This window comes from Lissotriton helveticus, chromosome 6 (genome assembly GCF_964261635.1).
Source record: "Lissotriton helveticus chromosome 6, aLisHel1.1, whole genome shotgun sequence".
NCBI classification, from domain to species: Eukaryota; Metazoa; Chordata; class Amphibia; order Caudata; family Salamandridae; genus Lissotriton; species Lissotriton helveticus.
Genome location: NC_136067.1, coordinates 71,332,584 through 71,404,672, shown reverse-complemented (window position 1 = coordinate 71,404,672; position 72,089 = coordinate 71,332,584).

Here is a 72,089-nt window from a genome sequence, read left to right as displayed (position 1 = left end):
AATTTCAGGGGGTATCAGCGCACGGAAGAAGGAGCCTGGGAACCAAGGTCAACTATAACGAGGGTCTTCAAGAGTACCATCATGGAGTTTACCGCGCAAAGATGTACCACGTGAGGGGCGTCCCAAGGGGCGTTTCTATTGAAAATGTGATTTGGTATTAGGGAAAGGGACCCGGGAGGAGAGCAGAGCAGATGATTTTGGGAGCCTAAGGAAGCGGATGGGTAGGCAGATAGGCTGATCAGGAGAGACCCATCATCAGAGAAGAGACAAAGAGAAGTGCGTGATCTTCTTAGGAAGTCACCACGGCTGACACCTAGAGGGTTAAGATCTTGCTAAGTAGGGATGTCATTTAGTGTAGTGTAGGGACAGACTAACCTTAATTTTCTTTTCTGTAATGACTTTGAAGTTGCAACTTGTATTCATTTTGGCAACGCTCATGTTATTAGAAGTTGTACTCATTATTTTGTTCTTCAGACTCAGACTATTCAAAAAGTTCATGTTCATAGTGATACCGATTTATCTTCTTAATCTCATTTTGAGAAGTTTGTATCTTCAGTTATCTTTGACTTTATATTAAATCTTTAAAACTTAATTTTGGTCAGTGGTCATTTAGAGTGGTGTAAGTTCTTAAATTGATTGCTTTATTGCGAGATTACCTTTTACTCAAGACAGGTACCAACGATTCAGTCGACAGGAAATGGGATTTGGTAAGATAATTAGTAACCAGTAATCCCGCGTTAGCAGTTGGTAGCAGAGTGAGGATGGTTATCTTCTTGAGGAAGGTAATCTAGAGAGGTTAGTTTACCCCAAGGCCCGAGACGCCGAGAGACGAGCAGCGGAAGAATCGTGTGCCGAAAGGTGCAGACGGTGCGAGAAAAGCAGCAGTATCGGAGAGTGAGTATAAAAAGGGTCATGCGTGAATAGATTGCGGTGTTTTGTGTTGTATTTGTATTGTAATGTCTTGCGGAGTTGAATGCCTGTAGTGTGAATGAGAGACGGTTGTGAGCGCGCGCAACCTGGTAAGCTGGTAACCTGGTAAACGGGTGAACTGGTGAAATCTTAAGTTCAGGCCAGAGCTTAAGTGGTTTTGGGTGTATCGAACATCCAGGGTAGTTGTCGACCATAGTACGGAGGTCACGAGGTACCATTGACCGCCGTGGATCCAAGATAGGGGGAGTGTAAGAGTGAGTGTATGAGTAACGGACGCTGGTCGAAAGTTACTGCGTGTGAGTAACCTATCGGAGAAGGCGATTGTCTGGAAGTAAACGGAAAGACATTTCGCCAAGTTAAGGTGACAACTACAGAAAGACTGTGGGCGTACAGTCAAGAAAGGTGATCGCTTGGACGGAAGTAATCATTTTTCAGAGTATGAATGGGATGCGTGCATGACCGAGGAGACGAGCTGAGAAAGGAGGGGAACTGCTGCGAAGGGGGACGGGTGACGTCGGCTAGAGCCGCGCTCTGATTGAGCGGTTGGTGTGACGTTAGCTAGAGCCGCGCTCTGGTTGGGCGGCTAGCGTGACGTCGGAGGAAAGCCGCGTACGGATAGGCCAGTTAGTGAGAACGGCGCTGAGATTGGTGGAGAGTCATCAGGAAGTAAACAAACGCGGAGAAAAGAGAAATCATGAAGTGTTTTAAGTGTTTGAAAGGGATTTTTAAACGTAAACGAAGTGAACATTATTACGGGGAAGAGGCTCCCCCAGAGGGTACGCCAGCTCATTATATGGCAACGAATGTGGGGCTGCATACGATATTGTGGATTGGGGCTTGGAATAAGCTTACGGAAGGGAATGAGGAAATGCAGTTCCCAAAGTACGGGACGTTTAAGTTAGAGGTGTTACATCGGCTGAAGGCAACCATGTCCTCATTGAAACCCTCACCTAGACCAACACAGTTTGAGGCTCTTAATGCATGGATTAAGGCTGCACACGACCGAAATTTGAACAGGCGTCAACAAAGGCTGACGCGATCGGTAAGGGCAGTGCGAGATTCCAAATGGGATGAGGAGGAAAAGCGTTGGAGGGTACAGACTATTGAGGTGGAGAAAATGTATCCGATGAGGGAGGTGTCAGGAGGGGGAAACCTCATGGAAGAAGACGAGGAAAGCGAGTCGGAGGACAATCTGATAAACAGATTGTTAATGGATAGACCACCTCCGAGAGTGGAGTTGATAGAAGATAGAGGGCTCGCAAGGGAAGATGGGAATGAGATAGAGGGATATACACCACTCCCTATATCGGAATGGACACCTAGCAAAGGCGGAGAAACACCTCCAAACAACACTGTACAGAGTGTAGTGGGAAGGTTTGTGGTGCAGAAAACGCCAACCACAGAAAGGGTTGAGTCTGTGGGATTGCCAGACGCTCTTCAAGTGCCTGTTACCATAGGACCCATAGTTTCGATCTATAATTCTGAGAGAGATAGAGGGGAACAACAAAGGCAATTGGATAGGGAAAGGATTGAGATGGAAAGGAGGAATAATGTGACGAATGCATGGAAACAATTACCAGGTTCGGTAACGTGGAACACCCCATTAGACACAACTGTCGGTCCCAATTCAGAACAGGGAGGTCCGAGAGGACCAATGGATCTAAGGGGACCGCGGCCAAGATCTTTTTCAGAGTTAAGAGCTGATTTGAGGGAATGGGACGGGTCCATAGTATCTCCGAGTAACAGGACAAGAACGGAACCAGAGTGGGAAAGCAGGGGTAACGGGACAGTATCTCATTGTGGGGCCAGCGAGAGTAGTCAGGGCCGGGAAGGCCAAAGTCAAGAGAATAGAGGGGATGCATGTCCTACAAATCAGAGAGAACAGCCGGAACAAAATACTAGGATTGTAGAATGTGAGGAAATGTCCCGTCTCTGGGGGAACGGAGGAGATGAGGCGGTACGGGCTTTTCAGAATAGGTTTAGGTGCCTTCATCATACACTTGGGGAAGACGTTCAACATTGGAGAAAGGAGAACAGCGATAGGTCCCGCCACGCCTCGAATAATCAGGAATCACAGGGAAGTAGGGAAGAAAGAGGGAGTAATGGAACATCTTATCCTGCAGCCCGTGAAACTAGCCCGGAGGGGGAGAGAGGGGCTATGAGGCATGAAGGAGTGTTTCACCACCCACCCCGAGAAGACGGAAAGGCATGGGATCTAGAGAGATGGGAACAGGGGAGGACTCCTTATAATTCACCCATACCTAAACGTAGATCTCGGAGCTGGGATGGGAGAGATGCGGATGGAGGAGCTAAATTGAGTGTCTTGAAAGCTGAAATTAAGGCAAAAAGGATTGATGTTACCAGTTTAAAATCAGATGTTGATGAGATAATAGATGGAACATTGCCTTTGGAAAGGATAGAATTGTACGAACAGGATGAGTTATTGTTCATGGCAAAGGATATTACTAGGAAAGCTAGAGCGTTTCATGAGAAACTGACTGATTTGGCAGACAAGTATGCCGTGGATTTGTCTAGGACAAGGGCATTGCAGAGCAACCACAGATTACAGTACGCAGACCAAAATCTAGATGAGAAGAGAACTACTGGATTAAAAACACACATAAGAGAGTTGGTAACAGGGATAAGAGTGTGGAGAGAACTGGATAAATGGGAAGAAAGGTGGTCGAAAAAGGGCACGGTTAGGCGAAGTACAAATGTGATGACCCCTGAGGGAAGGGTAATGCAGATGGAGGCATTCCCTTTGCGAGAAATATCAAATGGAAATTATGTACATGTGCCCTGGAGTAGAGGAGACTTAGCCGCATTTACCAACTCATTTCCGAAGTTGCGGGACAATCCAGTCGAATGGTATAAGCAGGTAGAGAGGTTCGTTAAAATCTCGAAAGTACTGTGGATAGATTTGAACACGTTGTTTGACATCGTGGTCCCATCTGATCTGTGGACCCCTTGTAAGACTAGTGTCGAATGGCCAAATGCTGAACCATCGAGGGATGCTCGAACAAATGGACCATCTGAGATTGTCATGCGAAAGTATGAAAGGGTAATAGCATGGCTGAAAGATAAGGTACCACCACAGGATATAGATTGGGTAAAAATAGACCGAACAAGGCAGGAACCCAAGGAGACAGTTCACGAGTTTTATGAAAGATTGTTGAAAACATTCAAGCAATACAGTGGACTAGATGTAATGGATCCCAAAGACATAGGGCAGTTCGTGTCAAAGTTTGTCTTGGGGTTGAGACCTGATATTTGTTTGATGATACAGCAACATTTAATCTGTTGGCAGAACAAACCACTAGATGAGATTTTACGATATGCGAGGTACTGCAGTGACGAGATAGATTCTAAAGCCAAGAATCTAAAGGAGAAATTGATGGTGGTGCAAATGCAGTCCGCTGGGAAGGGTGGCCAGCAGAAGCAGGGGATGGGACGAAAACCAAATGGTCAGAACAAAGATAATGAAGAAGGGCAGAGACCTAGGATAGACTTTGCCACTTTAAAGAAAACGACAAAGTGTCATCTGTGTCATCAGGTGGGGCATTGGCGACGCGAGTGTCCCTTTAACCCTGAAAATGGAGAGCTAGAAGTAGAAGAACAGGTCCAAGAAGACCCAGTGCAAAAAGTGACAGTCCCAAGTAATAAGGTGGCCAAAGGGGGGACTTCGGCTCCACGGGCCCAATTCCCACAGCCACCGAAGATAACAGCTGGAGGAAAGGTCTTTAAACAAATGCCTCTGTTTATTGAGGAAGAAAAATGTTATTACATTGATCCATTGACAGGACAACGGGTGAGCAGTGAAGAGGATTGTACCCTCGGGGCAGTCCTAGAAGTGGATCAAAGAGGGCCATTTGTTGAGGCAGAAGTGGCAGGGTGTCCCACTACGTTCTTAGTGGATACTGGGGCTACTCGTTCGACTCTGAGATCAGCGGTGGTTCCAGACTTGCCGATGTCAGGGGAAACAATTCAGGTGGTAGGAGTCGCAAATAAGAGAATGACTAGTCCGTTGACAGAACCAGTATCTGTGAAAATAGGCAATCATATGAACGAACATCAGTTTGTGGTTTGTGACTCGAGTCCGGTATGTCTGTTAGGTAGGGATTTGTTATGCAAATTGAATTGCACCATATACTGCACCCCACAAGGAGTGGAGGTACAGACTACCGACGATGATGCTACCTTTAAGGTGGCCAATTCAAAATTCTGTGTAGAACTATATCCTACTCTGACTGTAGAAGATCTTCCACAAGACTTAAGAGATGCAGTGGCGTCAGAGGTGTGGGATTTCACAGGAGAAGATATAGGATTGATTAAAGGGGTAGAACCGGTAAAAATTCTGGTAAAACCAAATGTTGAGTTTCCAAGAACGCCTCAATACAGACTGTCCCAGGAAACGATTGCGGGAATAAAGCCTGTGATCGAGTCAATGATACAGCAAGGAATACTGAAAGAAATCGTGGGCAGTCCCTGTAACTCCCCGATTATGGGTTTGCAGAAACCTAGTGGGAAGTTTAGGATAGTTCAGGATTTACGAAAGATTAACAACATAGTCGTTTCATGTTGTCCCGTGGTACCGAATCCATCAGTGATATTGTTTCAAATACCATGTCAAGCAGAATGGTTCACAGTGATAGATCTTTGTCAGGCTTTCTTTTCAATCCCATTGGATGAAGAGAGCAGGTACCTTTTTGCGTTTAAAATGGAAGATCGCGTTTTAACATGGTGTCGAATCCCACAAGGATTCACAGACAGTCCATCCATCTTTAATCAGTTGTTGAAAAAGAATCTTGAGAATCTAGTACTGCCACAGAACTCGGTTCTGGTACAGTACATAGATGACCTACTTGTTGCGTCAGAAACAGAGGAAGCTTGTAAAGTAGATTCAATTGCCTTACTGAATCATTTAGCTGAAAATGGACATAAGGTATCTCCGAGCAAGTTACAGTATTGTCTGACAGAAGTACAGTATCTAGGGCACAGGTTAGAAAAAGGGAAACGTAAGGTGTCCCCAGAGAGGATTGAGGCGATAATGAAAATGAATGCGCCTACAACACAGAGAGAAGTTAGAATGTTCCTAGGAATGGTGGGTTACTGCCGACAGTGGATAGTTAACTTTTCACTGAAAGCAAAGCCCTTACAGAAACTGACGCACAAGGAGGTGAGTGATCCGGTACCATGGGATGAAGAATGTCTGGTGGCGTTTTTACAGCTGAGAGACGATTTATGTCGTGCTCCGGCTCTGGGAATGCCAGATTACGAAAAGTCATTTTCACTCTATTGCTGTGAGAGAGAGGGATGTGCTTTGTCAGTCTTGGCACAGACCCACGGTAATGCCCGTAGACCAGTTGCATATTTTTCGGCTACATTAGATCCAGTAGCCGCAGCGTTGCCCGGATGTCTCAAATCCGTTGCTGCAACGGGTGTCAGCATTGAAAGGAGCGAAAGTATTGTAATGGGACATCCAGTGGTGGTGTATGTACCGCATTCAGTTGAATTGTTAATGACCAGGACGAAGACGCAGCATCTGACCAATAGCAGGCTCACGCGTTATGAGCAAGTTATACTTGCCGCAGAAAACGTGACTCTCAGGAGATGCTCTGTCTTGAATCCTGCTACTTTGATGCCATTACCTACGGTAATAGAAGGCGAAGGATGTGAAGACCACGATTGCCTTGATGTGACTGAACTATGCACGAAACCCAGACCAGATATTGTGGATGAGCCATTGTCTGACCCCGATGAAATTTACTTTGTTGATGGCTCATGTTTAAGAGACGATACTGGTCGGTTGAGAGCAGCTTATGCTGTTTGTACCATTACTGGAGTTGTGGAAGCCGCTTGCCTGGAAGGAGTACATTCCGCACAGGTAGCAGAGATTATTGCCCTAACTCGTGCCTGCATAGCAGGAAATGGAAAGAGAGTCACCATCTACACGGACAGCCAATATGGTTTCGGTGTGGTTCATGATTTCGGGCAGTTGTGGTCTCAGAGGGGTTACATGACCTCCTCTGGTTCGCCCATTCGAAATGGAGAATTTGTGCGATTGCTGATAGAAGCATTACAAGGTCCTGTTGACATCGCAGTAGTGAAGTGTGTAGCTCATACTAAGAATACAGATTTTGTGTCACAAGGTAATAGATATGCTGATGAAGTCGCACGCTATTGTGCGGAACAAAGTTATTCTTTCTCAAAGGTGGAAATAGAAGGTGCAGAAGAAAAGACTGAATTAAGTATGATGTTAGAAACTGTAGACACTTGGGAGGATTTAAGAATAATGCAGGAGAACGCACCTGAAACAGAGAAAAAGGCATGGGAAATAGCAGGTTGTGTGCGAAGTGAAATGGATTTTTGGGTTTCAGCAGATGGGAGAGCTGTGTTACCTGAAGAATTAGCTAATCCCATGGCGAGAGAAATACATGGTCCAGTACATCTGGGAAGGGATGCTATGATGAGAGTTTTTAGGCAGACTTGGTATTGCCCGAAATTCAGAATAGCAGCAGAATCAGTATGTAAGCGATGTGTTACCTGCCAACAACTGAACGTAGGCAAACGAACACCAGTCACACTGAGTCACATTGGGAGGTCGGGGGGGCCTTTCAATAGAATGCAACTAGATTTCATCGAAATGCCAAGAGTCAATCGCCTTCGGTATGTGTTGGTGATTGTATGCGTATTTTCCAGATGGGTTGAAGCGTACCCTACACGTAGGTGCGATACACTCACAGTGGCTAAATTGTTGCTCAGGGAGTTGATACCGCGCTTCGGGGTGCCTGCCTCTTTGGAATCGGACAGAGGAAAACATTTTAACAGCGAAATAGTGAAGATGTTGTGCTCCACACTGAATATCGATCAAAAGCTGCATTGTAGTTATCGACCAGAAGCTTCAGGAATTGTGGAACAAGTGAATGGCACTTTGAAGAATAGGTTGGCTAAAGTAGTGGCATCCACATCTTTGAGTTGGCCAGATGCTCTTCCATTAGTGCTCATGAGCATGCGCAGCACACCTGATAGGAGGACAGGTCTCTCTCCCCACGAGATCCTGATGGGGAGGGCCATGAGACTTCCTACAGTTCCAACTACTGCTCTATTGAATATTACAGATGATCTGATCTTGGATTATTGTAAAGGACTGTCTGACGCCATCCATTCTGTGTCCCTTCAGGTGCATGCGGCTGAAGTTCCAGCAGCGAGGAACCTGTGTCATGACCTGAACCCAGGGGACTGGGTCTTGGTTAAAAAGCACGTCCGGAAGAACTGCCTAGATGTTCGCTGGCGTGGGCCCTTTCAGGTAATCCTGATAACGAACACCGCGGTGAAGTGCGGGGGGCTGCCAAATTGGATTCATGCATCCCATACTCGAAGAGTTCCAGCACCTCTAGAAGGAACAGCTCCCATCCCAGACGAAAGCCCGGAAGTGGAAGAAGAGTCGCAAGAAGGGATTGAGGCAACTTCCACCTGGAGAACAACAGCGACCGCAACACCATCAGCCTGCTCGACAACCTCGCCAACCTCGGACTCAAGCAACTGGTGACCTCCCCCACCCACCTCGCCGGACACACACTCGACGCCGTCTTCTCATCCAGCAAAGACGTCACCTTCAGCCACGCGACAGGACTCCACTGGACGGACCACAGCTGTGTCCACTTCACCTTCAAAAGAACGACGATCCACCACCACCAGCAACAGGTTGCCCGAAGAAGCTGGAACAAGATCACAGCCGACCAGCTCACCGCCTCCCTGAGCCAGCACCCTCCCGCCAGCTCAGCGAACCCCAGCCAGGCCGCAGACAACCTCACGATGTGGATCAACAACTGCGCAGACGAACTCGCCCCTCTGAGAACCCCACCCCACGGACCCTGCAGCAGAAAAACACCATGGTTCACCGACGAACTCAAGAGCTCCAAGAAGAACTGTCGAGCCCTCGAGAAAGTCTGGAGGAGGGATCCAACCACGAACAACATGACCACCCTCAAGCACGCCACCCGGAAACACCACCAACTGATCCGCGCCACCAAGAAAAATACTTACAAGGACCGGCTGGACAACAACGCACACAACTGCAAGGAACTCTTCGACATCGTGAAAGAGCTCTCCAACCCCAACGCCGCTAACAACGACATCACCCCGTCGCAAGACCTCTGCAACTCCCTCGCGTCCTACTTCCACAACAAGATCGCGGACATACACAACAGCTTCAGCAACCAACCAACGGAAGCCACAACCGCAACAACGCCACCCACCACCACCCTCCGCACCTGGACGCCGATCAGCACCGAAGACACCATCCGCACAATGAACTCCATCCACTCCGGATCTCCGACCGACCCCTGCCCTCACCACGTCTTCAACAAGGCCGACGCTGTCATCGCACCCCACCTGCGGGACATCATCAACACCTCCTTCGACACCGCCACCTTCCCTGAGAGCTGGAAGCACGCCGAACTCAGCGCCCTTCTCAAGAAACCCACAGCAGACCCCACCGACCTCAAGAACTACCGACCCATCTCGCTCCTCCCGTTCCCGGCCAAAGTCATCGAGAAGACCGTCAACAAACAACTGGCCGCCTTCCTCGAGACGAATGGATCCCTCGACCCCTCACAATCTGGCTTCAGAGCGAACCACAGCACCGAGACCGCCCTCATCGCTGCCACCGATGACATACGAACTCTGATGGACAACGGAGAAACAGCGGCCCTCATCCTCCTGGACCTCTCCGCGGCCTTCGACACTGTCTGCCACCGCACCCTTGTACAGCGCCTCAGCAACATCGGAATCCAGGAGAAGGCACTGGATTGGATCACCTCCTTCCTCGACGGCAGAACGCAGAGAGTCCGTCTACCACCGTACAAGTCAGAGGCCACCGAAGTCATCTGCGGCGTACCCCAAGGATCCTCGCTGAGCCCCACCCTCTTCAACGTCTACATGAGCCCCCTCGCGACCATCGCACGCCAACACAACCTAAACATCATCTCCTACGCCGATGACACCCAGCTGATCCTCTCCCTGACCAACGACCCCGACGCCGCCAGAGCCAACCTGCACGAAGGGATGAGAGAGGTAGCCGAATGGATGTCGACCAGCCGCCTGAAGCTGAACTCGGACAAGACGGAAGTCCTCATCCTGGGCTCCACGCCCTCCGCCTGGGACGACTCCTGGTGGCCCCCCGCCCTGGGCACCGCACCCAAGCCGACGGACCACGCGCGCAACCTGGGCTTCATCCTGGACTCCTCCCTCTCCATGACCAGACAAGTCAACGCCGTCTCCTCGTCATGCTTCAACATCCTGCGCATGCTACGGAAGATCTTCCGGTGGATCCCCACCGAGACGAGGAAGACGGTCACCCAGGCCCTCGTCACCAGCCGACTGGACTACGGCAACGCCCTCTACGCCGGAACCACCGCCAAGCTCCAGAAAAGACTCCAGCGGATCCAGAACGCCTCAGCAAGACTCATCCTCGACATCCCCCGACACAGCCACATCTCCGGACACTTGAGAGACCTGCACTGGCTCCCGGTCAACAAGAGAATCACCTTCCGCCTCCTCACCCACGCGCACAAAGCCCTACACGACCAAGGCCCGAGCTACCTCAACAACCGGATCAACTTCTACACTCCCACGCGCCTCCTCAGATCAACCAGCCACGCCCTCGCCGCCGTCCCCCGCATCCGAAGAGCGACATCAGGAGGAAGATCCTTCTCCTACCTGGCTGCCAAGACCTGGAACTCACTCCCGTCCGACCTGCGCATGACCCAAGACCACCTCTCCTTCAGGAAGAAGCTCAAGACCTGGCTGTTCGAGCAGTAACGGCACCCCCCCCCCTCCCAGCGCCTTGAGACCCTACGGGTGAGTAGTGCGCTCTATAAATGTCTTGATTGATTGATTGATTGAGGTGTCGGAAGAAGTTGGGAACGCATCGGATTCAGAAGAAGAGCGAAGGCAGGACGGCAGTGAGACAGAAGACGCAACTGAAGGAGAGAGCAGAAGTGAATACGACTCAGACTCAGATCCGTATCGGAGCGATCAAGAACCAAGTGGGAGGACAAGGAATAGGAGAATAAGGCTTGGAGCTGCCACTTGGCCAACAAGGAGAAGAAGGCTAAGTTTGAGGTCGGCCCAGGAAGAAACGCTTACTCCTATATCCGAAGACTCAGATCCAGAAGAAGATATCCAGGATCAAGCCGAGGAGGGTCTTAGAAGATCAAGTAGGGTGCGAGTGCCTAGCAGAAGATACTCTACTCCCGATTGGACCTACCTCGTTGCAGATGTCTGGGAGACACAGAACAGGGAGGATCAGGGAAGTGGAACTGATCAGAACTGACCCGATCATCACAGTGCAAATAAAGTTTCTACTGCCAGGAGCGGAGACCGAAAGGTTGCTGACACTCAACATCGTTCATCCTGCTCTCCTGAGTGGAATAAGAAAGTTGATTTTAGAAACAGTTGAGTTTCCAGTTTGCTGTTCACGATATCCAATATTGGAGGGAACTCTTCTTCGTTTGGAAATGCTTGAGCGAGTAGTAGAAATGCTAGGAGCACTTATTGTTGTGGACTAATATCATATTGCGAATGGCTTCAAGGGGGTGCAGATCTGGAAAAGTGAAGAAAGTGATCTTGATTAGAACGGACCCCTTTGTAATTGTGGATATAGAACTGATAGTACCAGGATTGGAAATTGAAAAAACGCTAACTCTCAATTTTGTCCGTCCACTTGTCTTGAGCGAGATAAGGAGAATAATCCTAGAAAAAGTTGACTTTCCATGGTGTGGTACGAACTGTCCAGAACCTGAGGGAATGATACTTCGGATGGACATTTATGAAGAAGTAGTGTCACTCCTTGAGTCATACATAACTTCAGACGAAAATAAGACTTTTGAAAAGAAATTGTAAATTGTTGCAAGATAACCTAGCGCCGAGTGGAAGAAGAAAAAATGGTAGGGGTTTCCTTTTAGCGGATGGAGAAGGGCTAGGGTTGTCTATTTTTACTGGACTTTGAATTGTTTTGCGGAAATAAATTGTCAAGCTTCCAAGTGTTCCAAGAAAGACATTGCAAGAGAGAAAGACTTTGTTTGAAAAGAAGAGGAAGTGAATGCTGGAAGAAAGTCGAAAACTACACTGTTTGAGAACATGGAGGCTGGCAACCCGAACCGCAGGGCAAAATGTATAGCTGTTACATTTTTAGGAGTAGTGGTTTCTCTTATAATTTTAGTGGTAACTGTTTCATTCCTAGCGGGACACGAAGGGGATGGAACCACAGTTAAGGAGGATAAGGGAGTGTCAACACCGAGAACTACCATTATTAAGGAGAAGGGAAACATCAATGAGAAAGACAAAGCGTTGTTAGATGCAGAAGTAAAAAGGTTACACATGGATGAGTCACAGGGGAATTACAAGTCAAATGCTTATGCTAAGTTGCTTTATGAATATGTTGATGCCATGGAGGTAAAGGATTGTTATGTTTGTATGCAATTACCAGCTTCAGTGGAGGAGGGTATCAGATACCATCATCTTCCGTTGACATATGGAATAACGTGCAGTTTATTGTTGAGCATGTTTTATGGACGAGAAGGGTTCGAGTATTATTTCTCGAATTTCGACTCGACATTGCCAGAGGTTCCGAATTTCAAGCATTTGAACAAATGGGACTACTACAAAAGCGAAGACAGATTACACAAATGGTTTATTCCATGGAGAACGTTAGATACTTCACATGCTCGAATCAACAATCTGACTTGTCAAATATCAGAAGTTGAGAAAAAGTTTATAGCTCAGGTAGATACTAGATACAGGAGGCAGAAGATATTGAAGGCATCAGGACAAGGGGAAACAGATTGGACCAAGGAGGAAAGGGCACAACAACGAAAAGGTAGTATTGGTCCAATTGCTTTGGATAAGGAGAAACGGGGGAAACTGTGCATTCACAGGAGTTACTCCTATTATGAAAACGTTTATGTAGGACAAGTAAATTGTGAACATGCCTTTCAATTGGAGTACTACTCTAAGAACTTCATGAAAGGGATGCAAGCAATACCAAATGTATATTTTGTATGTGGAAGATATGCCTATGTGAAGTTACCAGATAATTGGTACGGATCATGCTATCTGGCTGTTGTCTTCCCTAAAATATATCATGTTGAGAATTTAGACACGCCTAAGAAAGAAATATCAACTAGATGGAAGCGAGGGCTGGGTGCAGCAGAAGTAGTTGGAGATGTAATAGGTGCTGCATTCCCTTTCTTAGGATTGATAATGAATGACATTAAGATCAGGAGGTTAGCTACAGTCGTAGATAGACTGTCTGCCAGTACTGCAAGATCCTTGATGCTGATAGAAGGGGAGATGCAATCGATTAGGGCAATGGTTCTTCAGAACCGACTTGCTTTAGATGTTCTGTTAGCAAAAGAGGGAGGAGTCTGTAGGGCCTTGAAGGTCCAGGAATGCTGTACTTACATTCCAGACAATTCAAAGCCTCTAGAGAAGTATATACAAAACATCACTGCCATACACTACGAAATTGAGGACCTGGCAAAGGTAAATGTGTGGGAAAAAGTAGGTCATGGAATGGGTAAAGTTGGAAGTTGGTTTGCCAACTTAGGAAAGGGTATCGTTTGGTACATATTGAAGCCCATCATCATAGTAGTGATTTGTGTAATCACTTTGTGGGGATTGGTGCGTTTGTATCAATGGTATAGAGCAAATAGGTTACAGAGAGCTATGAAGAAACAGGAAGAAGAGTTGACAGCGATGCAGGACACTCAATATAAGAGTCTGAAAGCATTAGAGAGTATGAAAAGAAGTGGTACTGCCCTGTCTTCACTTTAAAGGTTCTACATTTTTAGTGTCATGGTAATGATGACCCCTGAAGGTCATCAAAGGGGGGACTGAGAGAGCACAAGTTTGAAAAAAAAATGTATAAGTACGCCATATTTACAAGCACGTAGTTAGTTTAAACATGTTTTGCACACGAGTGTTTTATATTCAATAGCGAAATGTATAGAATGTTAAGTAGAGTAACCATAATTATAACGGTGTGAGATTAAATGTAGAAATGTTGGAGTATATGTGAAAACCTCATGTTCTCATGTTAAAAAGAGTCATGTCCGAATTAAATGTAACTTTGGATTCCAGTATTTTGTGTAGGCCTTAGGGCAATTCACAGCAAACCTGAACGTGCTGCTAAAATAATGTGAGATAAAGTTGACATGGTTCTTTCAAAATGTACTATTGAATTTAGGGTTAAAAGTATATGCTTTATAGATGTGTTATTTTAGAAACGTATGCTAGTTAAGAATGTTTGCTGTTTAAATCAAGTTAACGTTTTAAGAGTGCAGGAACCTGCTGCATGTAAATCAAGTAGGCCAGAACAGATAATGTCATGTAGTTTAAATCGTCATGTGCTCGTTAGAGGAGAGGTCGTGAGGTGTCCAGTATGGAGCTCTGAGAGTGTTTTATGGCCTAAGATATGGTGAAGTCTGGAATTTGAGGCCCACTGCAGGACGAGCTGTATGCAGGTGCGAGGGTCCTAATCAGCTCGAATGAAAGGGACTTTGTTCAGTGGCGCCTTGCGCAGGCCTGTAGGAGTTTCCAGGAATTTCAGGGGGTATCAGCGCACGGAAGAAGGAGCCTGGGAACCAAGGTCAACTATAACGAGGGTCTTCAAGAGTACCATCATGGAGTTTACCGCGCAAAGATGTACCACGTGAGGGGCGTCCCAAGGGGCGTTTCTATTGAAAATGTGATTTGGTATTAGGGAAAGGGACCCGGGAGGAGAGCAGAGCAGATGATTTTGGGAGCCTAAGGAAGCGGATGGGTAGGCAGATAGGCTGATCAGGAGAGACCCATCATCAGAGAAGAGACAAAGAGAAGTGCGTGATCTTCTTAGGAAGTCACCACGGCTGACACCTAGAGGGTTAAGATCTTGCTAAGTAGGGATGTCATTTAGTGTAGTGTAGGGACAGACTAACCTTAATTTTCTTTTCTGTAATGACTTTGAAGTTGCAACTTGTATTCATTTTGGCAACGCTCATGTTATTAGAAGTTGTACTCATTATTTTGTTCTTCAGACTCAGACTATTCAAAAAGTTCATGTTCATAGTGATACCGATTTATCTTCTTAATCTCATTTTGAGAAGTTTGTATCTTCAGTTATCTTTGACTTTATATTAAATCTTTAAAACTTAATTTTGGTCAGTGGTCATTTAGAGTGGTGTAAGTTCTTAAATTGATTGCTTTATTGCGAGATTACCTTTTACTCAAGACAGGTACCAACGATTCAGTCGACAGGAAATGGGATTTGGTAAGATAATTAGTAACCAGTAATCCCGCGTTAGCACGCTTTACAAATGTGGACTTTACTTTTAGATGCTGCCTGCATCCAGAGGTTCAATAAGTGCATGTGTTCTCCCTCTCTCTTCTTCTCCACCCCATTGCCCCTTAATTCCCCCTTAATCCCCAACTCCCACCCCCCCCTTTGCCCACCACTACTCTCTATATGACCCATTTGCACAGTCTGTGCCCCAGCTAGAGCGACATCTCTGGCCCGCCTACCTGGCTTTTCTCAATTCTTCTCTCCTGTGCTGCTTAGACCCCTGGGTCACCAGTAAAGGCATGGATGAGCCCTCTTTCCCTCCCCTCTTTCTCCAGCCTTTTCTTTTCATTCTCTCATTTCTCATTTTCCTGGCCCCTATTTTCCCTTTCCCCCCTCTTTTCCCATTTTGCACGTTCCCTAATTATTGTTTTTTTGACCTCACACTGTTTAACCCATGCCACCCTAACACAGTGAGGATGATAGCCATGCCCTTATTTATTTACCTTATAACGGAGCGGGGTTTGCTTTTCTGACCAATCTTTTTATACGACCCTCGTATGTATCCCTGCCACGAGGCTTGAATGGTATTGGAGATCATTTGTATTTTATTTACCTGAAAATTAAATAAAAGAATTAAAAACAAATTTAGAAAAGCTCCATCCTTCCTATTGAAATTTCAATATTTCTTTATTTGTTTGTGAACTAAATAAAATATCTCAATATATGTGTGTTTGTTTGATGCATATTTGTTTCTGTATTTCTGTGTATTGTTTTGAGGGTCAAATGGTAGAAAATGTTTAGGTCAGCGGTCCCCGGCTTTAAATAATGACTCAGTGTGGGCCCTCAGATTCTATTAAGGATTCTATGGGGGTCCACAGAACCCAAAAGGTTAAGAACCGCTTTTCTAAGCATCCGCTTGTCTACATTGTCATTATCAAGTACCCATCTGCAGTTAAACAATTGCACCCTATTTGTACTGCTATATTACACCTTTCCTCCTGAAATGAAGTTCATTCTATTGTAAATCAATCTAACGTCCTTGGGCCACTTTCACCCTATATACAACTACTGAAAGAAATACACACATCTACTCTATCAGGGCATACGTTGCAGCTCACAGGGAGAAATCATTCTTTTTGTGAGGTCACAACGATTCTCTCTCCATCCTTCTCATAACGCTCATTAGGGTCATATTTCTGCAAGGACGTTATGATATTTAGTTAGTTAGGTTTCCTAAGTCCAGGTCTGTATGGCCTGTGGATAGTCCATAGGTGCAGAGAAAGACAGGATAGTATATCCGCCAACTGTCCTGTTTCTGCCAGGACAGTCCTGGCAAGTGGGAGACTGTCCCGGGTAATTCACTATTGAGGAATGGAAGGCAGTGACCCAATACCAAATGCCATGCTGCACCTGATGATGGTACCCCAATGCCGCATGATTTATCTATCACTCAAATATTAGCTTTAAATACATCTAGGGAAATACATTTTCCGCAAATCATCAATTTATGTGTTCAGAAAATGCATCTTTTTTAATACTGAGGGGCATATTACCAACAACTAGCGATATTTATCGCTAAATGGGCTTAGCGAGTTGTTTTTATCACCAAGCATCGCCGGATATTATCGCAGAGATAACGTGCTATTAGCAACATTTATCTCTAAAGCGATAAAATATCCGGCAAAATGCGTGAATATCGCTGAGAATACAGCGATATTCACACATTAACGCCAATAGGGTCGTAGCCATAATATCCATCTCCCATTGGATATAATGGCTAAGAACTGGTCTGAGCAGGCGTTAGCTTTTGGAGATATTTGTTTCTCTCCTGACCTGCTGGGAGTACAGTTCCGGTTTTGCTTTCCTGTTTCCGGCCGCTGCGCCACACCACGCCTCGCGGCCCCCGCTACGCGGGAGCCGCTCGTAGGCGAAAGACACTGGTTGCGACTTGGTCACCGGGTCCCTGAATGAGCATTGGAGCACCAACGCGGCCACATTGACAGCGGATCTTCGCACCGAGGTTAGAGGCGGGACTGCGAGGACCAGCGTGCTGAGCGGCGCTCATCGGCCGCAGCTGGTCCTCTTCCCGCCCCCTCCACCTGATAAAACCATTGCGGAGTGCAAGTTCCCTGGGTTTCTCTCCTGACCTGCTGGGAGTACAGTTCCGGTTTTGCTTTCCTGTTTCCGGCCGCTGCGCCACACCACGCCTCGCGGCCCCCGCTACGCGGGAGCCGCTCGTAGGCGAAAGACACTGGTTGCGACTTGGTCACCGGGTCCCTGAATGAGCATTGGAGCACCAACGCGGCCACATTGACAGCGGATCTTCGCACCGAGGTTAGAGGCGGGACTGCGAGGACCAGCGTGCTGAGCGGCGCTCATCAGCCGCAGCTGGTCCTCTTCCCGCCCACTCCACCCGCCCTTCTCTCTGATAATCAGTGACAGTAACGCGCATGCGGGACGTGCGCGGGGCAAAGGCCGGGGCGAAGACCGGGCTAAGAGCGGGCCCTCTGTGGCCCTCCGTGGCTTGCAGTGCCTGGCCTGGCCATATTTCCAATCTCTCTTGCATCCTAGCTTTGTATTTTAATTGACTATTGACTATATCCTTAAGCCAAGTGGACAATTTATTTTTGCTGGGTATCCTACTTCCTGTGTAGTTTTATTTACTCGTTCTGTGCCTATTGTCAATTTGGGGTTAGTGGTTAGTATTATCTTATTACCCCCAGTTGCTTTCTGTCCTGTTAGAGATGTCCACCCGTAAAACCAGGAGCCAGAGAGCTGGCAACGATAAAACAAAAAAAGTTATTGGCACCCTAGATAATTTTATCTCTCGGACGAACTCTTTGATAGATCAGGGTATTTCTCTAATGGAAAGGAGGGTCTCGCTTGATCTTGCACAAGCGAAAAGTTCATCACTGGGCAACATAGCATTGATACATTCCCCGCCCCAAGGCCGAATTAACCTTGTTCCTCCTGCTGGGATGTCCATTGATGATTCCATTCCTGCTATTTGTTCCTCATCATTACCCATCAATGCCCCCGCTATAAGTACATTACCTTCCAACATCCCCCATCTCCCTGTGATAGTTAATCACGGTGATACTGACTCTTTTCAGGCGGGTGGGTCAGTCACTAATATGTTAGTTTCAAACGTCCCAAATATAATAAAACCTCCATCTGATAATCCCGTCACAACTCTACAAGGGACCAAGGGCTTTAACTCTGAGGGGGATAACCTAGGTGTGGCGATGGATGTTGATGGGACCCTCCAGCCTCCCACTGATCATCCTGAGTCCGACCCATTAGATTCCACTCCTCATTTATTATCTCTAGGGGTTCCGGATGATATAACACATGATAGCAGCCTGGCCAGTATTTTGGATATCAGCGGAAGTAATGACTCATCAATCAATTCAGGGGATGGCCTCGACTCTCTAATGGATTCTATGTCTACCTTGTTAAAATCATTGCTCTCGCCTCTGGAGACTAGGCTCTCCAACATAGAACATCAACTTGCCATCATTCTTGCGTTGCAAGACCCAAGGTTGACTATCCCTGGCCCCTGTTCTTCGGTGGTTTTACCGCCTGTCACTAATATTGGGCCCGGCAACCCAATTCCATCCATGGGGAGTAATCCGGTTCCCACATCCAGCTCATCCAACACCTCCCAGCCGGCAATTAACACACTGAATAACATCAAACCCTCCACCTCCACACGCCCGAGTGCAGCGAATAGAAATGTCCCTAGCGCAGCGATTAGAAAGGCCCCTAACATCCCAGCTCCTACTATTCCCCAGACACAGCCCAGAAAAACCGCCACGCGACGTAACATCAATCTACCACCTGATGCATGTCCGCATGTGGTCGTTTTGACGGGGATTCCTGAGCTGTCCACGTCCACCTCTGAGCCCTTCTGGGCGCTTAAAAATAAAATATGCCACTGGCTTGACAAAAGTTACCCTCCACCACCTGGCCTAAATAAGAACATACTTATGGTAGAACGGGCCCCTTGGGTAGGTGGGAAAAAGAAAAGTATAAAGGGTGATTGTGTCGTTATCACGTTGGAGGACCCTCGACTGGTAGAATTTATTTGCTCCTTTCCTCCATGTGATAACAAGTCGGTGGTATCAGCCAAACCCCTGTCTTTTTTCTATGCGCAAGAGGGCCATGAGGATGTTAGATGGAGTTGGTTGAGGCCGGTTAAGAAAGGTCTGGGGAGTGGTAATAATGGGAACGCTTCATCCATCTATCAGAACCACCAACAATGGGGAATGGCTGCAGAGGAAGGATGGAATCTAGTCCATAGGAGGAAGGGGCATCAGTGGAAGGGTGATTCCCAGTTTAATGGAGAAGGGTGGGGCCCACAGCTCAACTATCCCCTATTCCCTTGTTACAATCGTTTTAGTGGGCTGGAAGAGGTGGATTGACCATCACCTCAGTGCATTGAAGATGTCAATGGTAGTGGGGTACTTACTCCCATAGATAGTGGTTCTGTCGTCATTACTAGGGAGGAAATACCTGATCAGTATATCATTATCCCAGACCCACCGACAGGGGATATTGGTACTCAGGCTCCCCCGGTAACATCCACACTGTCCCCTTCCCTTGTTAAAATCCTGTCTTGGAACATTGCGGGCTTAAAGAAAAATCTGCCTGATCCGGCATGGAACAAATTCCTAGAAGATTACCATATCTGCATGTTCCAGGAAACTTGGTGTGTAGAGCCAGAACACAAGCATGGCTATTCTACATTCTTTGTCCCTGCAACACAGCATGGGAGGGGGCGCCCATCGGGTGGACTACTGATTTGGATCAGGATAGATTTGAACTGTGAGGTTACTGTTAGACATATCCCTTCCAATGATTTACTTCACATAACTGTCAAAAGGCAGTCTGCCAGAAATGTTTTGGAACTTTTCTGCATTTATGCCAGGGGGCTCCCAGGGGGCCAATCTTCACCAATATTAGAGCTGTTAGACAATAGGCTTTCAGCCCTCCCCTCTAAATCCTCAGTACTAGTGGGAGGTGATTTTAATTGTACATTTGAGCCTCTTCATGAGGACGACGTCCTGGGTTCTCACAATAAACTAGGGAATAATCAGCTCATTCCATCTTTATCACTGGCCCCAATCAAGAAGTGGTCGGCGCGAGCCATCCAGTTAAATGCCCTGGTGTCTGCCCACGACCTATGGGCCCTAAACGGCCGTACCACATCTGACCGCATGGGCGCTATGACTTTTAATCGAATAGGTTCCCCGTCACGGATTGATTACATCCTTTTAGATGTATGGTCATGGGCCAAACTTGTTGATATGGAGGTCAGTCAGAGGATCGATAGTGATCATAATCCTCTCTGCATGGGCATGTTCGGGGGCGATAATATTGGCAAAGATGTCCCAAATGAGCTGATTACTAAAGAACTAGTCCCTTCTAACTGTAACCGCAGGATTAAATGGAACGTGGTTATGTGTAATGAAGGGACACTTGAGAACATCAGGGTTCTAGTTTTGGCTGCTTCATGTGCCCTGGCATCAGTGAACCAAACTTCTCCCCAGCTGCAGGGGTCTGTGTTGGCAGTTAAGTATAATGATCTAATAGGGGAGATCAGTACGTTTTTCTCTAAAAAAAACAAGGGTTGCCCATTGATTAAACTCTCCCAAAAGAAGGGGAACCCTTGGTATACTGTCTCCTGTAGAGAAAAAAGAAAAGCCATCTCCCTGGCCATAAAAAACAAGGATGCACCAGCAGCCAGATCAGCTAGAAAAGATTATCGCACTAGTATTGCGAAAGCCAAAAAAGATTGGGAAGAGGAACATTGGCAGGCACTAAAGGAAGCGGCCCATGGGAAAAACGCCACTGTATTTTGGAAATTGATAAATGTCCTTGATAGACGAGGCGCTGAGCCCATTCCAAACCATATAACTGAGTGCCAATGGCACTCCCACTTTTCTAAATTATATGGCGTAGGCTCCTTGGAAGTTGCGACAGCACCTCCAACAATAGATACTGGCTGTTTGGCCCAACTAAACGGTGGCTTTATAGATGCTTTGTTCACGCCCCGTGAGGTCCAGGAAGCCATCCTCAAAATATCACCAGGTAAGGCACCTGGCCCGGACGGAATACCGGGTGATTTATTGCTGCATAATCCAATGGTTTGGGCTGATTTTATTGTAAACATTATGAACCTTATCCAGCTGGGTCACCAAGTACCTGACTCATGGAAAGGTGCCGAAGTTGTCACCATTTTTAAAAAGGGCGAGAGAGAGGACCCTGCCAACTACAGACCAATTAGTCTAATTGATGTTATTCAAAAAGTAGTTGGTAGGGTCATTGTAAATAGGATTGAGGGCTGGCTTATGGAAGAAAATATCTTGTCCCACTTTCAGGCAGGATTCAGAAGTAATGTAGGAGCAATTGACCAAGTTTTTAGATTTTGTGCAGTTTTTTGGAAAACAGTGTCAATAGCCAGAGGGAGTCTTTACCTGGCTTTTATAGACTTAAAAACTGCATTTGATGTAATACCCCGTGATAAACTATGGAATGTCCTATTGGATATGGGCTTCCCATCCTATTTGTTAAATTTTATCATCAAACTCCATGAGGGTACCTATGCTAGGATACGTTGGGGGACGCAGGGGCAACTTACCAAGAGTATCCCTGTCAACAGAGGGGTGCGGCAAGGGTGCGTGATGGCTCCCACTTTGTTCTCCCTCTTTATAAATGGGGTGGTGAAACATCTGCAAGAGACACCGGCAGACGCCCCCATTATAGTTGGGGAGAAAACGCCATCGCTCCTCTTTGCTGACGACACCCTTCTGTTATCAAAAGCTCCCACAGGTCTCCAAACCCTTCTTGACCAGTTTAGTGTTTTTTGTCAGGAACGGGGACTTACAATAAACACAACCAAAACTAAATTAATGGTCATGACAGCCAAGAGAAAATATAGGAATATCCACTTGACTTTGAATGGATCCCCCCTCGAGGTGGTCGAAGAGTTTGATTACCTTGGTGTTAGGATTAACAATAACTTGAAGTGGGAACCCCATATATGTAAAATGATTTTAAATCTTAAAAGAGTCTCCGGCACTATTTTAAAAAACCAACGTCTCTCTGTGAGCAGGCCAGTTGCTCCTGCCCTGTCAGTTTATGAGGGTAAAGCAATTGCCTCAGCTGTTTATGGCTCGGAATTATGGGGCACTGAGAATACCAATGACCATGTCCTAACGGAGAACAAGTTTATGAGGGACTTGGTATCACTTCCAACCTACACCCCACTAAAACCTTTATTTTTAGATCTGGGTAGGAGGCCCATTCGGGACATCCTCCAGCTCCGTCCCCTCTTATACTGGGTTCGTCTGAGGAGGACTCCCGAATTAGCTAATTATGCCTTAGTGTTAGATGAAATGTTAAAACTAAACACTTCAGGCAAAATCAAGTGGCTAAACGTCTTAAAACATCTTGTAGACAGTGTGGGTTTAAGTGACGCTTGGGTCTCCCAATCCCCTCCACCAAAACAAGTGGTGAAAAAATTATACTGGGACTGGATTGAGGCCAAGGCGCTACAGAACCCAAATTGGGGACATCTGACTGAGATCTTTTTGACCCATAAGTGCACTTTAAAACTGGAATTGTTTTTGGATTTTATCCAGATTCCTCGGGAAAGGACTCTATATCTGAAATTTAGACATGGAACAGTGCCCCTCAAAAATTTCACGTCTAAATGGAATAGAAGGAGGGAAGAGGATATAAAGTGTCCAGGTTGTACAAATCCCGAAGAATCATTAGGCCACTTCTTTTTTGCCTGTAAGGCATACATCCTACCTAGGAATAAATGGTTAAAACCGGCACTAAAGAACCTTGGTGTTAGGGATTATAAATCAGCTTTGCGTATCCTTACCTCCAACACCTCTTCTATGGTCATTATTTGTGGGGTTGCAAAGTTTTTATCATGTGCCTGGATTATTAGGACAAAGCTTTTGAAAAATGTCTCTCAAGTCACCTTTTCCACATAACTTTTATATGTATTCTTGTAAATGATGAACTGGTTTTATAATTTTGTGTGTATTATATGTTTGTACTTTTTATGATACATGTGTCGGATAAAAGTATAATGACTGACTGACTGACTGACTGACTGATATTTGCGCTTAGCGTAAATATTTCCATCGCTACACCTGCGTTGATTATAGGCGATAGCGATGTTAGCGACTGTTTTTAGTAACTAACAGGTTGGGTACGCCCACTTTGCATGTCATTAGCGATAAATATCGCTGACATGCAAAGCGGGCCCCAAACTGCTCGCTATCGCCTACAAGCTGTCGCTAACTGACGTTAGCGACAGCTTGCTAATAGGGCGATAGAATTATCGCCGCTTAGTGGCCGAAAACGACCGCTAAAGCGGCGATATTCTCTTAGCGCCCTCCTTGATAATATGCCCCTGAATTCATACTTTTCAACTTGAGGACACATATATTGATTCAGCCAAGCAAAAGCTTTTAATTTAGTAGCCTGCACACTGGAGATATACTTACATGTAACCGGCGAGCTACAGTAGCTCACAAGCTACTCATTGGAGACGCCTTCTCTACGCCTTGCATCTCTACAGGCAATGGGATTCACCCCAGAGTGATCCGCCTTTCAGCATGGTGACTATCATACCCCTGTCCAGCCCATTGTGGCAGCTGCTCGATAGTGTAGGGCACTGGCCTTTTTACATGCCATCCTAATCAAACATGCTGCCCTCTGGCCATTCTTAGTGGGTCCCTGCAGTCTGCCATGACTGAAATCCTCCTTCTGGAGTCTGGAAGCTTAAGTGTAGAGAATGGAAGTCTCTGCATATGTACATAACTTAGAGTTTCTGGGTAATCTATCTTGGTGTAAACCTTGCTATCCATTACACCCTTTTGTCACCCTGCACTTCCCAGTGTTCCACCATCCGCTTCCCTCTCACTATATGAGCCACATAGACAGGCCAGTTCTGGTCAACAAAACCCTCAAAGTGCTGCCTGCCACCCTCTGCTTGCTGTGGTCCTCCTGGCAAGAGAGCTTGAGCTCCAGTAATGGTCCATGACTTTCTGAGGTGCAGTCTAATAGATAAACACAATCCCTACAAGCATTATAGGATGTCTGCCAATCACACTGTAGGTTACCTGAGGTGGACCTTTATCTGAAGGGAGACGCGCCTGGATTTCATTTGTTGCAAGTACTGTTGAAGCTTTGACTGGCTGGCATGGCACTAACTGTTTGGAAAAGTAATATGGCCCTGAGAGTCAGGGAAGGAATTTATCTTCAGACTTTAGCAAATCTCTGGGCACCAGCACTGAGAAAGGAATGGACATGATGGAGAAACCTTGGGGCTCATTTAAGAAAAGTGACGCATCGCTGCGAGAAAACAGCGATGCGTCACTTTTCATTGCGTCCTGCTTGCGACACCAATGATGCGTCATATTTACAGTATGACGCATCATGTCACAAGGAGTTACAGATACGTCAGTATTTCTGACAAATCTGTAGGCGCAAAAATGACGCATTGCTGGAGTGTGTCACAAAAGTGACGCAACTCCAGCAATGGGTCATTACACATGGGCAAGTCCCATGTGAAATGTGCCTGCGTCAGTCTTACACCTGCCATGAGGCAGGCGTAAGATGTTGATGCATTTGCATCCTAGAAGTGGTGCAGTGAAATCTTATAGATTTCACTGCGTCACTTCTACGAGGCTTGCTTGCGTGTGAACGCCCACCCTGCATACATTATACCTGGCGCAGGTATAATGTGGTGCAGGGGTTTACAAAGTGACGCACCTACCTAGATGCGTTACTTTGTAAATATGGTGCAACAAGGCAAATTTTTTATGCCGCTGGTGCGTCACAAAAAGTGACGCACCAGCAGCGTAAAAGTGACGCAAGGGCTCATAAATAACCCCTTAGCCCTTCTCCTGAGGAGTAGGGACCAGACTCCAGAGCTGGAGACCTTGCCTTGGTATTGCTGTGGGCTGAAGGTGAAGCAGCATACTTACATCTTGCCATATTCACATCAAGAACTAAAGGCTCTGTAGGGCTGCCAAAGACCAGGTGCTGCTGCTGCTGCCCAGCCTTACCCATCAGATAGCAGAGCTTGCACTACTTTCTCTACGCCTTCCCGCGGCGGAGGAACTTGAGGAGCTTGAGGGAACAGCTGAAGAACCCCACACGGTGAACTGTCACTGAAGTCAGGGAAGTTTGAGGTACTCTTCCTACCCTTACAACTGCAGCTCACCTTTGTGAGATCCTCTTGCACTTTTGTGCAATTTGTCCAGTCCTCGCAGTGCCATCAGAGTGTTGCCCCTACAGACCATTGATATGCCATCATCTGTTGCCATTTCACGCTTTGTTAACACTGCAATGTCGTTTTGCGCAAGCATTTTGGATTTGCGGACTTGTCGGTTGAACACGAACAGTAACATAGTGTTAAGTAGGATTTTCTAACTCACAGACCAGACACTGCACTTACACTTGCTGCAAGGCTATATGCAACATTTTATAATGCGAATTAACCTTGTAGTGAATAAAGTAGAATACTTTTATGAAAGTCCTAACACTGCCTGAACACTGTTACTATTGTGAGTCATTGCTCCACTACCAGTATCTGAATGCCTAAGATTGTTATACCCTCTCTGAGTAGACCGTAAACATTCAAGCTTGTCATCCTTTCAAAGGAAAGCCTAAAAGGGAGTACTCGGCTTTAGTGGACTCTCAGTAGTGTCTGGATCCGGAGATGTCAGGGAACAAAGCCTGCACCTAACCTCAATGTCAATGCTTGAATAAAGAGTTTTAGGGAAGGAGGAGTGACAACTAGAGTCCGCGAGTACTCACCACTACTAAATGAAGTCCAAGAGGTCAAACCAAGAACTTTACAGAACAGAAAAACTAAGTGGATGTCTTCCAAAGTTTCAAACGGAGAGTGCTGAGTCTAGAACACTATGAGAAGAACCCCAGAAGAAGGACCATGGGGCATATGTACAATCCCCTATCACCACCACAATGTCGCTTTTACCGACGTGGTGGCAATAGGGGCTGCGCCTTATGCACAAGGCAGCGTTAAGCCACTTCACGTGGCTTAACGCTGCCTTGTACATAAGGCCCCCTTTCACGCTATGGTTAACATGTAAGGGATGGGCAGTGGGTGTTGTGGTGGGCGTTCCACCGCAACACCCATTCATTTTGACGTTGCCCCCTATGTAAAAGGGTGGCGTACATAGGAGGCAGCGCCAAAATTAAGATCAGGTAAATCCTGGTCTTAAGTTGGCGAAACGAGGAGAAATGCATTATTTCTCCTCCTTTTGCTTTTTCCATGTGTGCTGCCTTGTGCATGGTTTGTTTATGTACAGGAAAATGTCCCTTCCTGTACATAAACAAACCTTTAAAAAATGCCATTTTGTCACTTTAATGAGTGCTGCATTAAGAAGCATGCATGAAAGTAACAGAATGGTATTTTGGGATTGTTTATGTGCAGGAAGGGACACCTTCCTACACATAAACAATCCTCCACTGGACACAGACTATGTACTATGGTTCAAGGGGGCCTGCGTTGGTGCTAAGTTTCTAAACTTAGCGCTATCGCAGGGGGAAACGCAGGGCTGCACCACATTCTTATAAATATGGTGCATCCTTGCGTTTTAGAAGTGACGGGGCGCGGCGTTAAGCCAAGGAGGCCAACGCCGCGCTCCACCACTTTCTTGTGCATATCCCCCTATGTGTCTAGGCATATTAAGCATGCTGAACCCCTCCAATAATGTAGAAGGCAGTTGTCAAATTACTTACAAACCACCCCAGGGTGGTGGAAAAGATTCCTCTGTTGGCACTGTCAGAATATTCTCACAGCCTTGAAGCCCAGAATTGACCATTGGAGTGGGATCTTTACCCAATGTGTGAAGCCGGGGCACCAGGTCTACAAGGTCTGCAACAGACCAAAATTCCTGGTTGATGCACTCTGTAGTGATCGTGCTTCCATAATTCACAGGCTGAATGCCCTTCATTCTAAACTTGTATGTCCATAACAGTGTGGAATGTTATTTAAACATTGGTTCTGCTCTCATGAAGCTCCTGGCTGGAAGTGGGAGCACCACCTATGCAGAACTGTATCTTCAAATAAAGAAGCTTTCATCAACCTTGAGAGAGTGGACCCTGTGACTACAACACACTGCTGGGCTGCAAAACTGTAGAGGCTGTCTCTGCTAGCAAAGCCAACATTTCTGAAGTGAACCAACTCCTGCTAGCAACGCCAACATTTCTGAGGTGAACCAACTCCTGCTAGCAACACCAACACTTCTGAAGTGAACCAACTCCTGCTAGCCACACCAACATTTCTGAGGTGAACCAACTCCTGCTAGCAACACCAACATTTCTCAGGTGAACCAACTCAACAGTGAACTAGATAGCTTGGTGTGACCAATCATCAGGATCAATAGCACCCGAATACAGATCACAACCAAGAATTCGCAGAGCTAATGCTAGCTAGGGTTGAAAGCTGCAGGGTGCTACAGAGGCTGAAAGGCATAAGAAGGTGCTCAAAAGGTGCTCAAAATGTCCTTAACTGGTGTTAACCAGTCCTTAACTGGTGGAGAAGTGTGGCTCAATGGGTGGAGAAGTGTGGCTCAATGGTTAGAGCGGCAGACCCTGATGCAGAGGTCTAGCCCGGGACCAAGGTTCAATTCCCCGCCTTGGCGGCTCTTGGGCTCAAAATTCCACGGACCTGATCATTCTCGCCTCGGTGCCTATTCCAATCATGGAGTCCCGCTCTGCAACTCTGGGCAATAGCTTGCTTAATCTCCACAACGGCCCCACAACACTAAGGATGCCTGGCCTCCACCTTGGGGGTGCCCAGGAGTGGACACCTCACAGGGAAAGCCAGGATGGGTTCCACAGCGGTATTCATACAAGCGCCTTGAGACCCTTGTGGGTGAGTAGTGCGCTATACAAGTATCAATTTACATTTCCATTACATAGGCTGTTTTGTACTCGTCACCATCTTGGATCATTAGTAGATTGTATTCTGCTGAGGATCTAGTTTGGAAAACAATGGTAGTCTAACGTAACTGTTCCAGAAGAACTCAAATCGAAATCAAGTGAGTAGAGGTATGTCACTTATGAATGTGCCTGGACCTGCTAACATGCCGCCTTTGCATAGGTCACCTTAGGTTCTAGTCACTTGCGGCCAGAGACCCCAAGGAACCCATGGTTGTGAAGACCTGACCCTGTGCCTCATGGGAACGATCCAGCTTGGTAGTTTGGGCTGGGTTGTTCCCACGAGGCACAGGGTCAAGACCGATTTGCATATAGCTGTGTCTGAGCTGAGGTGGTGAAGTGAGCTAAAGAATGATGATGGACTCAACCCAGATCTGTGACTGCGGGTGAGTGTCTGAAAAGTTTCAGCGCTCCATCCATCATCTCCTTGTGTTTGCTTAATTTTGAGATTGTTCCAGGAAGCCAAAAACCCCAATCAGTTGAGACTGAGTTTCCTTGCAGAGATTCCAAGATGGCGCCTAGGATGCTGGTACAGTCCACACTGGCCTGGAAGTCTAGAAGGAGGTGGAAAAGTATACGGGGAGATGTATAATAGAGTCATTGCGGTGATCCCAACACACTGCGATTGCCCTAACTGAAAGAGCCTGGATTCTTCCATCCATGCACTCCTCTGTCAGTCCATGCACTCCATCGCACATCACTCATTCGCTCATCACTCAGTTACTCATGATTGCACTCGTGCATCTATTCATCAACCCATTGGCTCCTTCTTGAATTCACCCATCTACAATGCCACACACACTTACACTCAACAATCAATAAAGAGGGACTTTCAGGTATCAGCCAGCCCTTTTGGTATTGCTGCTAGTTTATGAGGGGTGAGGCGGTGCTTCTGGTAATGTGTGAATGCTAGACTCTGAAGGGTGTGTGAGTGCTGTCTGTGGTGTGAGTCTACTACTGTATGAAGGGTGCTGCCATTAGTGCCAGGCACTGTGTGACTGTTAGTTGTTGTCGGTAATAGGTGTGTTGGTCTTGGAAGTGATAACATAACATGTGTATTTGTAAAGCGCACGTTCACCCTTAGGCATCTTGGCGCTGAATAACAGAGGTTTATTGTTACCCAACTCCATGATACTCATTTTATCGACCTCAGATGGATGAAAGGCTGAGTTGACCCACCGGGATTAGAACCTGTGACCATGGGGTCAAACACAGGCCCCAGCAGCGGATGCATTAGTCCACTGAGCAACCAGACCCGGCTAAAGTGATAAGGTTGTTGTTGCTTCAGCCTATGGGGGCCTGTCTGTTACAGGGACCAGTCCCAAGGGGCCATATATGACCTGACTACAACAACCTCTGGATCAGAGTTGGAAACATTATTTTCCATTACTCTCCTCCAGGGTAATCGTTTTTAACCAAAGCAGTGGCCCTCTGAATAAAGTACTCTTGGTACCACTAGCTTTATTTTAACCCACAATACCCACGTCTACCACCTGCATCTGGCCCCATACCCACACTTCATCTATACGGCAGTTGGAAAAAGATCTCCGCCAAAGAGCCCCTCCTTGAGGTGTCGCCCGTTGGGTATTGCACCGCCGACCCAACGAGGAGCAAGCCCAAATGATGAAGCATGACACCTGAAAGGGTGTGTGAGGGCATTAAATCCAACAAAATGGATTCCCAGGGTGAACTTCTAACCACCCTCCCATAATCCATTCACATCACTGACTGTACCAATCCGTTCTTTTGTTAGGAACAGCACGACAACTCTTTGCATAGCCATATATGACACCCAGAGTGTGTTCAGCAGAATGAGTTGGACCGGAAACACTTTGTTTGAGGTAAAGGGCCTCACAGGTTGGCTGTGATAGCTGTGGCTGTAGTTAGATTTTTCTTGGCAAACCATGTGGGACACCCCTGCGCCGCACGGCCACCAGCTGCTGCGTGTGCCCTTTCCCTGTGCCCTCTGCCTCGCGGCTTGCCTCGCTGCCGGCTGACCCTGCTGCTCTGTAGTGTTTTTGACAATCGTTTGTGCTTGTTTTGTTTTTTCCCAGCTTCGGCCCGTGTCAAGCTTATTTTGTCTGTCATTTGTGCTTGTTTGGTATCTCTCTTGATTTCACCCGTGTTTAGCATTTTTTCTGTATCTTGTGCCTGCTTTTTTCATTTCTGACCGTCCTCCGGCCTGTTTCCCGCCTCCCTCGCCGCCCCCCGCTTCCCGCCACCACCGCCGACCCCGCCCCTTTTTTCCTTCTGCTCCCTCCCCGCTCCCGCCTCCCAGCTGCTCCGCCCACCCGCGCACTTCGCCTTAAATGGCGACCGTGCGAACGCGCAGCGTTGACGCGCAGCGGGCGCGCCGAAGGCGCGCCAAAGGTAAGCCCGTCTGCGCCCGTCCGCGACCGGACCGCGACCAGTGCCAGGACCCCTGGCCCCCACCGACGGAAGCCGTCCCGACGAACCTACACCGCCGCCGATCTCATCGCACTCAACACCGGCCGCATCCCAGGATGTCACCAAGCCGCCCCGAAGCACACCCACGGACCCTTCAGCTGCCACGCCTGCAAGTTCACCTGCATCCGGACCTCCCCTGCACCCGCCAAGCCGAACACCAGCAGCAACCACCTCAAGTGCATCCTGCTCAACACCCGCTCCGTCCACAGACACGCCGTAGAACTCTGGAACCTCCTCGACACCACCGCCCCTGACGTTGCCTTCCTCACCGAGACCTGGATGAACGCCTCCTCAGCCCCGGACATCGCCATCGCCATCCCAGAGGGCTACAAGATCATCCGGAGGGACCGCACCGCCAACCAGACGGGAGGAGGCATCGCCATCATCCACAAGAACACCATCCGCATCACAACCAACACCGACGACACCCTAACCACCGCTGAACACCTGCACTTCCAGATCCACACCAACCCGAAGACCACCCTCAGAGGCACCCTGATCTACCGAGCCCCGGGTCCACGCACACGATTCAGCGAGGACATCGCCGACTTCATCAGCCCGCACGCCCTCCCCTCCGCCGACTACATCCTCCTGGGGGACCTCAACTTCCACCTGGAGAACAACAACGACCGGAACACCATCAGCCTGCTCGAAAACCTCGCCAACCTCGGACTCAAGCAGCTGGTATCCACCCCCACCCACCTCGCCGGACACACACTCGACGCCGTCTTCTCATCCAGCAAAGACGTCACCTTCAGCCACGCAACAGGACTCCACTGGACGGACCACAGCTGCGTCCACTTCACCTTCAGAAGAACAACGATCCACCACCACCAGCAACAGGCTGCCCGAAGAAGCTGGAACAAGATCACAGCCAACCAGCTCACCGCGTCCCTGAGCCAGCACCCTCCCGCCAGCTCAGCGAACCCCAGCCAGGCCGCCGACAACCTCACGAAGTGGATCAACAACTGCGCGGACGAACTCGCCCCTCTGAGAACCCCACCCAGCAGACCCTGCAGCAGAAAAACACCATGGTTCACCGACGAACTCAAGAACTCCAAGAAGAACTGTCGAGCCCTCGAGAAAGTCTGGAGAAGGGAACCAACTACGGACAACATGACCACCCTCAAGCTCACCACCCGGAAACACCACCAACTGATCCGCGCCACCAAGAAAAATACATACAAGGACCGGCTGGACAACAACGCACACAACTGCAAGGAACTCTTCAACATCGTGAAAGAGCTCTCCAACCCCAACGCCGGAAACAATGACATCACCCCGTCGCAAGACCTCTGCAACTCCCTCGCGTCCTACTTCCACAACAAGATCACGGACATACACAACAGCTTCAGCAACCAACCAACGCAAGCCACAACCGCAACAACGCCACCCACCACCACCCTCCGCACCTGGACTCCGATCAGCACCGAAGACACCATCCGCACAATGAACTCCATCCATTCCGGATCTCCGACTGACCCCTGTCCTCACCACGTCTTCAACAAGGCCGACGCTGTCATCGCACCCCACCTGCGGGACATCATCAACACCTCCTTCGACACCGCCACCTTCCCTGAGAGCTGGAAGCACGCCGAACTCAGCGCTCTTCTCAAGAAACCCACAGCAGACCCCACCGACCTCAAGAACTACCGTCCCATCTCGCTCCTCCCGTTCCCGGCCAAAGTCATCGAGAAGACCGTCAACAAACAGCTGGCCGCCTTCCTCGAGACGAATGGATCCCTCGACCCCTCACAGTCGGGCTTCCGAGCGAACCACAGCACCGAGACGGCCCTCATCGCTGCCACCGATGACATTCGAACTCTGATGGACAACGGAGAAACAGCGGCCCTCATCCTCCTGGACCTCTCCGCGGCTTTCGACACTGTCTGCCACCGTACCCTAGTACAGCGCCTCGGCAACATCGGAATCCAGGACAAGGCACTGGAATGGATCACCTCCTTCCTCGACGGAAGAACACAGAGAGTCCGCCTACCACCGTACAAGTCAGAGGCCACCGAAGTCATCTGCGGCGTCCCTCAAGGATCCTCACTGAGCCCCACCCTCTTCAACGTCTACATGAGCCCCCTCGCGGCCATCGCTCGCCAACACAACCTCAACATAATCTCCTACGCCGACGACACCCAGCTGATCCTCTCCCTGACCAACGACCCCGCCACCGCCAGAGCCAACCTGCACGAAGGGATGAGAAATGTAGCCGAATGGATGACGACCAGCCGCCTGAAACTGAACTCGGACAAGACGGAGGTCCTCATCCTGGGCTCCTCGCCCTCCGCCTGGGACGACTCCTGGTGGCCCCCCGCTCTGGGCACCGCACCCAAACCGACGGACCACGCACGCAACCTGGGCTTCATCCTGGACTCCTCCCTCTCCATGACCAGACAAGTAAACGCCGTCTCCTCGTCTTGCTTCAACATCCTGCGCATGCTACGGAAGATCTTCCGGTGGATCCCCATCGAGACAAGGCAGACGGTCACCCAAGCCCTCGTCACCAGCCGACTGGACTACGGCAACGCCCTCTACGCCGGAACGACCGCCAAGCTCCAGAAGAGACTACAGCGGATCCAGAACGCCTCGGCCAGACTCATCCTCGACATCCCCCGTCGCAGCCACATCTCCGGACACCTGAGAGATCTGCACTGGCTCCCGATCAACAAGAGAATCACCTTCCGGCTCCTCACCCACGCACACAAAGCCCTACACGACCAAGGCCCGAGCTACCTCAACAACCGGATCAACTTCTACACTCCCAAGCGCCTCCTCAGATCAACCAGCCTCGCCCTCGCCGCCGTCCCCCGCATCCGAAGAGCGACAACAGGAGGAAGGTCCTTCTCCTACCTGGCCGCCAAGACCTGGAACTCACTGCCGACCGACCTGCGCCTGACCCAAGACCACCTCTCCTTCAGGAAGAAGCTCAAGACCTGGCTGTTCGAGCAGTAAACGGCACCCCCCCCCCCCCACCCAGCGCCTTGAGACCCTACGGGTGAGTAGTGCGCTCTATAAATGACTTGATTGATTGATTGATTGATTGATTGTGTTACGGTCTCCTATAACGTATAGGTTTGCGTGGGTCCGGTGAGTTTTGGTCACTGTATCCAGTAAAACATCTTTAAAGTTCACATTGCTGGATTGTGTTCATGTTTGATTCCTTCCCTGCAGTTGTGCATCATTCAGGGACGCAGAGTTTCTGGCGCTGAGCATTTCCAGGTTCTAACAGGCCCAACGGACGGCATTCTTCAACTCATACCCTTCACCTGGGTGCTCCAAGCCCTCAATTTAAATAACCTGGTGGGTCAGGTGACTGTGGGCCCCGTCCAATCACTTAGCTGCAACAGGGGTGCTGATGGGGACTGGAGATGTTGTTCAACACACAATTTCTTTATTTGCAGTTTGGTGAAATGTATACTTTTCAGTTACTGTTCAACACAACAGAAAACACCCCAAATTTAAAGGCACTCTAAAATGCTGTTGCATACTTTAAAATCCTTGTGTAACCACCCCACAAATGAGTGCTAAGCAGACTTCCAACCACAATTTTTTTCTTTATTGATGTTTCAAGTGCAAGATTATTACAACAATATAAAAGTCCAGCAGGACAATCGAAAATTAATCCGCGTGCTATGTTGTCTTATACTGTAGGAGGTCACGCAAAAAAGCCTGCCCAACATGTACTGCAAAACAGCTACATCATGCAGTCAGCCTGGATGGAGCTAGTGACTTTGTCCAATCCTCGTGCTCATAATTGATAGAAAGAAAAACAGAGAAATGATGCAACAGACATCTTCAACAACAACAGAACAATCAACGAAAAAGAAGTGCTCAGTGTGGGTCACTGTGGCTAACAACAGTCGCAATACATGTAATTGTTCCATGTCTCCCTCTTCTGTCTCGGTATGTCATGGGGGTGCCACGGATGAAAGGGGAACCCCAAAAATATATGAAGCCTATTACCTATCATACGTACATCCATGCCTCGGTAGCACCCAGGTTGATCCCATTCAATTGGTCAAGCTTCAAAAACCTGGCCACCATCTCCTCAAAGAGGTCTGTCAGTGGTTGGTGGTGTAACCCTCAAGCATCTCCAGCCCTCAGTGTCACCCCTTCCGCTGAGGCCCACGTGTCTACCTCTGCCCTCCACCTGCTAAGCGGGGAGGCGTGGGGTGATTTCCAATGACATGCTTTGTGTCTACGGGCTATTCTCTAAAACCAGATCCAAGAACCTGTTGCCCACCTTTTTTTCTGGTCCCCTCCTATATAAGCCAAGCAGACATATCTCTGCAGCACAGAGCTGACGTTGGCCCAAGGTGCGCTCAAGGTCCCGCACCACCTGCATTGAAAATCACTCTATGACAAGCCAACTCCACACCATCTGCAAGAAGCTCACATTGACTAGGCACACCTAGGACAGCTCATGTCAGTGATGTGGAGCATAACATTCAATCGTTGTGGTAAGAGAAAAGTGCAGCGCAAATAGTTAAATTGAGTGGATTTGAATCACTTGTTACGAGTGATCTTATAGGAGCACTCTAGTACCTGGTTCCACCCCTTCCCTGCAAAAGTCCTACCCTACATTGTCTCCCAGCTATCTTGCAGCAGCAGCAGATCATTAGTTGTCATGGAGAGTGCCATTCTATATAGCCAGGATATAATATGGCGTCCAACACTGAATGTCAACAGATTCTGCATTTAAGTCGTGCATCGGGGTTTCTTGATCGACCCCCTGTGCATATGTCGCACTGCAGCAATAGCCAATGCATCATAGGTCAAATACTGGGTACCCGGCAAGGCAAAATCAATCTACAGGTCCTCCAGCGTCCTGAAGGCACCTTAAGAGTAACAGTCCCCATTGGTCTTCACTTCTGTCTCTGTCCAGGCAGCCAAGCGCCTGGCCGGAAAGTTTCCACCTCCGGCATCAGGAAATCCCACCGATGGCAGTGACGGGCCATAGAGCGGGACCCAACCCACGTAGTGGCAGGCCCCACTCCAGCATCCAAGCGCTGCACTCAACAGCTGACAGCCAGCGTTTGGGGCCAGCTTGACTCCCAGTAATGCGGCCAGCAAAGCCCCCTCTCTATGGACAGTCCTGAAATCACCCAACTCCGCCATATGTGTCCCCGCCAGCCAACAAGCAAATGACTGCAATTGCGCTGCAAAATAATAGAGTTCAAAATCTGGGACCCCAAGGCATCCTAGCAGTCAGGCGCTGAAGTGTGCACAAGGACACCCAAATATGCTGGCCATCCCAGAACAGCTTCCGGAGCAAACCATTAATGGGCTTAAACCATGCCTTCGGTACCCAGTGGGGAGATTTGCTAAATAATAAAGGACTCTGGGCAACATGACTAGGGCCACGCGAGCCATGATGGGGAGTTTCAGTGTCCTCCAGAATGCCACAGCAGTGCAAAGAGCGCAAAGTGCTCTCCCAAAGTTGCCCTCTCTGATGTAACCATCAGTATTGTAAATCTTCACCCCTAAATATTTAAGGGTTCTTGGTTCCCACTGGAGGCCAGCTGCTCGCACCACCACCAGGGGCTCCACTAGCCCCAGAGACACGGGGACAGCGCACAACTTCTGCCAGTAACGCCGTAGGCCATAGACCTGCCTAAAGTCTTCCAAGAGAGCCACGCTCCATGGGATACCCTCTCTGGAATCTCTCAGAAAGAGGATCATGCCATCTGCAACCTCCGAGATCATGTGCTTCCAGCCATGCAGCAGAATTCCTCTTCCATGGCCTCCCTGTCGCACCAAACATGGGAATGGCTTGACCGCCAATGCAAACAACATGGGAGAAAGGGGGCAGCCCTGTTGCATGCCGCAATGGACCCTTAACGGGTCCCAGATGCACTTGCCAATGCGCACTCTGGCTCTCGCTTTTGCATTGGTTAGTGCCACCCATCAAGTCCATCCCTCACCCAAAGACACAAAGTGGGAGCTAAAGACAATGTCTACTGTGCGAATGATTATCACACTATTTCGAAGGTCAGCAGGCCCAGACTGGCGGTGATGGCCACCGGGCGTTGTCCTGGTGAGCTGGAAGGGTGGGGGCCAATTTTGGACCGCTGGAGCAGTTTTTGGTACATGGGGATGGTACCAAAAGCAGCAGCAGCAGTGCTTCCCACCAGCAAACCAGCGGTGGCCGGTCAGACTTAAATGCCAGGGCTGGCTTGCGTTCCTAGTCCGGCCCTGAGGTCAGTTCAATCAATGGTGTGGGACCGCAGTTTACAGATTACTGATACTTTTCATCGCTATAAAAGGGGGGCATCCAATACACACGTCCTCTTCCTATCGATTTGTGAAGGCATTTGTGACTCATAATGTACATTTAGGGTATTAGGTTTAACTGTCACACAAGCCTGTAATTTTGCAAACCAAATGCTTTGCCTCTGCAAAAACCTTTTGTACATAGATACCTTAGTTGCCTTTCTTTAATGAAGTATTTTAATTGTTAATTTTTTTACCTTGGCAACAAATGTAATTTTAATATTTCTTTTACATATGGTTCCAGCACTTATCCTGCTCAAATGAAAGAAGCAAGTTGTTCATTATGGTGAGTTATAATTTCAAGCTTGTACTACATCAATTGCCTTTAAGTCACTATTGTTATATTTGTTTTTACTGTGTAATTTAACTAAAATCATAAGGATTTATTTGAAACAGTACACCACATTCAAATCTGCCATATACCTACAGTTGTCATTACTGCATGAAAATGACTGAGTGTAAGTAAAATAGGATTGAACAAAATCTTGAAGCATTGGGTAGGGATAAATTAAGCTATAAAGTTTATTGTAAATTTTGCAGTAACTAAATAAGAAATGAACTCTGAACTAGTGGTGATGAAGCAAAGCTTCGCATATTTTGCGGCTTGCCGAAATCAAGAACCTCGTTCATGTATAACAAGGTAATAAATGTACGTCTTACTAACATTTATATTAAGTTTGAGTAAAAGTTTAAGACGCTTGCCTATGTGTATTTCTAATGAATTTAATCCATGTCCTCTAAAATGGCCGCCGCTTGTATTTTAGTTACTGCGCATGCGTCAGCCACACTCACGTGTCCTGACGCGTCTGCAGAAGTGGAGGGAAAGTTATGCGCATGCGTAATTCATAGCTGTGCTTATCATGTGGTACAGCTCGTGCCACTGCTCTTGTGTTTCGTCTAAATGTAGCTAACATTTAATTGCATAAGTTTATTTCTTGATGATGAGTTAAAAGTACCAACCCTGTGATGTGTTTTTCATAATGACATTATTATGTATTAATTTGTTTTCGCTTACTTTTCATGTACCGCGGGAAATGGGGGTCTGAGTGAGAGGAGAGCCATATTGGGGGTCCCTTCTGCGCCTGTGCGACATTCGGCAGCACGAGGGACCTTGGCTGATGGAACATAGCCAGCTGGCAGTGATGGGCGAGATGCTCCTGAGAAAGTCACCTCTGCCCTGCGAGAACAGCGAATGTGGCTTCTTATATGATACAATGTATTGTTGCGCTACTGTTAGCTCATGGGAACCCCAAATCTGCTAGGCGGTACCCAAATATGTAAATGAAGGCTTCAAATTGTGTATTGTGATTGGTGTGTTACCCAAACCCTACCTTAGGACCAATCGAAATTGAGGGATTCTGACACTTTGCAACATTGGGGGGTGGTACACTGTCCCCAAACTGTATATCTACCCTGGGTTCACCTAGTGAACCGTCCGACTTGTCTGGTTTAGCTGACCTGTCACTGACCCAACGCACTCAATAGGTGACTGAAGATACAGAGCGCTGCGGAGCACTCTGTCCGAATTTGACCATAGACTAAGGTTCTACTGAACCTTAAAGTGCTGGCAAAGCACTTAGCTGGGAGTTCGCTGACCCAATCGGGGTCTTGATCGATAGCTGCAGAGCGGGTGGAGCGCAGGCGTTGCTTCCGAACTGTGGGTTCCGGTCCTGTCCTGAAGAGGGTCCTGTCCTGAGGGTTTGCTGTCCTGTCCTGAGGGTCCTGTCCTGATTCCTATTCCGAGGGTATCCTGTCCTATCCTGGGTGTCCATTCTGCACCTGCTGTCCTTTGAGGGGTATCCTTCCTTGAGGGTTTCCTGTCCTTAACTGACCCGTGGCCAGGGTTTGGTTTCCACACCTTTTCTAGGTAAATATTACTCTGAACCTCTTGAAATTCTTGCACCTTCTGAATTTCTAACTTTTGCTTTAATAAAGTTCAACATTGCATATGTTATATTTCCATGCCTTTCCGCAACTATTGAACAGTCATTTATAAATTTTGCAAAGTTATTTCTATGTCTTCTCATTTGTTAGAAATCATATTTTGCATAGCAGTGTGTCATTTCCTGATATGGTCTAGAACTTCTTTGCCTAGGTTGTTCAAAGGCCCTTCACCTTAAGTGAAGCGTGTTATTCATTATAAGCTCTTCTATAGTCACACACACTTAGTCTATCACTGTCTAGATAATACTGACTTATATAGTATCTTTTCTCGTTACATTTATTAGTACTTTGATGATTACTCTGTCATTATTTCTTTCTGCCTATGTGATTTACGTTATCTTGGTTATTGATTGCCTTATTTTACTGTACCTCATGCCAGAAAATATTGAACTTTAGATAAACATTTTAAAACTTCCAGTTGTCCGTGGTCATTTAAACAGTATTTGAATGTTATTGGTTGGGTTTGTATTTTGCTGCCTTTCCTTTACAGCTAGCTCCCTGATTCATTGTGGTCATTAGGCACCCGCATCGGTGGATGGTAAGTCGGGTGCACCGAAAATTGGTAGCAGGGAACACACACACACCAACTTGATAGAGCTCGTGAAGTCACCCGATCGATGTATATGGTGATTTGAAAAGTATATGGGCCCTGAAGCCGGAAACGGCGAAAACTATTGGCCGGGTGGCCTCGCGCGCTCTATCAGTTTTCTGGTAGCTAGAGGATGGTTAGGGACTAGTTGAGAGTAAGGCAGGACTAGTTAGACTAGTTAAGTCGGAAGCTGCTATTATATTAATGCTGCTATAAGAGCGGCTGTTCTGAGGGAACTGATCACTCTCTTGTGAATACGCTGCTGAAACTCATGAATTACTGTATTGTTATTATTCTTGTTCTTATATTGTTATATGTACTAATCCATGCAATTGTCAACCGTCTTGTTTCTTGTTGTCCGAACTCCCCGGGGAATTGAAAGGGCAAGTGGTGAATAGAATCCATTGTCCTGAGGTCACAGGTTCGAGGAAAGTTAGGTGCAGGTTAGGATAACCGGGAAGCACTAACTAGGGTTTTCTGAATACATGTGTGAATAAATGACAGTAACGGGGTTCATTGGCAAAATTCCCATAGTGGCGTAACCTAGTAAGGGTCACATCGGAAGAGTAGCAGGTTCCTCGGAGCTAGCGTGAAAGCAGAGGGGTCCGCTGAGAAACCTTAAACTCGGAATATATCCCGGAAAGAAGTGGATGAGTTTAGGGGAATAACAGGTTCACCGATGCTAGAGTGAAGGGTAGGCGGAAGAGATCTGCCCGCAGCGCGTGAAAAGTAAATGGAAGTAGTTTACTTGCTGTAAAAGAATTCTTACTCTATCTAGACACTTGAGCACTGTGGCGAATGTGTATTTGTTGTAAAATAACCAAGCACTGAGCACTTTAAAAGAAAGAAAGTTTCCGTTACCTTGTGAAGGGAGGGAGTCAGTCGCGAAGCGCCTCTGACGTCACTCTGTGCCGCGCTGGGATTGGTAGAAGCAGCGGGCGGGTAGCGGAGCTGGAATTGAAAAGGAGGGGTGAGCGCCGGAGCGTGGGAACTGTCTCACGAAGGGGCCGCGCACCCATTGGCGGAGCTTATTTTGTGTCGCGCACCCATTGGTTGCACGAATTTTCTGAAGAGTATTCTGATTGGAGGTAGTTTGTAAACAAAGTTAGCGCAGAAGTCGTATGTGGCACTCGCGGACTACAGAGACGCGACCTGATCCAAGGCATCTAGGGTTTGAAAGGGATCAGTGGAAGGCTAACAGATACGATATTATGTACGGAACCAAGAGAAAAATGTCCCTTATAAATAAGGTGAAAAATTATTTTAAAACGGACAAACCGATTAAATCCAGGGAAGGTGTTCTTGTCCCAGCACCCAATACTCCCGCCTCATTCATGATGTTTGACCGAGGGTACAATACCTGTGTGTGGCTGGAGAACTGGGTGAAGTATACAAAAGATGACGGAGTATTGGCTTTTCCGTTAGATGGTACTTTCAATGGTAGGATCTTATTTAATTTAAGAACCCGAATGAATGAACTGCATCCCAGACCGAGACTAACGCAGTATGAGGCATTAGAGGAATGGGAGATTGAGGCTTTTGAAAGAGAAAGACCCCGAATGGACAAGGGTTTGACCAAGTGGTACCCCAGGCAGAAACAGGAATCCAGGGATAAAAGGATGAAACAGTGGAGGCAGAGCATGATTGTTGAGGGTCTGTTTCCCATGATGCCGGCATGTCATAACGTTGGAGCGGGTGAGAAAAGTACTGAAAAATGTAAGCATTGGGGGGCCCTGGGGGATTCAGATGATGAACTAATAGATGACATCTGTACCAGAAGTCCGCCACCTTACAATGAGGGAACCCGACCTTCCAGTGTAGGAGATGTTCCCCGACGCCCCTTCCTAAAGGAAGAAGACAGGTCCCTGGGACTGGGAGGGGGTGGTCAAGTATTGCCCTATCCTGAAAAACCCGAACTGACGGAAACAAGGGACATATATCCCAAACTGCCCGCAAGTCAGGAAGAAAAATATTCACGTACAAAAACCTTTTTTCCCAGACCCTTGTATGAAAGCGAAGAGAAACCCTCGAATTCAGGACTGCCTTTTGTTCAACCTCCATATAGGGAAGAGCGCAGGTCCTTTAATACTGGAACTTTATTCCCGAAACCAAATTATGGGGGAGGACCAAGTGAAACGCATCCTACTGCCCCGAGTTTTACTCCTCCATTGACCCCACAGATATTACATGACACAACTCTAAGAAGGGTACTAGTGGAAAAAGAGCAAGAAGCTCTAGCTAGACAAAGAACAGAAATAATTCAGAAAATTTCTCAGATAAATACCAGTCCTGAGGCATTGACTATTCCAGTAACTATTGGACCGGTGGTCCCGTTATACGGAAATGGTCAGGGAAATCCGATTACTCCAGTCATGACCCCAGTCATAGCAACCCCGAGACAGGAACCAATCATCATAGATGATCAGTCCAGTGAGTGTGAGTCTGAAGTTGCATTCTTGGAATTGCCAAACAAACAGACTGGAAAGGGAATACAGCAGAGGTATAACCCTTTTAATACAAAAGAAATTAAATTAGAGACAGCAACAGGTACTAGGAATGTCTCTCTGGTGACTCCGGATGAAATTGAAAGTTGGAGTCGTGAATTAGAGAAACAGACTCCGCAAACAAAGCCTTTAGACCTCTACAAGCTGAGGGTTGAAATAGAAGAATTAATGGCAGGAAATGTGGGGTTGGATCGATTGAATACCTACTCTGAGGAAGAATTGTCGTTCATATGTAAAAGCTTTACAAGGAACACCAGAGTGCTCCATGAAAAACTGACCGAAACAGCAGTTAGTATGGGGGTAGATATCTCAAAATCCAAGCCCTTACAGAAACCGTACAGAGCAGACTTCTCAGACAAAGATATAGAACACCTGAATGTGGCAGGGAAGAAGTTGCAGATTAAAGAATTAATGGGGGTACTGCAGAAATGGGGAGATGTGGAAAAATGGAAAAGCAGGTGGGCGAAAAAGAGGGAAGAGGTTCGCTCCCGACAAGTGACTCCCGAGTTTGCTTTAAGAGAGGTAGAAAAACCTGAGCAGTTATGCCCCATGCGCGAAGTTCCAGGAGGGAAATATGTGCATGTCCCCTGGTCTAGGCAGGATATTGTGTCCTTCACGAACGATTTTCCAAAATTACGAGAGAAACCAGTTGACTGGTACCGGCAAGTGGAGAGGTTTGTGAAGGTACAGAAATGTCTGTGGAAAGACCTGGATGGGTTTTTCGACATTGTGGTTCCAGTAGATTTATGGACCCAGTGTAAAATAGCCATAGATTGGCCCAGTGAAGAGTATCCCAGAAACAAGGAAACAGGGGAGCCATCAAAGGATGTCATGCGAAAATATGAGCAGGTAATTCAGCACTTGAAAGAAAAGGTGCCCGCAAAGGAAACTGATTGGACAAAAATAGATAGAACAACACAGGAAAGGGACGAGACAGTGCACTCCTTCTATGAGAGGTTATTGCAGGTATTTAAAACATACAGTGGTATTGACAACATCGACCTGAAGGATATGACACACTTTATTTACAGGTTTGTAAATGGTTTAAGACCTGAAATTTGTCAGTGGATAAAAGACAATAAAATCTGTTGGCATACTAAGAAAATGGATGAGGTCCTGCGGTACGCTAAGTACTGTGAGGACGAGATGGCAGAAAAGAAAAAGGCCCTTAAGGAGAAGGTTATGTGGGCTCAGGTGAAGCTCGCAGAACAACAGGAAAAACAGTTGAGTAACATGGTTAAAAATGCTGAGAACAAAAGTCCTGGGGGAGGGGGTGGAGGAAAGCCCCGGCCCAAATTTAGCAGGGAAGAGGCTATGAAAAAATTTCCCTGCCATCAGTGCGGCGAAATTGGACACTGGCGAAACGAGTGTCCCCAATTAGTCGATGTTAATGAGACAACTCCTGATTTAATTCCACAGACGCAGAAAGAAAGACCAAGAAAGACTCAACCCCAGGTAAAAACAGTTCAGGTGCCTCGAGCACCCAAACAGGTATACAGGGGAAGACAGGCAGAAAATGAAGAGATAGAGGTTTGGGAAAGCGGGGAGAACAGAAATACAGCAACTTCGCAGTATCTGCTGAATGATACCTTCCTTTGTAATGATCAGGACTGACGGGGCCTGAGAGGGGAGGACGAGGAGTGCGTACTTGGCGCTTCCTTGCCGGTAGACCAGTCTGGACCATATATTGAAGGAAAGGTTGACGGAAATGATGTCACCTTTCTGTTGGACACTGGCGCTACCCGTTCTACTGTAAGAACAGTGGACGTTCCAAACCTACCCCTCTCGGGAGAAAATATCCAAGTAGTAGGTGTATCTAATCAATTGATTAGTACTCCTGTTACCGAACCAATGGAGATTTCAATTGGAAATTTTAAACAGATGCATAGATTTGTCGTCTGTGACACCAGTCCAGTAAATCTACTGGGACGTGATTTGCTGTGCAAAATGAACTGTACCATCTTTTGCACACCAAAAGGTGTTGAAATACAGACCCCAGATGAAGACGGCATTTATAAATTATTGTTGCTTAGACCTGACTCAGAAATTAAAAGATTGACCCTGCAGGACTTGCCCCAAGAACTACAGGAAGCCGTAAAGCCAGAGGTGTGGGATTTCACTGGTAAGGATGTGGGGTTGATGAAAGATGTGGACCCCATACAAATAGCCATCAAAGACAATGCAGTATATCCTAACACTAGGCCCTACCGAATGAATGCTGAGGTGAAAGCAGGTGTCACTCTGGAAATACAAAAATTATTGGAAGGAAACATCATACAGGAAGTGATGAGCAGCCCATGCAACTCACCGATTATGGGCATCAAAAAGCCTAGTGGCAAGTATAGGGTAGTGCAGGACCTGAGAAAGGTTAACAAAATTGTAGTTCCTTGTTGCCCTATTGTCCCGAACCCTGCAGTAATTCTGTACCAGATTCCTTGGGATGCTGAGTGGTTCACTGTGATTGATTTGTGTCATGCATTCTTTTCGATACCCCTGCACCCCGACAGCAAATTTCTTTTCTCATTTGCTTTCGAGGGTCACGTGTATTGTTGGAACAGGGTCCCTCAAGGGTATACAGAGAGTCCCTCTATCTTTAATCAGATCTTGAAGAAATGTCTAGAGACTTTGACCTTACCTGGGAACTCTGTCTTAGTGCAGTATATAGACGACCTTCTATTGGCGTCTAAAAGTCACCGGGACTGTGTAGTTGACACCATTGCCCTCCTAAATCATCTGTGTGAGAAAGGGCATAAAGTGGCCCCTGACAAACTACAGTTCTGTGCAAAATCAGTGAAATATCTAGGACACCAGATAGAAAAGGGTGTCAGAAAAGTCACTTCAGAAAGAGTGAGAATAATTCAAAAGATGCAGTTGCCCCGTACTCAAAAAGAAGTCAGAATGTTCCTGGGTGTATTAGGGTACTGCAGGCAGTGGATTCTGGGATTTGCAGCCTTAGCCAGGCCCTTGATAAAAATGACCACGAGAGGAATGCCAGATGTTGTACAGTGGGACGATGAAAGTCTAATGGCTTTCACAAGATTAAAGAACTGTCTGTGTACAGCCCCTGCGTTGGGAATGCCAGATTATTCCAAAGAGTTTGCATTATTCTGTGACACTCGCGATAATTGCGCATTGTCAGTCCTGACTCAAGAACATGGCACAACCAGGAGGCCTGTGGCCTATTTCTCTGCCACACTGGACCCAGTAGCTGCTGGGTTACCAGGCTGTCTGAAAGCAGTAGCTGCTACCTGTACAAGTTTGGAACAGAGTGAGTCCATTGTCATGGGACATCCTGTGACCGTGTATGTTTCACATGGAGTGGTAATCTTATTGACCAGAACTAAAACACAGTATCTCACCCCTAGTCGGCTGACTAAATACGAGAGGATTCTTGTGGGTGCAGCAAATGTGAGCATTGTTAGGTGCGGTATTCTGAACCCTGCCACCTTACTCCCCGACCCCTTGGAAATAGAAGGTGGGGATGATGATGAACATGATTGTATTGATCTGACAGAGTTCAGTACCAAGCCACGCCCAGACATAAAAGAAGTACCATTGCCTGAGCATGATAAAGAACTATTTGTGGATGGTTCCTGTCTAAGACATGAATTAGGAGGCTTGAGTGCTGCTTATGCAGTAGTGTCTTTCACAAAAATTGAACAAGCAGGTTACCTATATAACATCAAGTCTGCACAAGTAGCCGAATTGATAGCCATGATAATGGCTTGCAAAATTGGGAAGGACTTACGCATAACAGTGTATACTGACAGTCAGTACTGTTATGGCGTTGTGCATGACTTTGGCCAATTATGGCTGCAGAGGGAATTCATGACTTCCTCAGGTACTCCCATTCGGAATGCAAAAGTTGTTCATGACCTTTTAGAGGCCATCCAGTTGCCCAAAGAACTGGCAGTGGTAAAATGTACTGCTCATCAAAGGAGCATGGACAGAGTATCTCTGGGAAACGATTATGCTGATCGAGTGGCTCAATGGTGTGCCAAAGATCGGTATATTGTAAATCCAAAACGAGGGGGGCCAGGAACCAGCTGCCAGCTTCAGGTGTTTGAGGAAGTGCCTACATGGGATGAGGTGAGAGAGTGGCAGGAGTCGGCTCCTTGGCAAGAAAGAGAAAAATGGAAGGAGGATGGCTGTAGACCGAGGCGTGTGGATGGTGTGATTTTGGGCCCAACTGGTATGCCGGTGTTACCCCGACACTTGCTTGGCACAATGGCAAGATTAATACATGAAGGATCACACATTGGTAGGGATGCCATGATTCTGGTATTTCAACAGACTTGGTACAGCAAGAAATTCAGGAAGGTAGCGGAGTCCCTCTGCCAGAGGTGCCTGTCATGTCAACAGATGAACCCAGGCAAGAGGACAATGGTTGAACTGAGCAAGATTGGGAGGTCAGGGGGTCCCTTTATAAAAATACAGATTGATTTCATCACCATGCCCCATTGTGAAGGAAAGCGATATGTCCTTGTCATTGTGTGCGTATTTTCGAAATGGGTAGAAGCTTACCCTACTCCCAAAAGTGACGCACTGACAGTAGCAAAGTGTTTACTAAAAGAACTGATACCTAGGTTCGGAATACCATGCATTATTGAATCAGATAAGGGTGGACATTTCCAGAATGACATACTGGCTGAACTCTGTAAGGCCTTTGGAATAAGGCAGAAACTCCATTGTGCATACCACCCAGAGGCTTCTGGAATAGTGGAACAAGTAAATGGAACTATCAAAAACAGACTAGCAAAGCTGACAGATGCTACTGGCATGAACTGGGTGAAGGCCCTGCCCCTGGTCCTGATGGGACTGAGAAGTGTTCCAGACCGCAAGACAGGCCTAAGTCCCCATGAAATCATTATGGGAAGAGTGATGAGACAAGCATGGGTGCCAGGAAGCAAACTGTTGAGTATTACTGATGATTTGGTGCTTGAATACTGCAGAAGATTGGGTGACCAAGTGCGTTCTATCTCTCACCAGATTGGAGACGACGGCATCCTTAATCCAACGACTCCTCTCCACAACTTGGTTCCAGGAGACTGGGTCAAAATAAAGAAGCACACTCGATCAAGCTGTCTGGCACCAAGGTGGGGGAAGAAACGCCAAGTAATCCTGGTGACAACCACTGCAGTAAAAGTCGCAGGTGTTCCCCAGTGGATCCACGCCGGACACACCCAGAAGGTATTGCCAGACAAAGGATTTGAAGAACCAGGGCAACCAGCAGAGGACCCTGAAGAAGTCAGACCAGTAGCAACTGACAACGAGCAGCCCAGCACCAGTCAGGTTGCAGGAACAGCAGACGTTGGCCCAGGAGTAGTTGACTGCGAACTGCCAAGAACCCAGCCTGCTGAAGAGGTCCAGGAAACTGAGCCAGGAGTAGCTGAAGACGAGCTGCCAAGCATATGGCCAGAAGAATGGATACCGATGATTGATCTGACCGAAGATCCTATCAGAACAAGAGAACGACTTAGTGAAGGTAGAGAGTGGACTAGTCAGGAAAAGCAAGGCACAGGCGAAGATCCTCAGCCACTTGAGATTCAAATCAAAACTGAGGAAGGAGAAGGTCAGACAGGGACAGAGCACGTGATTGATACAGATCCAGTGAATAAGACTGAACAAATACCCGATACTGAACAAGTACCCGATACTGAACAAGTACCCGATACTGAACAAGTACAGGATACAGAGCAAGTGTTTGATACTCCTCCGCTAACTCCTGATGTGGATAAGGGACAGACTAGACATAGAGTAATAGTTCGAGCAGAAGAAAATCAAGAGATCGAAGTGCTTGAACAGGATCAGATAGGGTTAGAAAAACGGGTTCAGGAAACAGAAACAGAAACAGAAACAGAGACAATTAAAAGCCAAAAACAAAATATTCCTGAACAAGGCCAGATTAGCAACCAGGCAGAAAAATTTGATGCTAGCCCTGGAACTAGTCAGACAAGGGAAGTAGAAGAAGAAAGTGGAGAAGAATTACCACAAGATAAAGAGAACAAGAGAATAAGAAAAGAAAGTGAAGTCCAAGTACCGACTAAGAGACTAAAGAAAAGAAACAACCTTGAGCCTAGGTTTGTAAAAAGACTGAGACTAAGGATAAAGACAGTGGAAGAAAAACGTGCAGAAGCAAGAAGAAGTGCTCGAATAGCAGAACAAGAAGAAGACTCTTCCAAAAGAAGGAGTGAGCGAATAAAAAGACAAAACAAAAAGTACAAGTCTCCTGAATGGACACTGGTTTTGGAAGAACTTGAAGATCTTGATATAACTGACGTAAGCGACGGAGAACCTGTCCCAGAGTACTCAGCTGAAGAGGAAGACGAGCCACCGTGAATTTGCACAAAGTAAGCTAGTTGTGTAAAAAGTAAAAAAGAGGGGTGAGAACACTCCTACTGAGCTAAAATGTCTGATTCAACAGTGAATGGTAGTCCTAGTTGCAGCCGTTTTAAGACGTGTTGCAAGGTGTGTATATGTAGTGTAGTAGTGTTGATAGTTATCTGGATAGGATTAACAATTTTCATTCCCTTTGCTGTAAGTAAAGATACTAACATTGTCCCTACTGAAGTTGTAAATACTGACAATGAGGAGCTGACAACACAGAGTGTAGAAAGACATGAGAGAGCATTGAGACAAACTAAACGAGACTTAGAAGCATCAGATGAGAAAGGACTACATTACCATGGAATGAAAAACAGGACACATTTGAATGTTTTCGCAAACTTGTTAATACACTATGTAGAAACTATGGAAATTGAAGATTGCTATGTCTGCATGAAGCTACCTACTTCAGTGGCTGAAGGCGTGACATACCATCATCTGCCATTGACATATGGAATTTCCTGTAGCATTTTAGCTAGTTTATTTTACAAAAGGGGACCGTTACAGTATTATTACTCTAACAATGACGTGATCTTTTCTGAACTTCCTATACGTGGGAACTTGAATCCTGTACATACCAAAACTGACACCATAAGATATATGGGAGACTACTTTCTGACTATAGGGAACATTGACATAGCAGACGCACACAGAGATAACTTGACTTGTTCTTTGCGTGAGCAGGAAAAGATGTTCCTGAACATGGCAGAGAAAAGGAGAATTAAAATTCAGAAGAAGGCTAATGACGAAAGTCAGAAAAAGCCAAAGTGGGCAGAAAACATGGAAGGCACCTCATCTGGTGGAGCGGGTCCTGCTCTGTTGCTGGATTTTGAAAAGAAAGGCAAGCTATGTCTTCACCGCGAGAAGACTAGCTATTATAATAATGTTTTCATTGGTTCCAGTGAATGCGAACATAATTACAAGGTAATTGGAGGTTGGGGTTTCAAAAATGGGTCAGAGCCTGTGTTTCCTGGAATTTATTACATTTGTGGGGACAAGGCTTATTTCAAATTGCCGGATCACTGGTATGGGAGCTGCTACTTTGGCATTGTTTTCCCGAAAATATACCATGTGAATGGAAAAGCTGGAAGCAATGAAGATACTAATGGCTTAGTGCGTAGTAAAAGAGAAAGTATAGGTGAAATTATGGGTAGTATTTTCAGTGCACTGATACCTGGAGTGGGAGTGGTTCTGAACACTCACAGAATTTGCAAATTGTCTACTATAGTAGATGTGCTGTCTACTGAAACAGCTCATGGATTTCTGCTGGTCAATACCGAAATGGTTGCGATCAGATCAATGGTTTTACAAAATCGACTTGCTCTTGACACCTTATTAGCGAAAGAGGGCGGAGTCTGCCGGATGTTGAAGGCGCAACATTGTTGCACTTATATTCCGGACAAAAGTGTACAGATCAAAAGATATGTGAAAAACATTACTAATTTGGCAAAGGAACTCAAACCACTCGAGGTTGATAGTGCCTGGAAGAGACTGGTAGATGGTCTCTCAAATGTAGGTCATTGGCTTGCTAGCATAGGTAAAAGCTTATTATTCAAAATTCTGATGCCAATTGGTATTATAGGTCTTATTATACTTTCCATTTTCTTATGCTGTAAATACCGCAAGCGCACCAAAAAGCACGAGGTTAATGCAAGAGGAGTGAAACGAAGTGTGGATGAGATTGAATTAGAGGAAGTGAATGATCAGATATACAAAAAGGTGAAGACTTCTCACCCTGCTAAAACTGAAAGAGAAAAGCTAGAACGGTTGCTGGAAGAAATAGAACTTTATAAAGTGTGAAAGAAAGTTGGCATCTGGTTCCATTATAATTTGTGATGATAGTAGATATCATCAAAGAGGGGATTGATGAAGCAAAGCTTCGCATATTTTGCGGCTTGCCGAAATCAAGAACCTCGTTCATGTATAACAAGGTAATAAATGTACGTCTTACTAACATTTATATTAAGTTTGAGTAAAAGTTTAAGACGCTTGCCTATGTGTATTTCTAATGAATTTAATCCATGTCCTCTAAAATGGCCGCCGCTTGTATTTTAGTTACTGCGCATGCGTCAGCCACACTCACGTGTCCTGACGCGTCTGCAGAAGTGGAGGGAAAGTTATGCGCATGCGTAATTCATAGCTGTGCTTATCATGTGGTACAGCTCGTGCCACTGCTCTTGTGTTTCGTCTAAATGTAGCTAACATTTAATTGCATAAGTTTATTTCTTGATGATGAGTTAAAAGTACCAACCCTGTGATGTGTTTTTCATAATGACATTATTATGTATTAATTTGTTTTCGCTTACTTTTCATGTACCGCGGGAAATGGGGGTCTGAGTGAGAGGAGAGCCATATTGGGGGTCCCTTCTGCGCCTGTGCGACATTCGGCAGCACGAGGGACCTTGGCTGATGGAACATAGCCAGCTGGCAGTGATGGGCGAGATGCTCCTGAGAAAGTCACCTCTGCCCTGCGAGAACAGCGAATGTGGCTTCTTATATGATACAATGTATTGTTGCGCTACTGTTAGCTCATGGGAACCCCAAATCTGCTAGGCGGTACCCAAATATGTAAATGAAGGCTTCAAATTGTGTATTGTGATTGGTGTGTTACCCAAACCCTACCTTAGGACCAATCGAAATTGAGGGATTCTGACACTTTGCAACATTGGGGGGTGGTACACTGTCCCCAAACTGTATATCTACCCTGGGTTCACCTAGTGAACCGTCCGACTTGTCTGGTTTAGCTGACCTGTCACTGACCCAACGCACTCAATAGGTGACTGAAGATACAGAGCGCTGCGGAGCACTCTGTCCGAATTTGACCATAGACTAAGGTTCTACTGAACCTTAAAGTGCTGGCAAAGCACTTAGCTGGGAGTTCGCTGACCCAATCGGGGTCTTGATCGATAGCTGCAGAGCGGGTGGAGCGCAGGCGTTGCTTCCGAACTGTGGGTTCCGGTCCTGTCCTGAAGAGGGTCCTGTCCTGAGGGTTTGCTGTCCTGTCCTGAGGGTCCTGTCCTGATTCCTATTCCGAGGGTATCCTGTCCTATCCTGGGTGTCCATTCTGCACCTGCTGTCCTTTGAGGGGTATCCTTCCTTGAGGGTTTCCTGTCCTTAACTGACCCGTGGCCAGGGTTTGGTTTCCACACCTTTTCTAGGTAAATATTACTCTGAACCTCTTGAAATTCTTGCACCTTCTGAATTTCTAACTTTTGCTTTAATAAAGTTCAACATTGCATATGTTATATTTCCATGCCTTTCCGCAACTATTGAACAGTCATTTATAAATTTTGCAAAGTTATTTCTATGTCTTCTCATTTGTTAGAAATCATATTTTGCATAGCAGTGTGTCATTTCCTGATATGGTCTAGAACTTCTTTGCCTAGGTTGTTCAAAGGCCCTTCACCTTAAGTGAAGCGTGTTATTCATTATAAGCTCTTCTATAGTCACACACACTTAGTCTATCACTGTCTAGATAATACTGACTTATATAGTATCTTTTCTCGTTACATTTATTAGTACTTTGATGATTACTCTGTCATTATTTCTTTCTGCCTATGTGATTTACGTTATCTTGGTTATTGATTGCCTTATTTTACTGTACCTCATGCCAGAAAATATTGAACTTTAGATAAACATTTTAAAACTTCCAGTTGTCCGTGGTCATTTAAACAGTATTTGAATGTTATTGGTTGGGTTTGTATTTTGCTGCCTTTCCTTTACAGCTAGCTCCCTGATTCATTGTGGTCATTAGGCACCCGCATCGGTGGATGGTAAGTCGGGTGCACCGAAAATTGGTAGCAGGGAACACACACACACCAACTTGATAGAGCTCGTGAAGTCACCCGATCGATGTATATGGTGATTTGAAAAGTATATGGGCCCTGAAGCCGGAAACGGCGAAAACTATTGGCCGGGTGGCCTCGCGCGCTCTATCAGTGGCACCCTCACTGAATACAAATATTCTAGAAAACTATTCACCACTGTAGATGGACAGTATTGGGGTAAGTTAAAATGAAGTTCCCCCCTCTCTCCGTGAATCTCATACGAGCCTCAGAGGCTTTCCGCAATCATCCATGGTTTGAATGTTGAGCCATGGCTTCACAATAGTATAAATCCACTATTATACTGTACCGTTTCTACCTGAAATGCAATAGCGTCGAAGCAAGCAGTGCGCAGACTCATCCGAAAACTCATTTTACTACTATGATCTCCCTAATCCATTTCTAGAGATTCTTTCCTCCTCCATCTCTCCTTTACTCATCCCAAACCTCCTCCTGCTGTTATGACCTCCCCATAAATACTTATCCAGCTAACAGACTCACATGTCCACCGCTCAAATTGACTCATTTTTCGCTATACCAATTGACCACTAATCCTTTTTGGGTACTGGAGTAGTGTGCTACTCGCCGAAAAGCGCTTCGATGCATCGTCTGGGGTAGTAAGCACTATTTAAATACAATTACAATTGGGCCATAGTCCAGATCTTGAGGCTGTAAAATGAATGCAGGGAGAGGTCTGCTTATGTGTAGTCTGTCATTAAGGCTTGAGGTGCCAGCAATAAGTAAGCCTTGGAGCGCTAGGTATGCTCGAGGATTGTGAAAGTAACTAAAACAACCAATATCAGAAGGCTGCACAAGATCTCGCGAGGCCATGAGCGTGAAGTCACACTCTAATACACGTCAGCCTGAGAGCGCGTGATGGGGGGGTGGAGGGAGGTGGTTCTGTAATCAAGCCAAACATTTGAGAAACACTCCGACAACCAGGAAGTGGTGCGAGAGGAGATTTATAGCTCTGCTCAATGCATATACAGTGTGTTTGCTTTTTCCTTCCACTATCAACAGATATGAAAGGTGGTTCCTCTCTTGGACTTTCTATCTTTGAATCAGATTAACCATGTGGTTAGGGATTTTCTGCAGACCAGGGTGGCGAGAAGTCATAAAGGATTGGTAAGCGTTTAACTTCCCTCTGCCACACTGATAACAGTCGCTCGTGGATTTCCCCGACACAGGGGACGTTGTGAAAAATAAAATACAATATTAAATATAGATAAAGCATACTGGGGCAAAGGTCACACACAATCCAGAGGCCTTAACTCGCCTGCAAGGATTTAAAAGTTAAAGCATGGTGTTGTAGGTAAAAGAAGTCTAGATGTAGCCAAGGAGTAAGTTATAACAAAGTGGTTTATTAAGTCCACTTACAGATGATGAAGATGGTAAGTATGATGAGAGATAGATATACCCACCATGAGCAGCCTTCCTGCTGCGCAATAACAAAATCTCATTCTCCCTAGAGGAAACATTTCTAAATCATTTGTAATTTATAATAATGTCACATTCATGATCATTAATCTAATTATACAGGGAAATATATGCATCAAAAAAGTATATTTTATTCAACTCAGATTTTTTGTCACTTAATTCCTGGCAACGGACATACTACTTAGGTTCCTACATTGGTTAACAGTAGTATATAAAAAAAACACCTTTTGCTTAAACTATGGATAATACAAACACCATATATTTTTTTTTTAAACTTTATTTTTTTTCAGTTTCATAGAATACAAAAACAAGTCCCCCCCTCCCCCCAGGCATCTTAAAGAACAACAGTTGCTTACAGGGCGACTGACTCATTACGGCACATTTCGGATTAGGACAGTCTCTGATTCATAAGAGGGATAAAACAAAAAGTCACGGGTCAGCATCACATAAGGCAATTAACAAAGACATTGTGAGTGAGATTCAGGCCAGGCCCCACATCGGGTATACACCCCAGAATACCCCCCTCAGTTGTCCTCCTCCCCCTCCCCCCCGGACCCCCGCTCGGGTGTTGAAAATAATTCTGCACTGGTCCCCTCCGAGTCACTATGTGACGAGTGACCCTCTGTGCTCAGACCTTCCGCACACATAACCCGCCAAGCCAGCAAGTCATCCTGTAACTTCTCATCCTTTCTAGAGAGCTGCATATGCGTTTCCTCCACAAGTGTCCATTCCCTCACATCTCTAAGCCACACATCCACCTCAGGGGTCCTTTGTCCCATCCACGTAATGGCAACCCTCCGCCTGGCCAGGACCAGCCTTAATTGTAACAATTTAAACGGGAGCTTCCGCCCCTTGGGCCTGGGTATCAGCCCTAACATGCAGTGCAAGGGGGAGAGCGCAATACGGAGACCAGTAGTGGTCCGAATATGGACCACCACGTCCGCCCAGAAATTTGCAACCAGCGGACACGTCCGCCCAGAAATTTGCAACCAGTGGACACTCCCAGGCCAGATGCAGGAACCTGGCTCCCCTCACGCCACACAGGGGGCAATTGTCTCTGCTGTTGTCGGAAAAGTGACTAAGTGAGAGTGGGGTGAGGTATGTGCTGTGTAAAAAGTTAAAGTGAATAAGCTTAAAGCGGGCATTGCAAGACAACCGGCGCGTTAACATCCCCACACGCCTGCGCTGTCCTTGATCCAGAGGGACTCCCAAGTCCGCCTCCCAAGCCGCCCAGGAATGCAGCACCGGGGGAACCGAGTCGCGTTTCATCGCAGCGTAGAGCAAGGCGATCAGCCTCTGGCCTCTTCCACAGGACAACAAAATATGTAAAGTGTGGGTCATCAGGGGAATCTCCGGCACTGCGGCCAGACCGAACAGACCACGGAACGCAGGCCGTGGTAATGCAAATAATGTCCACCACTCAAGCCAAATGACTCCTCTGCCTGTTCGTAGGAGAGAAAGAGCTCCGAGGGGTATAGATCCGCGAGGACCTCACATCCTCCATCTCTCCATTTAGGGAAAGATAAATGGTGCTCCAATTGGATTATGGGTGCCAATATCCAGACCGGCAATTTCCTATGAAAGGGCGCCATGCGGAGGATCCGTTCCACAAAGCGTTGCCACACTGCAGCCGCATGTCTGACCACATAAGGGAGGCCAGGACTAGCCCCAGAGCCCTGTATCAGAGCAATCCGGAGCTCCTGCACTGTGGCCCTACCTGCTAGCAACTGAGTCTCCCAGACCTCCACATCCGCGAACCACCGCGCGGCCGGGAGGAGCTGCGCGGCGTAATAATAAAGATCAAACCGCGGGGCCTCCAAACCCCCTCCTCACAAGAGCGCACCACTGTACTCAAGGCAACTCTACTACGACGTCCCGCCCAGAGCAGGGACGTGAGCAATGTGTTGAAAGTCCTAAAGACCCTAGGTAGTAGGGGACACATCGAGTTTTGGAGGACATACAATGTCCTCGGGAGCATCACCATTTTTGCGACTGCCAGACGCCCCATGAGGGACAGCGGCAGGGTATTCCAGAATGTGACGGACGACCGGAGAGACTCAAGCACCCTATCCGCATTTCGGGCGAGGGAATGCGTCTCCTGCGAGGTGACGTGAATGCCCAAATATCGGAAGCTAGTCTGCTCCCAGCGGAGCCAAAGTTCCGGCAGGGCCTCTAAGGGCACCGTGTCGAAGCCCGACAATGGAAAGATCAGCGACTTACTGCGGTTTAGGCGCAGGCCCGACACCTCCCCAAAACGATCCAGAAGGTGTAGCAACTGCGGGAGCGCCTCCCTGGGTGCTCTCAGGTAAAATAATCCGTCATCCGCATATAAGGAGATGAGATTACATGTATCCCCCACCTGAATGCCCCATTGTCGCAACTCCGTGCGTACTCTGACAGCAAACGGCTCTATAGCAAGAGCAAAGAGTAGAGGCGACAGAGGGCACCCCTGTCGCATGACCCTGCCCAACTTCCACTCCTCTGACCTAGCGCCTCCCGCTCGTGTCCTGCTGTCAGACGGACACGAGCGGTCAGGGAGGTATAGAGGATCTGCACCCAGCCGGAGAAGTGCGGTCCAAAGCCCAATAGACGAAGCACTGCCAGGAGGTAGCCTCAGTCCACAGTGTCAGACGCCTTGGTCAAATCTATGGAGACCAAGACCATCTGTTCCTCCATGCCTTGTACCTCATGCTGGATGTGGTTCAACCGCCGCAAATTCATGGCCGTATTACGGCCGGGGATGAAACCACATTGGTCCTGATGGACCAAATGCGTCATATGGGGGGGGTAGTCGAATGGCCAATAATTTAATACGGATCTTGATATCCGTGTTAATCATAGTGATCGGTCGGTAGGAGGAAGGGTCGTGCCTGTCTCCCCTGGGTTTGAGGATCATGCAGATCTCACCCTGATCCATGCTTGGGGGGAGCTCCCCGCGTTCGAACGCCTCGAGGAATACCTGCAGGAGAAGCGGTGCCAGCATATCCCGAAACTCATGGTAAAACTCCGGGGGGAACCCGTCACTACCCGGCGACTTCGCTCGTGGCAGGCATGACAACGCTCCGTGAACCTCGAGCAGCTTCAGGCCGATATCCAGTTCCTCCCGGTCCGAGTCCGAAAGGGTCGAGACGTGCAGTCCCTGCAAATAGGAGCGGTACGAGGCCTCCGTGATATCCGGGTCCGCCGTGTACACGTGCCGCAGATGGGAATGAAGGACCCCCAGAAGGGCCTGCTCCGAGTACACCAACTCACCGCGAGAGTCCCGAAGGGTCACTATGCGCTCAGGGGTCTGTTCCTGCCTCAAAATCCAAGCTAGTAACCTCCCTGTCTTATCTCCCTCCCTGTGGAGACGCTGCCTATATTGGGTCAACGTATATTTGTCGAGTCTGTCCAGTGTATCATGAAGCTGTGCTCTGACTACCTGTTCTTCCGCCCCTCGAGACCCACCAGGGCCCACCAGTCGCTGGGCCTGCAGGAGGGTATCTTCCGAATCCTGGAGGTCCCTCATGAGCTGCTTCCTGACACTATATGTAAGACCCATGCAGGCGCCTCTCACTACCGCCTTCAAGGCCTCCCACTTAGTGGCCACGGACATACCCCCAGCCCCCCAATTGAGGTCAACATAATCTCCAATAGCTGTCCCCACATGTTCCCTCCTTACCTGATCACGGAGGACGTCAACCGGGAGCCGCCATGTATGGGGCCGAACAGCGGGGGCCTCCCACTGCACCACGCAGGTCACTGGGGAGTGATCCGACAAGAACCGGGCCTGATGTGTCACCTCCACTGTCATATGAAGGTCAGTATTCACAATCAAGACCCTGTCTAGGCGACTATGTGTGTAATGTGTAAGGGAATAGCATGTGTACACCTGCTGTGTTGGGTGCCTAACACGCCAAACAACCACTGCCCCCACATTATCCATGACCGCCCTGATCTGCGCCGTCATGCGGGGCTTCGTGCCCGCTCGGGGCGGGGACCTATCGAGATCCGTGTCAAGTACACAATTAAAGTCTCCAACCAGGAACAGCAGAGTCCCCAGGTCGGCTATCAGGGCGTCCTGCAGAGTCCCGAAGAATGCCGGGTCATCAATGTTGAGCGCGTAGGAGTTCAAAATGACTATGTCTTCACCATCAAGCTTAGCCTTGAGCAACAAATAATGCCCCTGAATATCCGCTTCCATATACTGGAGAGCGAACGGAACTCCGGGCGCCACCCAGACCAGGACCCCCCGAGCATACGTGGAGAAGGACGCGTGAAACAGTTGACCCCTCCATTTCTTTGCCAACTTCTGCTCCCCATCATATCATCCACCAAATGGGTCTCCTGCAGGCAAGCTATAGACACCTTGTGCCTACGGAGGAAGGAGAGAACCCTGTACCTTTTTGTGCATGTGCCCAATCCCCTCACGTTCCAACTCAAAAACTTATACCCCATGACTGCCAATAGAACACACTCCGCCGTGCCCGGCTATATACAGAGCACGTCACTTCTGGTGCCCGACCTATAATACAAATGATGCCATAAACCTTTCCCTACAACGAATGATTGAAACAGGTCCCCCCACCCACGAGCATGATACGGGCAACAACCAAACACGCCAATCTGCCCTCCCCCTGCTGGTGCCAGGACGTACACAGCCACCCCATTCACCCTACACTTCAATCACCCACAAAGAAAAACAGTAAAATGAACTCCTCCCATCGCGACCCATTGACATAACATAGAGCACCAGGCTCAACTAAGAGGCCGAGCTGCCCCACGAGCATCTCTCCATACATACACCCCCGCCCCCTCCACCCAATCGCTCCTAGCGGGAAGGGGTATCCCCCACCCCACCCTCACCAGTGAATCAGTTTTAAGGTCATTGCTGAGTAATGTAACACCAACACAGTGCGAAAGGCCCCCAAAAGCCCAATATACATCACATGTCATCCATAAAGTTCCCTCAAGGTGGCACCGACTCTGCAGGCTGGTCAGTCCCCCTGGTCTCTGGGATCCCCGGAGCGGTGAGAGTCACGTCCTGCGCTGTAGTCTGCAGCGTGTCCGGGACCAGGATGTCATCCGACCCGTGGGGTTTCGAAGCTCCCAAGCCATCTTCCGCATCCGACGGTGCCAGAAGCAGAGCCTCATCGACCCCTACCGTGACTCTACAGCGCTCCTCACACGCGGAGGTCTCCGAGCGCCGTCGCCTGTTGGGGCATTTCCGTGGAGGGCGGGTCCCCCACTTCTCCCGGGGGCCACCACGTTCACCCGGCGGGAGGTCATCACCTCGGATCTCCAGCCACTCCCAGACCTCCTCCGGGGAGTCAAAAAAATACGCCTTCCCCTGGGCGATCACCTTGAGCTTAGCCGGGTATAGCAGCATGTACTGCAATTGCATTTCACAAAGTTTCTGCTTGACCCCCTGAAAGGGCTTCCGCTGCTCCTGGACCTGTTGGGTATAATCCGGGTGTATGGAGATCCTTCTATTTTCGATGGTAAGATTCGCTGACTCCCTTGCCGCCCGCAGGATGCAGTCTCTGTCACAATAGTTAAATATTTTGGCTATGATAGCTCGCGGGGGAGCTCCGGGGCGCGGCGGGGGGACCAGCGCTCGGTGGGCCCGCTCGATCACAAAGACATCGGACAGGCCCGAGGACACAGCTGCGTACGAATCCAGGTTTCAAGGAAGCGCTCAGCATTACCTGCCTCCGTCTGCTCCGGTATGCCAAGGACCCTGAATTTACTCCGACGAGCCCGTCCCTCCGCGTCCTCAGCCCTACGCTCCAGGGTATCCGTAGTGGCCGTGAGCTGGGTCACCGTTTTCTTGAGGGATGCCACCTCGCTCTGCAGCTGTACTATTTTGCCCTCGGCGTCCGAGACCTTGTCCGCCACCTTCCGGAGATCCGCCAGCAAGAGGTTGATGTCGATTGACACAGTTTCAATCTGCCTCTCCAGCGCCGTATGGGAGCCCTGAATTGCCTTCAGGAGTTCCGCCCGGGAGGGCTCACCGGCCAAACACCATATTAATGGAAATTAAACACAACATTCCATCAAATTTACAATCTGTGTAATCCACCTATAAGCAAAATTATGCTAGGCTTCGACGTTTCGTTCCCCCGTTGGTCTGAAAGATCCTTGGGACCATCTTCAGGATGGAATAGTTGCACCTCTACATATAATGCAATGAAAAATATATATACTTGTCATCCCTGTATCTATAAGAGGTATCGTCTGCTCAACACATAAAGACAACAACAATGGTGAAGGACACCCTATGTGTCAACCAAAACACCACCAATCTAAAAACATGCCACCAAAAACACATATGTGCAGAAGTCTGTGTGACACCAAAACCAAATTATCCACCACTAAACTAGAAAATTAAAAGACTCGAGAGGCCACTCACTTCTTAGAATGCTTTGGAAGGAAGTAGCCAAGAGACTTATCCTTTATTAAGTGTTTATCCAACGAGTCTAATAAAGAAACATAAAAACCTACGTCAATATTCTAGGTCTCTAAAATCACCGTAAACCAGAGGTCTTCAATCTGTGGGGCACGACTCACAGGGGGGCCCTGGAGTCATGGAAAGGGGGTCGCAAATTTCCAGGCCTCACTTCTGCCTGGAATCTAAAATGTGCTTTTGCTTTTGGAAAAAGAGAACCGTTCAGGAGCTTCATTCTGATCGGTAAAATGCTTCTGCTGAAGTTAATTGCTTAAGTTAATAGAGTCGCCTGTGCTGTGAAAAAAAGAGGCCAGGCAGACAGGTAAAGCAATCCTTCACACCAGGGTTCCTGCTTGGCTGAATGATATGCGAATGCTGCTTTGAGTTAAAATGCCAATGTAAAGGGTGCTTGGGAGTGGTAATCACTCCAAGCATTGTGATTGCAAAGATTTGGGGGTTTTCAGTGGTAGTAGGAAGAGTTAATACCTGGGCTGTTAAGTCGTGCTTTTAATTGTAACTGTATTTACACAGCGCTTAGTATCCCTGAGGAGGATTGAAGGGACAGTTATGCAAAAAAAAAAAAATGCATTAATTTTGTGCTGGTATGCCTAAAATCTATATTTTGTAAGCTCCATTTTATCCTAAAATATTATTTTAAAAATGATTTATGCATTCACAGTGCTTTTTGTCACATGCTGTGACCTCGTAACACAAAAGATTACACAAATCACTATTCTCCACTGCACCAACCAAATGTAAATCTGTGGCTCTCTGGTTACACACACAGACCTCTGCAGTGCATTAAGTAATAGAGGTTTCATTATGTACTACAGTGCATTTCCTACTGAGTAACATCTTTTTAAAATGTATTTTTCATTTAAGTTATCCATTATTTTATATGTAGCTACCTAATTGTGAAAGTTCTAAAAAAAAAAGTACAAAACATTTTGGGGGTTATTTATGAGACAATTGTGCCACTGGAGCATCACTTTATTTATTTATTTATTTATACAATTTCTAAAGCGCACTACCACCTAACAGGCATCTTGGCGCTAGTAACTCCGAGACCATATCAACACAGGAGGAGGTCAATGCGCACGCCTAGTTCTTAGGGAATAGCCAGGATTTAAGGTTCTTTCTGAACGCGAGCAGCTCCTTGTTTTGCCGCAGTTCAAGAGGTAAAGTGTTCCACAGCCTGGCTGCAGCCACCCCAAATGTTCTGCCCCCTGCCCTAACTTTGTTTAAGCGTGGTACTTTTATTGACATTCCTCTTGAAGAGCGGAGCTCTCTGCCTGGAACGTACCACTCAAACATTTGCTGAAAAGAAGTTGATCCTTTTCCATGCAAGGCTTTAAATACTAGACACAGAGATTTAAATTTAACTCTCTGTGTCACGGGCAGCCAGTGCAACTCCGTCAGTGCTCCAGAGGCAGAGGTCCGCCTTGACCAGCCTAATACCAATTTAGCCGCGGCAGATTGTACCCGCTGTAGCCTGTCTAGCAGAAATTTAGGGGACCCAAGGAGTAGAGCGTTACAATAGTCTACCCGACTAAGTATGGTACTACGTGCAATCAGGGCGCGGGCTTGATGTGGTAAAAGGGGAAAAATCTTCCTCAGAGAGCGCATAATCCCCAGACAGCAGCTCACCACTTTCCCCACATGCACCTCCAAGGAGAGGTTACAATCAAATGTGACCCCTAGGTTACGAACTATTTTTACCGGCTGGCCGGGGTTGGGGAACTCTGGGGGCCACAGATTCGTGGGCGGCCCTTCCCTGTTCTTATGCGTTTCGAAGTGCATCAGTTCAGTTTTAGCAATGTTAAACTGTAGGGAATTCTCCTTCAGCCATTGTGTCATATCTCCTAAACATCTATGAAACCCTTCTGCTGAGATAGACTGCTCTCCCTCCAGGGAGAGAATGAGTTGCGTATCATCAGCGTAATTGATGACTTTGATATTATGGCGCTTGATGATCTTCAGCAGGGGTCTCAAATAGACATTGAAAAGAATGGGGCTGATGGCCGAGCCCTGAGGGACCCCATGTGGGACAGGAGTAAAGGCAGATTGGTAAGGAGGAAGGGATACTGCTTGCTGTCTCCCTGAGAGAAAGGAGTGAAACCATCTAAGGGCCACTCCCATAACTCCCACCTCACTCAACCGCCTCAACAAGAAGTTATGGTTGACTGTGTCGAAGGCGGCAGACAGGTCCAGCAGAATCAACACTGCTGCCTGGCCCCTGTCTGGTCACCAGTGCTGTCTCCGTACCGTGGGCCGGTCTAAAACCGAACTGCTCCTCCTCCAGATGTTTGGCGCGGACAGTGTGCCACTCACTACCCGTTCCACTACCTTGGCTGGGAAGGGGAGAAGATATATAGGTCTAAAATTCTTCAGACATTCAGGATCCAGGGAGGCTTTTTTAAGCAATGGCGTTACAAGTGCCTGCTTCCACTGGCTGGGAACCGCCCCTTCTGCAAGAGACTGGTTACAGATCTTACACAGCAGTGGGAAAAGTTCCACCCCAAATCCCTTCCAATTTTTACAAGGTAGTGGGTCCAGGGGGGAGCCTGACACAATACTCTCCGCTAACCTGTGAAAATCCTCGATCTGGAGAGGGGGAAACTCCGAGAGAGCCTCCAAGGCAGCCTCCTTCGAGCTGTCATTCCCTGTCGGCCCACCCCTAGCCTCAATAAGGGCCAGCTGTTCAATTGTTACCCTCGGAGGCTCTGATATCTTCCCCAACTCCTCAATAATAGAGGCAACTTTATCGCGGAAAAAGTTGGCAAAATTATCACAGAGCCTCTGAGATGGCAGAATGTCATTGGTACAGCACTCAGGGTTTGTCAGAGTATTAAGAATTTTAAAAATACAGCGGGAGCTATTCGAAGCTCTAAGAATCGCAGAGGCGAAAAAATCAGCCTTCGTTCTTTTTATGACCTTCCTGTAGTTCAGTATTTTTGCTCTCCAGGCCTTTTGTCCTCGATTAAATATTTCTGCCTCCAGGTTCTCTCAGCCCGATTACAATCAAGCTTTGTGAAGCTCCGGCAGCGCAAGCGTTTCAATCATATCTATGAGGCGACGCAAAGTCACTCAGAGTGGCTTTCCATGGCCTCATAGATATGGAGTAAGACAAAGCAGTACAAGTCCTTGCGTTGCCTTACTCTGTGTCAAGTAGGCATTCCATGTTCATTGCGGTGGGTGTTCCCACGCAACGCCAATGGATTTAGATCATGCCCCAGATTTACAAAAGCATGTAAACCTGGGACAGCGCCAAAACCTTACACCTCCACACAGCAGGAATAACGGGGTAAAAGGTTTTAATTTCTTCTCATTATTTCCACTTTCCATGTGTACTGCATTCTGCAACACATAGAAAGAGGAAAACCCCTCTCTGGATAGTTTTTGTGCAGGAAGGGACCCCTTCCTGCACAAAACAATCCTGCCTATGTTGGCGCAAGGCAGCAATTTGTGTGCCAACGCAGGGAGAAAGGGTAGGAATGTACCATATTTAATAATAAGATGCATTCCTGTGCCTTTCACATTGGCATAGGGCAGTGCATCAAGAAGACTTACGGCGCTGCCCTACGCCAATTCCGCATAAATTAGGTCCTTTGTTTTTAGCCAAACCTTTGACCATGCCCTCTCGATCACTGACCTTTGCTTTGCTAAACACTGTTTAATAATTCCCAACTGTAAAAATAATTTGTTGTGGGAATTGGGGGCGTTTATGGTTGTTGATAGTTGTCAATGATGAGGAGTATCAAGTTCTAGACATTTTTGTTAAGAGGGGGTCCTTACGCCGAAAGGATTTTGAAAGGGGGGTTTCAGCATCAAAACGTTTGAAGGCCTCTGCTGTAAACTAACCTACAAGTTAGCGACAGTACTCACATGTCTTGTAAATCAATTAGACATCTCACCACCTACAAGTATAATCAACCAGAAAGGATAGCATTAACTTCAAAATGAGTGACTGAAGCCCATGATCCCCATAATGACACCGCAAAGTGTTAGGGTATCAAAGGCTACTCACGTAATTCTTCCAATCAAAAGCTAATATTCGCCTGTAATGAAAACATGATATCTTGCAATGAAAACCAAAAAAGGCCACTAGCACAAGGCTAGACCAGCGTTGTACTGAGCATACAAGTACTGCGGGGACCCCCGCCCAATGATTGTAACACTTACTTATTCAAAGAATCAGCCTCGCTTGGTCCATAAACGCCCGACTCAACAGACCGAGTGCGGCACGTAGCAGGCAGCGTTTCAAAATAAGGCAAAGACGCTGAATGCGAGATGACGTCATCTCGCATTCAACTGTAGTGGCCATCTTAGAGTGGTCCCAGTGTTTACAGCGTCCCATAAGAGTGTACAATCTTATTAGATCTAGGTCAAATAACAGCACCGAGCATGATGATATTAACATTAAAAGGACCATTGAAGAGTATAAAGATCTGCGTTAAAATATTTTCAAAGACCAAAACCGAAAAAAACTAAAAAATATTGAAAACTTTATTGAGCAAATCAAGAAGGACAAAACAAATATAATAATCGAGCCCAAAAACATTTTAACCTATTTGAACCGTCAGTGTAAGGTCATAGATACTTATCAGTACCTGGAATATACTCAAACAATTAGTAAATTGATAAATACACAACTACCCAATGTTCGTATGATATTACAAATAGGTGGGAATTAACAAGATGGTCAAAATAAATCCTCAAACACCTCTGAAATTTCACTCAGGTGTGCCACTCACTAATGGAGTACACTCACGACCAATATAAATAGTGTAATCTGGTCCAAGTTTTTTCTATCTGGATACATGTCTGTAACAAGAGGTCAAGCGCTAGAAAGGTAACTGGTCCAAGTGTGCTCTATTCTGCTGCTCAGCCTGCACTCACCAACAGACACTCAGCACATCACCAGGCACCCATGCATTCCATGACATCACCAAGCATTCCAACACTCATCCTGGCTGAGCAGTAGTGAAGATGTAACTAAGAGAAAGGTGAGGGGACAATTAAGTCACAACATATCCCCTTTCTTTACAGAAACAAAAGACAGAAGTAATGCAAAGAACAAAGGAAAACTTAGAACCAAGTTGAAGACAAAAGCAAAGAACATTACATGCAGAATTGTGAAAATGTGAAATCAGCAAGCTGAAAATGAAAGTCTAAAAGGTTGCAAAAATCATAAACGTCAGCTTCACCAAATAGTAGACATCACATTAAAAAATGTCCTAAATGCATATAATTCACAAAAGGGGGTGGTGATGGACAGAGTATCTGAATTAAGCAGAACACTCCTACCCATGTCAAAAGATCAGGGCTTGATCCATCACCGTTTTTTAGCTCACTGCACCATCCCAGCTCAGAACCTGGCTATATGCAAATTAGTCTGACCCTGGCCCAGTGCATCATGGGAACAGGGCAGACCAAACTACCAAGCCAATTCTTTACTGGAAAGGAAACAAGCTTCCGGGGACCGGTTTCTGGCATTGCAGCCGTCTTCGGCCCGGCTTGCTTGATCCTGATAGTGCAGTGAGCAAGGGACTCACATCTGAGTATACCCTACCACACTTATGGTGGCCAAAACGATTCACAAAAGGGGGTGGTGATGGACAGAGTATCTGAATTAAGCAGAACACTCCTACCCATGTCAAAAGATCAGGGCTTGATCCATCACCGTTTTTTAGCTCACTGCACCATCCCAGCTCAGAACCTGGCTATATGCAAATTAGTCTGACCCTGGCCCAGTGCATCATGGGAACAGGGCAGACCAAACTACCAAGCCAATTCTTCACTGGAAAGGAAACAAGCTTCCGGGGACCGGTTTCTGGCATTGCAGCCGTCTTCGGCCCGGCTTGCTTGAATCCTGATGGTGCAGTGAGCCAGGGACTCACATCTGAGTATACCCTACCACACTTATGGTGGCCAAACCGATTCACAAAAGGGGTGGTGATGGACAGAGTATCTGAATTAAGCAGAACACTCCTACCCATGTCAAAAGATCAGGGCTTGATCCATCACCGTTTTTTAGCTCACTGCACCATCCCAGCTCAGAACCTGGCTACATGCATGGATCAAGCCCTGATCTTTTGACTGGGTATGAGTGTTCTGTTTAACTCAGATGCTCTGTCCATCACCACCCCCTTTCTGAATAGTTTTGGCCACTATAGGAGTGGCAGGGTATGCTCAGACATGAGTCCCTTGCTCACTGCACCATCAGGATTCAAGCAAGCCGGGCCGAAGACGGCTGCAATGCCAGAAACCGGTCCCCGGAAGCTTGTTTTCCTTTCCAGTAAAGAATTGGCTTGGTAGTTTGGTCTGCCCTGTTCCCATGATGCACTGGGCCAGGGACAGACTAATTTGCATGTAGCCAGGTTCTGAGCTGGGATGGTGCAGTGAGCTAAAAAACGGTGATGGATCAAGCCCTGATCTTTTGACTGGGTATGAGTGTTCTGTTTAACTCAGATGCTCTGTCCATCACCACCCCTTTCTGAATCCTAAATGCATATAAACATGAAATGAATTGGTAGAACATTCCTGAATTCATAGAACATTAAATTATGAAAACGCGTCATGAAAGTCGTAAATGCAATAAAACATGAGATGAATTGATAGACCATTCCTGAAGCCATAAAAGCATTAAATTATGAAAATGCATTAAATCATGAAAAGAATTACCTTGAAATCACTCTCAACCATCCCCTTTCCTCACAAGAAAAAAGATGCAAGCACACGGCACACTATACTGTACACATGACATGAACTACCGTCACATGCAACACGCATACGCACTCCTATAAACCTGACAGGATCTAATGTCTCAGGTAAAATACACTAAACTGTAAACTGTATAACCCTATAACGCATACACTACCCTATAAACCGGACGAGACTAAATGTCTCAGGTAACACACATATACTCTCCTGTACACCTGACAAGACCTAACGTCTCAGGCAACCACACATACTTTGCACCTGACATGACTTCCTGTCTCAGGCAATGCACACAATGAAACAATTGCAGAAACCATGTGCTACATTTCCAATCACCCAGCTGATTTTTTTTTTTTAAGTTCAAAATGATTTTATTGAAATTTTAGAGACAAAGGAAATAAATAAGAACAGTACATAACAAAAAAAAAAAAAAATTTGCAGTAAAGAGAATCATTAATAAATAATCGTATAAGAAGAGGAAGGGAAAAGGGGGAGGAGGAGAGGGAGGGAAGAAAACATATAATTGCATCCTAAAATCATACCATACAGAGTTACAAAGCAATTGAATACATAAAATACAGAAATACAAATAAGGTGATAATGAAAGTCAAAAAAGTTCTCAATATACAAAGAAAACTAATTAACAATATCATTTCATAACATATGAATCAATAGGTGACCAAAACGATTGAAATGATTGTGAATTGTGATTAACACCTTTAAGTGATAGCTGAGCACCTTTCCTTGTAAAGGTAATCCACGACCACCAAGCGTGAACCGAAAGAGAAGAAGCATCTTTCCAACAAAAAGTAATAGATTTTAACGCAGCTGTAACCAAAAAATTAAATAACTTAGCCCTTGACTCACAAAGAGGAGGAGAAAGGGCAACCGATTTGCATATTAACAGTATATATGTGATATCATCTTGCAAAGATAAAATATTCAGAATGATAGGCCAGACTTCCAACCAGAATTTCTTAATAATTGGACAATCAAATAACATATGACGAAGTGAACCAGAACAAGACTTGCAATGCCAACATAGATCAGACTGTAACAGTTTAGCATTATATAATCGCAATGGCGTCCATAGAGTGTTGAACAAAATATACGCATTAGTTTGATATAGAGACACTGGGAGCCATCCAGATATGCTGTTAAGCCATATAGAAGACCAGGAGTCATCTGATAATGATATGGAAAGTTCATTATTCCAAAAAGATGCAATAAAACCAACATTGGAGCCCTGAGAGATGGCAAATTTTTTATAAAAGATAGAGACAGCTTTGGAGGCTGATGTAACAGCTGTAAGGTAAATAAATAAATCATTGGTGGTAGATGAGGGGATACCATTTGGAAAGGAGTCTAGAATTGAATTGCATAAGGATTGATATTTAGGGAAATCTGAATCCGGGATTTTAAATTTTAATTGGAGTTGCTCAAAGGGAATAAAGGCAGTTCCATCAAACACATCTTTGAGATATAAAACACCTTTTGAAATCCATGAGGACCAGAAGTTAATGTTTCGGTTCAGTTTAAGTAAAGCACTGTGCCATAAAGAAAGGTGGACTGTAGAAAGTAAGGGTAAGTCAAAATTAGAATCCAGATCATTAATGATTAATCTCGAGGATTTAATTATAGATGATCGATGAACAACCTTGGAACCAGAAGACATCGATATCAGAGAAGGCAGAGAAAAGGGTCGAACAATTGAGGATTCTAATTCAAACCAAGTTGGAGGTCGGACAACCGGAGAATTAGTAAACCATAAGGAACTTTGTTTTAAAATAAAAGCTTTATGATACAGGTGAAAGTCTGGGAGTGCAAAACCAGCCTGAAACTTAGGGAGTTTTAATTTTCTGTAAGCAATACGAGGAACTTTGTTTGACCAAAGGAATTTAGATAGCAATTTGTCTACATCCTTATAAAATTTGAGGGGAAATTGAGTGGGAATCATAGTCAAGGAGTAAAAAATTTTAGGAGCAATGTTCATTTTTATAGATTCCATTCTTCCCCACCAGGAGAGATGAAGGGAAGACCACGTGGATGTTTTATTTTTAATATACTCAACTATGAATTCGCTATTTAATGTCAAAGTAGCAGGCAACGATGAGGCAAATAAAATTCCTAAGTATTTAAGCTTCTTTTTTTGCCAAATAATGTCTGGGGTTGGTAACATATCTGGAGTACAAAAAGCCTTTAAAGGAAAAAATTCAGTCTTACTAACATTCAATTTGTAACCAGAAACCATAGAGTATTTAGTAATAATGTCTAATAGGGAAGGAACAGAAGAAATAGGATTACTAATAAACAATAAAACATCATCAGCATATGCTAAAGTTTTAACCATAACATCATTGATCACAATACCCTGAATATTATCACAGTAACGGATATAATTAAGAAAAGGTTCAATGCCTAACAAAAATAATAGTGGGGAAAGGGGACACCCCTGCCTAGTACCTCTAAAAAGGGAAAACTGAGTAGAAATTTGACCATTAATAAACAAACGAGCAGTAGGAGCAAAATACAAGGCAGAAATCATACGAATAAAAGAGGCACCAAAGTTAAAGGACAATAAAGTTTTAAATAAAAACTGCCAATGAATTTTGTCAAATGCTTTTTCAGCATCAAGAGCCATAACTCCTGCAGGAGAAGAAAGAGATGGGCTTTGCTCAATAATGTGTAACAATGTTCTGGTGTTGTTAGCAGAGAACCTATTTTTCATAAAACCAGATTGATCTGGGTGAATAATGGAGTGAAGGACAGGAGCTAATCTAGAGGCAAGGATTTTAGCATACAACTTACAATCTTGATTTATTAGGGAGATGGGGCGATAATTAGAGACTAGGGTAGGGTCTTTATCGGGTTTGGGCAGTACAATGATTAGAGCGTCCGCAAAGGAGCCTGAAATGGTACCAGAGGAACTAAAATGGGAAAATATCTCACTCAAATAGGGCAAAAGGAAAGACTGAAATTCTTTATAAAATTCAGCTGGGATACCATCCGGACCTGGAGATTTATTCTTAGGAAGTGATTTGATGGCAAGCAAAATTTCATCACAAGTAATAGGGGAATCTAAACTAAGTCTATCTGATGGAGAAATTTGAGGTAGAGTACACTTATTCAAAAATGAATCAATTAAAGATTCATCACAGGGATCAGGTTTACTATATAGGGAAGAGTAAAAATGCAAAAATTCTTGAACAATATCATTATGGGAGATAGCCACCTTTCCCTGAGAACCACGTATCGAGGTTATTTGAGTCTTATTCCTCTTGATCCGCAAATAGTTTGCAAGGAGTTTCCCTGACCTATTAGTGTTGAAACGAAATTTAGCATTAGAATTGGCGAGTTGGATCCCTGCTCTAGTACTAAGTATAGTATTAAATTCATAACGAAGGTTTTGTAATTTAAGTTTATATTGAGGGTCATTAGAGGAAATAAATAAACGTTCGAATTTAGCAATTTGTTTTTCTAAACGTTTAACATTAGAGTTAAATTTTTTGTTCTCGTAAGCCATAATAGAAATAGTGGCACCTCTAATGTAGGCCTTGAATGCATCCCATCTATTGATAATTGACGATGAGTCTTCAGGGTTGAACAAAAAATAGTCTTGAATAGCCTGCAATAATTTGGGTTTATGTGTTTCATTAAGTACAATGCTCGTGTTCATACGCCACCTATTTTGTTTGGTAAAAGGAGAGGAGATATTTAAAACAAAGGAAATTAGAGCATGGTCGGAAATATCAATATTACCTATCACAGGATTGGTGGCTGATGGAAGTAAAGAGGGAGAAATCAGAAAGTAATCAATCCTCGAATGGGAGTTATGGGGATTAGAAAAAAAAGAAAAACATTTATCAGTGGGAAAATGCAATCTCCAAATATCAGCCAATTTGGTTGTGTGAAGAAAAGATTTAAAGGCATGGAATACTTTAGGAGGACGGAATTTTGCAGAAGAGAGTCTATCTAACAATGGATCAATAAATACATTAAAATCCCCCCCAACAATCAAAGGAGCCTGCCCCAACTGCAAAACTTCTGTAGTTATAGTAGACCAAAACAAAGGGTCGTCAGCTGTAGGGCCATAAATATTAAGCAGATAGAATATTGAATCATGAAGTTTAACCTTAACTATAACATATCTACCTTCTGTATCGGTAAACTTACTAAGAATCTGGCAATTCAACCGTTTAGCAAAGAAAATTGCAACACCATTTTTCTTTCCTTGTGCAGGAGAGGACACAATATCATCTACCCACTTTTTTTTCATATAATGTAAAATGTTGTCGTCAATATGCGTTTCTTGGAGAAAGCAAATGTCCGCTCTACATGCACCCAGGTAATCTAAAATTTTAGTGCGTTTAACTGGATGTCTAAGACCCTTAACATTAAGGGAGACAATTTTAATATTATGAGAACTAGCCATCATGAATTAGAAGGAGACACAGAAAGAAAGACTGCAAGAAAGCGAATGGGAGAAACAGCCATGGATAAAGAGTAACTCTATGTAGGTAGCAAGAAAAGGAGGGACACAAAAGGAAGATACAGGAAAGGAAAGAAAAAGAACAAACAAGATACAGAAATAAGAACATAGAGACGCACACCCGTTCCTCAAGCATGGCCAAGAACCGTTGGAGCCCATAAATGGATAGTCATTAAATGCCAGGGAATGTCAAACTACAATATTCAAGTGACGGCATCCTGAGTTTCCATCGATGGTGAAGCTTGTTGTTCCAGGAATAGTCTTAAATCTTCAGGACGATGAAAAGATTTAGAGAAAGTGTCTTTCCAGACTCTCATCGTAGAAGGATCAAACAGACCATATTTGAAACCAAGGCTTCTCAGTTGTGGACGAAAAGAAGAAAATTCTTTGCGGATAGCAACCGTTTCCTTTGCAAAGTCTTGATGAATGAAGATTTTGGAGCCATTTACCAAGAGAGAAGGAATATCTCTAGCAGCTTTCCTGATAAGAACCAGATGATGGTGTCGCAAAACCTTAAAAATCATTTGCCTAGGTTTGGTGTGGCGAGGATTTCTATGTGAAGGAATTCTATGTGCCTTGTCCACTTCAAACTTTTCGGGAAATTTAATATTTAGAAGACCAGGAAGCAAGGATTCTAGGTAGCAGCGACAGTCAGATCCTTCAACCTCTTCAGGAAGATTGAAAATACGGAGGTTGTATTGCCGATTACGGTTTTCCAATTCCAGCAGCTGGGTATGCATTGGTACTATTTGCTGCACCAAAGGTGTAAAAGAGTCCAATTTATTTTTG